This window comes from Thermobia domestica, chromosome 8, assembly GCF_964235325.1.
Source record: "Thermobia domestica chromosome 8, izTheDome1.hap1.1, whole genome shotgun sequence".
NCBI lineage: Eukaryota > Metazoa > Arthropoda > Insecta > Zygentoma > Lepismatidae > Thermobia > Thermobia domestica.
The window spans coordinates 23,964,521-24,036,609 of record NC_137461.1 but is presented as its reverse complement, the minus strand read 5'-3'; the positions used below and the strand labels follow the sequence as shown (position 1 = coordinate 24,036,609).

At 36.8% G+C, this 72,089-nt stretch overlaps 1 protein-coding gene across 2 annotated transcripts; it reads left to right on the top strand.

Annotated features, from left to right (window-relative positions):
* Window positions 1–29,022: 29,022 nt before the first annotated feature.
* Lnk (SH2B adapter-like protein Lnk) lies at window positions 29,023–70,161 on the top strand. 2 transcript variants are annotated; one of them, XM_081768271.1, is made up of 7 exons: window positions 29,023–29,860; window positions 36,029–36,130; window positions 42,603–42,724; window positions 48,053–48,261; window positions 50,951–51,144; window positions 56,441–56,677; window positions 67,064–70,161. In XM_081768271.1, exons 1-7 carry the CDS (start codon window positions 29,195–29,197, stop codon window positions 67,190–67,192), a joined length of 1,659 nt encoding a protein of 552 aa, XP_081624397.1. In that variant the 5' UTR covers window positions 29,023–29,194; the 3' UTR covers window positions 67,193–70,161. The 2 variants fall into 2 exon arrangements, with proteins under 2 accessions (XP_081624397.1, XP_081624399.1); XM_081768273.1 differs by lacking the exon at window positions 67,064–70,161 and adding an exon at window positions 66,189–66,330.
* The last annotated feature ends 1,928 nt before the right edge of the window (window positions 70,162–72,089 follow it).

Below are 72,089 nucleotides of genomic sequence, written 5' to 3'. Positions count from 1 at the left end.
ACTTAAATTTGATTATTAAAAAGTAAAATTATAAAAATTAAATTTTTCTAGAAGCAAGGAACATTTAAATAAATTTAAAGAACAAATCAGTAAAATTTCATTTCATTTCAAAATAAACAGAAAAATGACTCCTCATATAAATCATTAGAGTGAAAAAAAAGAACCAAAGGTTGTACATGTTCAGTGTTCTCACTTCGAGGGAAATTTCCCTAATCTAGGGAAATTTAGTAGATAAACAGCAAAAAGGGATTTTTCCGATAAAACGTGAAAATCCAGGGAAATTCTCGCGTTGACTGACTGACCAATATAAATGCTTACTTAAATTTATCTTTGTTCTTCAGAAATGAACCAATACATTAGTAATAGTGTGTGTGTGTGTGTGTGTGTCTATCCAAAGTAGCGTTATTTAACATATTTTTGGCTGCTGCGCAGGCCCGTATCTAGGGGGGTCTAGGGGGGCCGCCCTCCGTAAATTTTCTCTGGCCACCCTAACATTTTCACGGTAGGCTTGCAAATGAACTATAATGCAATGATAAACTATAGTATGGTTGGATCGGCCCCCCAAACTTCAGCCGGGCTCCCCCTACATTTTTGGACTGGCTACCGGCCTGTTGCTGGGTGTATTTATATTATTTTACCGTATTAACAAGTGAAGAAAAAAGTTTAAAAAAAATAGAATAAAAGATAAATCTAATTGACACTTACTTTATAGCTGAATGAATCTTATCACATAATTTCTCTGATAAGAATTGAACACTCAGCAAACTATGGAAAATTTGATAAGAAATGGGAAAATTGTGTGCCAGTCGAGGGAAATTTTCTTAAAGGAAACCTACGAATATTGTATTCCACCGGTTCGTCTTTGGGTTCGATAGAACTTTTTTTTTTTTTAAAAAAAAAGAAGAAGAAGAAGAAGACTATAAGATTTTAAGATAAATTGTATTGAAGAGTAGACTTCCTATTGAACTCATTATATACCGGTAGCAATAGTGAAAAGAGAACTCAGTACACATTTAGTAAGAACACTCAGCTCTAGGCTCGCACGCAGGAACTTACTTCAGGAGGGAGGCCAAAGCTTTTTGGAGGGGGTCCAAATTCAACATGAGGATAAATTATATTAAAATTTGTAAGATCACCCTTATAATTAGATTAAATTTATAGCAAAGTCGAGATTTCGTTGGGGGGAGGGGGAGGAGAGTATTTCCTCTCCTACTCCACAATTAAAACTTTTTATATATAAAGACAACAAAAACGTCATTTTTTATTATGAATAAGAAAAATGGATAATAGAAAATATACTTTAAACTATATAGAATTGCTTGCTTTTTATCCAATAATAATTATAGAAGTTTTACTAAGAGTTTTCTCGTATGTGCTTTGTCTCGGTTTCTCGCCGACAGGTGTGAAACATATAAAGGCGGAGTTGTACGGGAATATTTTAGAATGCAACATCTCTTTACGTTTTCTTTATAACCCATTTACATGTCATCTTATTTGTAACCACTTTGTAGTATATTTTTTATTATTATTATTATTATTTAAGAAATATCTTTCACAAATCTTTTCTAGCCGCCTCAACCGAAATGAACTATTGTTTTGTCTTCAGAGTGTACTATTTCAACTTTGTTTATGGTTTCTTTCTGTTTGGGATTTTCTTTTCTCTCTTTCTTTATTTATAGAGCAACTTAAAAGCACGAAAACCATTAAAAACAAGCATAAGAACACTTTAGACATACAGATATTTATCAATTTAATGGAACTTTTTTTTTTTTTTTTTTTTAAGTTCAACTTACCAGATTATTGTGGTGTTAGAGCACCTTCTTCTATCAGAACCCAGTGTTCGTAGTTTGAGATTTCGTAGGTAAATTTAGCAAAAAGGGATTTTTTTCAATAAAACATGGAAATCCAAGGAAATTCTCACACTGACTAATTGACCAACATAAACGCTTAAATTTTTCATTGTTCTTCGGAAATAAATAACACAATAACAATAGTGTCTGTCTGTGTGTGTGTGTGTGTGTTCAAAGTAGCATAGTTTGCATCCACCAGGGGCGTTAATAAGGCCCCCTCAGACCCCGCATTGCGGGAGGGCCCCAAGCCATCAGGGGACCCTCAAGTCGTGAAGTGGGACGTACAGAAGGACTCCACTCCATGCTGTCGGCGGGAGAGCCCCCAAGCCTTTAGTTACGCCACTGACATCCATTGTTGGTTTGATGTATTCGTGTATATAATTTTGTAAAATAAAAAAAATTGAAGGAAAAAGTTTTTTTAAGGCAAAAAGCAAATGAACAAAACAAATGTGGTTGGCACTTCCTTTAATATAGCTACGTAAATTAATCTTATCACATAATTTTTGTCATAGGCAGTGGTGTATTTACGACTTTGTTTCGGGGAGGGCTTTGCTAACTTTCTTCCTGGAAATATGAAAATTCTGCAAGATATTTAATTTACTTTAAAATAGTAAATAAAATTTCGGGAGGAGCTAAAGTCCGGAAGCCCCTCTTAAATGCGTCACTGGTCATAGGTATTAGACACTCAACAAACTAGGGACAATTTTATAAGAAAAGATAAAATGTTGTGTCAGTTGAGGGAAATTTTCTTACGGAAACCTATGAACACTGCGAGAACGGCTCTGATGGAACATGGAATCGAGTCATGGAAGTCAAAGTGAATGGTTTAACCTAAAACTATAACTCTATACCTGAAACACATGGAAACAGTGCATTGTATGTTCTGTACAGCAATGCCCTCTTGTTGGTAATGATAAAATTTAAGTGAAACTTTGATACTTCTTTTAATTACACCGTCATTTATTCTTTCACAATGATGGGATGCCCTCCATATTGACATTGCACTGTTCTCCCACCAAAGTCTACTCATCTAACAAGGAACGGACATGAACGTGTCATGCGGATATCCGAATCAGACCTAATCCATTCGATAAATATAAGCTTGTATACCAATGCATGCTTTCCCCTCATACCTATTCTGTCTATCAATATAAAACTTGGTGCACACATTTCTTATCCCCTATAGTATTTTCCGAGATACATTTGGGTTGTGAATTTTTAGCCGGGGCCAGTTGATGGGAGTGATTTCTGGAGGGAATTTTCACGACATTCTCCCAATTTTCTCTGTTCAAGTACGTTATGGTCCCCAACACATAGCACCCCTAAAAAGCTTGTTTCATGCTGAAGAGAATGAACTATAAATCATGATTTTCCAATGAACAGTGTTGATGCAATAGCTATTTCATAGGGAATCTACTATTTTCTTTATACTAACAGGGTTAATGGACCCAGGGGCTTACTCCGTTGTCCATAGAACCTAATTTTTTGTGCATGAACATATTTTTGTTATGTTTATCGAATGGACTAGGTTTGATTCGGATGTCCGGAGGACACGTTTATGTCCGTTCCTTGTAAGAACTGAGCAGTCATACCACTGTTCAAACCCAACGATCTCACGAGACGATCTCCAACGATCTATGTTAGTTTCACTAGTATCACGATCTTTATACTGATAGCAATGTATTTTATTTTCATTTCTACGGTAATCTTATTTTCATCATGCTCTTCTAACATAAATTTTGTTTCATCATTTCACGATACAGTAACATTTGTTTATCATGTTTTATAAAAGACATATTTGAAGTAACAATAGTAGACTAATTTATTTTACTTTTTAGTGCTAAAAACAGCCAGAGGCCCACTATAGTACTCAGGGATAAAAGTGGATCTGAAAAGGTAGAGGGACGGTACTTATTGCATGACGTCACGCCGTCCCCCTGTCTATCTTTACCCACTGAAATCTTTTAGGAACTGGGGGACGTCGTACATATTTTTTGGAGGTGGGCTGACGGCGTCCTTCCGCGTTCCCCCTCACTTTTATCCCCGATAGTACTATATATTGTACATACATAACACACTGAATACAGATGCGAGTACAAAAAAGGTAATTATCACGAAAATAGGTACATTTTTTTTTTTTTTTTGGATAATAGACACAAATGTTACATCGCTACGTAGATACGAATACAATTAATACAACAAATAATATATGAGGTTCGTACTCAGATATTTTCCGTTAACATTTAAACTTTGCAAAGCGTCTGCTATAATATATTTTGGTAAAAGCTATGTGCAGTTTGGACTTTCAGCAAGGTGACCAGAACTTTTACTTTCAAAAACGGGACGCATACGAATCGGCGACGGGAGGGGGGGGATTCCACATTGCATTTTGGGACTCAGCAGTACAATCCAACAATACTTTTAACTACTTGAACACTCAGAATTCCCACTCAATTTCTACTTGAACCACAGAACACTCAATATGAACATTCCCATTTGAACATTTAGAAGTTCCAGACACGGCTGAATCTTCCCAATGAGTGTTGGTACGGAAGAGTGTAGAATTTGCATTGATCATTTATATTTTGACTAAATTACCGGACACCTGAGTCATTTTTGCTTAAAAACGGGACATTTAGGCGTTCCGTTTGAGAATCAGAAAAAAACGGGACAGCGGTTGAAAATAAGGGACTGTCCCGGCTAAAACGGGACGTCTGGTCACCTTGACTTTCAGGTAACACTAATTTGTAATTATATTATAATATTATATAAATACTTTCAGGGATTATTATTTTGTTTTCTTTTACATATAATAGAGCTTTTGTTCCTGTTTTTGAGAGCTGGAATTCGGAATAATATATTGCTCAAAATAAGATGATTTTATTTTATTTCCAGTTATTTTCTGAATGAACATTACCTTCTTGTCGCTGGAGATTATAGTTCAAAGTGGTCAGAGGTTCTGTTATAGTCATAGTAAAGATGATATAATTTGAGATGATGGTACAAATAGTTAATATACCTTTTCTGTATTCACTCTTTCATTTCTTTATGTTTATTTTACGTATACTAGCTCAGATTATGCTACCATATTCCAGCTTAGGTCGGATAATCGTTACATATCCATTAACATTAATGCCTTTTTTAATACTAAGACTTGTTACAAACATTCAAATGTTAGTTTATCAAATGTGATATAAAGGGCGGCTGTGGCTCAATGGTAGAGCATTCACTTCTGGTGCTTGGGGTTCCTAGTTCGATCCCAGCTCTCGCCAAGTGAACCTTGTGGTGGACAAACACCGTATGAGTAGGTTTCCTCGAAGTTCTCCTGTTTCCTCCATCTTTCATCATTCCACAATTTCTTATTATCACCGTCTCTTTTAGCCTAGCCGGCATAACCATGGGACATAAAACTCGAAGATATTTATATGTTCCATTTTTTTCAATTATCTTGTTATTTAACTTATAAGTTGTTACAGAATATTGAGTCATCCGTAATAATAATAATAATAATAATAATAATAATAATAATAATAATAATAATAATAATAATAATAATAATAATAATAATAATAATAATAATATGGAGTCATACTGACAGCTAAACATTTTAAGAATGTGAAACAACTGATAAAGAGCAACTAGGCGCTTGTGAAAGAATGTCTCCCACAGAAAGCTGTGAACGATACGTATTCTTCTTCGGCAGGGAAAAATGGGGCAGAGACAGAGACAGAGAGAGAGAGAGAGAGAGAGAGAGAGAGATGAGCCGGAAAACCGAGAAATAAAATACTAAAAGCAGAATATAAGAAATGAAGCGGTGGAAAGGAATGTTCCATCACTGATAGGTGTGGCTGTCCTTTTGGTGAAGACTCAAAGGAAGGTCTTTTGTCAAATATCGTGTGAGTTGTTATCTACTGAACCAAGATTGATTCGTCGTTTTTCGAGCGCCGACCTTGTAGGGGGGTGAAGTGAGGAGGTTGAACACTTAATGAAAAGTTCGTGTTCCTTGTCAACTGAGGAAACGTGCATTCCTCAGCCGCTCCTCAATTTTAAATATTTATACTCGTAAAGCTAATCTGCCCAGGCTGTCGCGAGAAGATTCCTCATGTCATCAGCTGTGATTATGACAATGATGATGGTCCTGTTTCCTCTTGATTATCAAGTATTGCCAGTCTTTCTCTTATTTTCTAATTTACAGCTTATTTCTATTAAAACTAGATTCACAGAAATCAGTGTGATTCATCAAACTAACATATAATACAAGGCGTCTCAACTAGAGCGCAATGGGTATTTGTTAACTAAAGACATAATTTATTTTTAAAAATGTTGATATTTTAGTCTAGCATAAGTATTATATATTTATTGAAATCAAGTATAGAATATAATATCTGACGATCGATCTCATGGCTCTATTAGTAACACTCAAGGGCGACGATTTCTCTGTAAATTTGGGGGGAGGGGAGCATTCAGATGCAGAAGACACATATGAGGATTTTAAGAGTCTTCATCCCGGCGAAATTAAAATACCGCTAATTTTACAGTAATTATGTGATATCTTCAAATAGATAAAAGATAATTGAAATATGGAACAAGAGCGCCCTAGACAATATTATTTTGCGTGAGGTACCGTTATCACAAGTCACCTAGTGGCTTTCCGTTTTCAGCTGTTTAGAAACGCGAAAATAAATGCCGATTTTCAAAATGGCTCGAAATCGAAAGCAGATAAGTGAGTCGTGATAACGGTTTCTCATGTAGAACAATATTGTCTAGGGCGCTCTTGTTCCACATTTCGATTATCTTTTATCTATTTGAAGATATCACATAATTACTGTAAAATTAGCGGTATTTTAATTTCGCCGGGATGAAGACTCCTAAGACAAATTTCATTAAAATTATGCCAAATATTGTATATTCACAAATACAATGAGGGGAGCTCACATGAGCTTTGGGGGGCCCGGGCCCCCTAGCTCCCCGGGATTGGCACCCTTGGCAACACTCGCTCCTTATAGGGTCTTCCGTGCGCAGATAAGAGGGGGACATGGTAGCTCAGTGATAGAGCGCTTACTTCTGGTACGTAGGTTGATTCCGGGCCAAGTGGTGGACAACATCGTGTCCGTGGGTTTTCTCGGGTATTCCCGTTTCCTCCCATATTCTCAAGGGCATAATCGTGGGAAGATAAACTGAACAATTTCATTTCATTTACAATTTTGGTGAAAATATCTGTATCTATTGATCCACTCACTGTAGCAGTAAATAGTAGGGATTACGTATAGTTAAAGATTGGATGTGAATAGCATATATTTTCACTGAAAATGGAAACGGGATCTTTCACAATAAAAAGGTTAACCATCTTTTTACTACCTATGCAACAAAGTGAAGGATATAATTTTGTCTATGACCATAAAAATTGGAAAATACATTGCAGAACTAAGTTTGTTACAATGAACGACTGTAGATGATCACATGGTCTGTACTTTGGCTATGTAGAGTCAGCACGTCAGCGTTTCTTTTTAGATTGAGTTTCGCTTAGAGGTCTGCACGGGCTGGGGTCGAGCCCGCGGGCCGGACTCGGGCTACAAAGCATGGATCATTACGGGCTGGACTTGGGCCGTAAATTTTTAAATATACAACCATATTTCTCGGGCCTTTCCCGGCCTAACATTGATAATATATTGCACAGCGATGTTTATCGGACTGTTCTTTCTGGAGAACTTTTAAAGCACAACTACAAAATTAAACCTGTAATTGCTGTAAATAGAAATACAATTTTGCTTCACTTATTAAGTTTCTATAAATCGGGCTTATTTCGGGCTCATTTGATTTTTTTTTTTTCTCATTCGCTCAGCCGCGTTACTGTCAGCCGGTGCGTTGAGCATTCAAAACCGGGGAAGTATCATCATTGCGAATGATTTCTCTTTTGGGTTTATTTATTTCATCATTTTGAAGAAGGAAAGGGAAGGGGAAAAGAACGTGAAACCAAAACAAGGGATTGCACGAAAAGAAAAATGATCATATGGCTCATTTGATTATCATATGGCCTCGGTTCGGGCTCGAGTCTAAAGGCTAAAACATATTTCGGACTCAGACCGGGCCTCATATTATAAATTCACGGGCCGGACCCGGGCTGAAAATTCCGGCCCGTGTAGACCTCTAGTTTCGCTATATTTTTAATTCATATAATATTCCAGTTTCTCACAATGCTGAATCGCCATGGAAAATCATATATTTTATCCATGGCAAGGCGATGACATACTGGTGGCTGACCAGGGAACATTCAGGCTACCAATCGGATGTTCTGACCGTTTTAAACATTAAATTCTAACATGACAGGCAAGACGATGGCACGCTGACGAGTGTCCAGCGAACAGACAGACTATTAACTAATTGGTTATTCTATTCTAAGTATTAACTTCTGATACGACAAACAAGACGATGATATAGTACGTTCACTCAACAGGAGTGCAGTTCGGCAAGTTTCTTTCAAGTTCCCATGCTATTTTTTTACAACAGCATTCCTTCCTTCCTCGATCTCTCTTTGACTGAATTTGCGGGGTTGCCTACTGCATCTGTACTTTCTTTCCAATACTATGGCTAATATGAAACATGTGTCACTGAGTGTAAGAACAAGGAAGCTGGTCTTAGGAATAGGGAATAGCTGGTCTGGGCGAGTATAACATATACTTAAGATTGGTTTAAAGGGACAAGTTTTGCCAATAGATGGTACTACAGTTTTGGTATCTCTCCCATGTATTTTTTACCATTCACAAAAAATCACGATTTCTCTTACAAATTTCAACCTACAGACTTCAAACTTTTAGAAAAGGAACTTTATAATCTATCGAAGGCAATAATCCGTGCCGATTTTTTTATTTAGAATTTTCTTCATTGTTGAAATGGCTTGATTGTTGAAATGGATATCAAAACCTTCAACAATGGAACTGTTTCAACAATGAAGAGATTCTAAATAATAAAAAAAAAAATCGGCATGGATTGTTCCCTTTAATAGGCTATAAAGTTCCTTGTCTAAAAATTTAAAGTCTCTAGATGGAAATTTGTAAGAGAAATTGTAAATTTTCGTGAAAGGTAAAAAATACATGGGAGAGATACGAAGACTGTAGTGTCATCTATAGGCAAAACTTGTTCCTTTACACTAACCTTAACAACAATCTTCCAACTAACTTAAAGGATAACGTTTGGAACTGTAGCAACTAAGACTCCAAGTGAAGTTGACAAGTGACTATGAATTGTTTAAAATTAAAGTTCTGGTTGGCCATTTATTTATCGAGGGTGTTCTGCTGAAGTCCCTTTTCTGTATGATACGTTCGAACGATGACATTTATGACACGAAACACCATACGTAGAAAGCGCCATTCTTTATATACGAACTGCACTTTGGTTGGAGAAACCAAGGATCTTATAAAATAGAGGATCTGCCCTTACAAAAAAAAAAAAAAAAAAACTTAAAGCCATACGTCACAGTTTCGCCACCCCTACTCTGCCCACTCCGCCCAATAGGATCGCAATGTTTTGATCCAACAATCATGGCGGAAACGAAAGTAGCCAATCAGACGATGGCAGAAACGAGAGTAGCCAATCAGACGTGCCGATGCTCGGTTGCTTTTTGGCTTCACCGATTTAATAGGATGAAGATACATATTGGCAGATCCTCTATTTATAACATCCTTGGGAGAAACGAACTATACGCTTATAAATGTCCAGGGAACAGGAAGGTGAGCAATTCGATTGCTGGTGTATCCTGCGCTGGGGGATATAGTCTGAAGTCAGGAGTGTATGAACCACGTTTCTAAGGGAGTATTTTTGCTTGAGAACATTCTACATATAAAAGAGAAGTTTGGAAGGGGTAATTTACTGAGACAAAGTCGGGTATATTTGGGATTGAAGACGAAGAGGACGGTATGGCAACAGCGATAAACACTCTAGGTTGTTAGGAGAACAGAAGTTGAATATCACTTGTTAACCTTACGCGCGTTTATATGTTCTTATTTGCGTGTTAAGAGCGTGGCTGGGGATATTATACGGGTGACGTATCGACCCCAGCCATTATATAGCCACACGGCTTTCGTCCATTTATACCCTCTCCTTTATTCCCTTCTCTCCTCTTTCTTTCTTCTTCGTCTTCCTTTTTTTATGGCTCTCTCAATTCCATTATTTCTTTCCTTCCCCAAACTCTTCGCATATTTCTCATAGTCTGCGCCATATTCATACAGACATTTGCCCTTTTTGTATAGGAAGGTAAGTTAGAACATTGACCTCTTGCGAGGAAGGAATTAGATTTTAAAAAAAAGCATAAAATAGAGCTAAAGAAGAACACTCTCTGAAAACAAGAGAATAAAGATCAAAAGGTTTAGCGATAAAAGTAACTATTTTTTTATTGAAGGGTTTTTGAAAAATCATTTCGATATGTAAAGAATATTTCTCCAATAAGATCATGAAATGGCTTTTTTTTTTTTTTTTTTAAAGTTTAGTTTAAGGTCCCGATGTTATGGCGTTTAGGTTAGTGGAGACGATAAATAATGAAAGTGAATAAATGTGAAATTAAATTTTGTGTTCTCTCACTGGGAATTGAACCCAGGACCACGTGCACCAAAGGCACATATGCTAGCTACTTTTTTAAAAAAATAAATATTAACCGAACGTTTTTCAGTAACTTAATTTCCCCAATTACCACTGATCATTTCACTTTTTTTCTCATTGTTCATTAAGAACAGAGGCACGAACACAGAAATATAAAGAACAGTTAAAATTCCAAACATTCTCCTACTAGGAAACGAACCCAGGACTGTGTACAAGAAAGGCATACACGCTAGCCACTAGATCAGCGGAGAGGGCCCCAATATTCTCATATTAGCATATAGCTTACTAGGAATGCAATGGATATACTCGATTGCAATGAAATGAGCTGAGCGAGCTTAAGCAACGTAATCAGTTTATTATGACTTTTTAAAACAATCAGTATTTTTCATAAGAATCGCACAATTCTTCGTCTTGACCTTTTGTTTCGGCTAAAAAAAGTTTAAAAAATCGTTAATTTGTTTTTAAATTGTGATTAAAATTGTAAATTTTATACGCTAAAAAAATAAAAGGGCTACGCCGGAATTTTTGAAAATCACGCGCAGATTTTAATTGTTGACAAAAAAATCACGTGAAAACTTTTTCCCCATGTTAAGTCTATGGAAGCGTTTTTCGGTGATTATTCCTCGATGGTACATCGGATTTTTGATTTCGAACTATGTTCTCACTCAGCACGACATACTCTATCAGCGTGCTAAGTTTGGTTGAGATCGGCCAAACGGTCTAGGAGAAAGCGTTTTTCGGTCATTATTCCTCGATGGTACATCGGATTTTTGATTTCGACCTATGTTGTCACTCAGCACGACATACTCTATCAGCGTGCTAAGTTTGGTTGAGATCGGCCAAACGGTCTAGGAGGAGTTCGCGGACAACCAAACGGCTAACCCGAGTATAAGAGCTGAGCGAGCGAAGCGAGCGAAGCTCAATGAATAAATAAATGTTCCAAGATGAGACATACATGGTGGCCCAAAAGTAGGTACACACCCCTGCATTAATCAAGTATAACATTTTAACTTATAACTTGATTTGCTTCGGTTGTTCCGAGCTTATGTTATAAATAAAGACATTAAGAACAAATAATAAAGAAGCTAGGTCTACCTGTTTGATAACAATAAGACATTATGAAATACTGTGAGCAGATCAGTACCTGAGACTGTATACCTACATTTGGGTTGCCCTGTATATTTCGCCCCTTCCATTGGGTTATTATGGCTTTGTTCTATGACATAGAGCTTCGTCATTCATGCGTTATGCTTCACCTCGTGACAATTTTCTTGTTTCAAAGAAGACTAGAAATCCGTCTTTCAATAATTCGATCCATTGATGCGCTCATCGCAAAAAAAAATGAGATTACTGCGACCACGTTTCCAAACTGCACCCCACATCATGACCATGATCATGACCCTATCGAACACTTCCCACCCATTGTTATCCACTGTTCGAGAATTGACAAGATCAGCTTTCATCAAATAACGCAACATTGTTACAAAATAATTATTGATTGTTCTCTACATACATAAGGCTGGCTGAATTACGTATCCGTGTAAATTGTGGTTTAGTAAGCAGAGGCTTTCTTTTGAAGACATGTTGGTACATCCACGCACTACAAATATACCGATGGATGGTTATTACTGATCTGTCACAAAAGACTACCATGTCATTGGCAGATTTTAATGTCTGGATTCTTGCATTCCGGACAATCGAATTATTCGGCATTGTTCCAGGTCAATCCGATCTCGGGCCTACGCAGGGGTAAAAGTGGATCTGAAAAGGAAAAGAGTCGCATGACGTCACACCGTCCCCAGTTCCTATCTGTGCCCTTTGTAACTTTTTAGGAAATGGGGGAGTGACAGAGATATTTTTTTTGGAACTGGGGTAACAACGTGCCCCCGCGTTCCCCTTCACTTTTATCCCTGGGTCTACATATGTCTTTTTGTCTCGTTTATAGTGTATTACCCGTTAACAGCTACTAATGGTATGCGTAACATACAGTGGCGTATGTAGGATTTTGATTCAGGGGTGCTTTGCTAACTTTCGGGAGGGGGCTTTGCCTGAAAATGTGAAAATTCTGAAAGATATTACTATAGTAAGTAAGATTTCGGGGGGGGGGGCTTAAGCAAGGAATCCCCCCTAAATACGCCACTGGTAACATAGTTGTGATGGTGCGCTGACATCTAGCACCCTACTAATGCCCAATTATGTTACCTTGGGTAAATTGTGTCACCTATTCTCAGCCACGTTCGAGCACAATGATATCACATGTATTGCATGTTCATATCTACGTAAGTTCTAATAGTTACTTACCATGTTCCAAATCCTAATTTTTTTTGCACCAGTGACTTAGACTATGAGGCATAACTACAACCCTAAAATTCAAAGTGTGAAATTGTTCATGTATATTAACAAATTACAATAAGTACACATCAGGTTTCAAGCCCAAAAGTTTTAGTTAGAATTAGGGATAGACCGATCAGATTTCAGCTGCCTTTTAACTTAGATATTGAGGGAAAATGTTATTCTTACAACACTGGAAATTCTTCAGGTTCATATTTTCTGTTGTAGAATAACATTATGTATGATTGTGGTAACTTGTATTTCATTATCTCCTTTCAGTTATGAAAATCAAGCAAAACAACAATTGTATTTTTTTTTAATATCAAGCTGTTAAATGCGGCCAAAATCCCCAAAATCTAAATTTTGACAATGTTTAATCCATGCAAGGGATCATCAAGATTTACAAAAGGAACAATTACCAATTTCTAGTTTGTGACAATTCCTAAATTTAAGGTTGTGCCAAATGTACCTCTCCCAAAATTTGAGACTCAAGGTTCTCATGTCTTATTTATGAGTAGGAATCAATGTATTCATCCGCATGATAATATATTAGAATCAAAGCTCGTCTTAATGGACTTTGGAGCACCTCATTCAAAATTCCGCCTCATGATAATTCAAATTTCCTGCCAAAATTTACAGAATCATATATTGGAGTCCTACAGAGCATTTATCTTCTTCTTCCTCCTCTTCTTTATCTTTTCCTTGTACCAGTTAGGGTGTTGGGTCCAGAACATTTATCAAATTTTATTTTTTGGCAATTTCCAAATTTAAAGGGTGTCCCTGTCTACCACTCTTAAAGTTTAAGATAGGATCATCAATGTACCCATGCTCTATGAAAGAAAATGAATAATTGTACTAAATTAATTATATAATCATGTAACATGATAAAACCTTATCAAAGAAGCTAAATTAGGTCAATACCCAACAACTTGGTAAGCACATGACAGTACGCGTATATTCCTACTTATATTCCTACAATATGTATATTTATGTTGTTTTTTTTTAACCTAGAGAAGGGAACAAGCAGGATCAACTAAATTTATAGGAATATATATTGGAGTCCTTCAGAACATTTAACAATTTTGGCTTTTTGACCATTTCTAAATTTAAAGTTGGTCCTATGTACCCCTTCCAAAATTTAACAAGTTGACTGCCAAGGTGATTTGAGGGTACTGATCTCAGGAGGCCATAAATTTCTTCTTACCTTTGACTCGATTATGGATAGTTATATCACATTTTTGTCGCGATATTTTTTTCTCCCGAAAATGTACCAATGGGAGCCGAGCACCCTATGCGATGCTCATGGTCTCTCACAGTAATTTGTGACAATGAGCATCATATATGTTGCTCAAGAACCTGGATAGATTAGTAATTTGTGATATCAAACATGAGCATCATATATGGTGCTCATGGCCTCACAGAGAAATAAGGTGAGCACTACATATGATGCTCGTGGCAGTCTTCCAAGATGGGTCATCAACATATGAACGCCTATACTCAATCATATAACCATATAAGATAGTAATGGCAATATTTATAACAAATTTATAACAAATTAAATTATATATCTATTTTGGAATGGGGAAGTTAAATTTGTTAAACTTCTGTATGAAATACTGAATAATGACCATGTACGATTTGTTTGTTAACTTACTGATATACGTGCATATTATTTTTCTCATGACTGGATTGTGTATTTTTCCTTTTTTCCCCCCTTCTTTCCATGTTTTACTTCCTCTTTCTTGCAAGGTTCATGTTGCCTTCGATTCCCTCGGAAATTTGAATTTTTGGCAATTTTTCCCCATAAACGGGGCCAAGGTGAACCCAGCAAACTTACAGAGGCACATACCCTGGTCTTATTCTACTGTACCAAATTTTCAAAGAGGATGGTCCTACGTACCCGACCCAAAATTTAGGGAGTTGGCCAAAATACCCCTGTCCAAATTAATAGGGATGGTTGTATGTATCGTCATTGACCCTGTCCAGCATGGGCGCATGAAGGGGAGGGCAGGGTGGGGCTCGGGACTCCCTTTAGCTCACGAAAATGTATACGTAATATAGCAAAGCATACATATTAAATACCAGACGTAATATAGCAACCATGGAGATGGGCCCCTCCCTAGAAAATTTTCTTCGGGTGCCCCTGCAGTCCAGGGACCATGGGTCCTGAGCCAGGGGTTATTCAGCCATACTTTTACCTATACTACTATCTTTTATACCTAACTATAATGTCGAGTATGATATTTAAGAGGAGAATAAGAGAAAACAACCTATAATACAGTCAAATAAATATTTATTAGTAAAATTGTTTCGGGAAAAATTTTTAAAAAATGAAATCTTTCAGTTTAACGTCCCACGTTCTGCCTGCTACGCTAAGAAAGACAAGGATTAAAGCGAGTGAATGATGATGAAAGAATTGGTGGAATGAGAAAGTGGGAGGAAAAGAGGGTACCCCGAGAAAACCCACGGACACACCACAAACTTAGTTGGCCGGGAATCGAACTAGGGACCTACGCACCTGAGGTAAGGCCCCGTGTCTCCCCAAATTGTTTCAAGAAGCATAAGCGCAATATATACTACCGTATTTTGATTTGATCTGTAGCCACAGACGGTGCTGAAACACAAACTCTTACAAAAGAACAGGATAGAATGATAATCACATTTTAATGAAAAATTCTTTGCAAAGGAAAATGAGGTATGCAGAATCAGGAATAACATTGAATTCAACGCAGTTGCTAAAAAAGACATTTTAGTAAGTTAATAAAGGATTCGTTGGTTAGGACATGAGAAAGTGTAATGACGAAAAAGTACTATGGAAGGTTAAGATCGAAAAATAGATGAATGGATGAAGCGATTGAAGGCCAAAGAAGGATAATTTTTACTGTAGGCCCTATTGAAGAATAAAGCTGAATGAAGAAAAGCAAAATCTATGGGAGACCAATCTACCCATAGAGACTATACTTCCTCTTGGTAAGGTGAGGGAAGTTTACATGAAAGTTTTGACAAAGATTTCAGGCTTGGATGTTGAGAAATCGAGGGACATAAGAGAAATGATGGTTAAAAGAAAACGAAAGAGAGAAGAGAGGATGACAATTTATAATACGATAAAGCAAACTGCTTAATTTCGAAAATGAAGAGAACTACACAACCAGCAAACTTGGTAAGACATACATAAACCAGGGCCGGTCCTAGGTAATTTTCTGCCCCATGCAATGGCATCCATTGCTGCCCCACCTTTCTCTAGAAAGAACAAATCTTAAAAAGCCACGATTTTAAGTATGCCATTGGGCTGGTATATACCCCATCATGCCATTGGGATGGTATATACCCCATCATGCCATTGGGATGGTATATACCCCATTCTGCCATTGGGATGGTACCCCATCATGCCATTGGGATGGTACCCCATCATGCCATTGGGATGGTACTCCATCATGAACAACGAAGGGTGGGCAAGGTGCGCTCGCACTCAGAAAGGCCTAAACACTACAAATGCAATCTCGTTGTGTCTGTTCTTTTTTTCTTTAAATAATAATCTATTATGTTAGTAAAAGATAAAGCAAACACATCTGCAAAGGAAAGATGGTAATCCTTTTTATATAATTCAATATCGAGCTTTAATCTCAATATAGAAAAATATCAGTTTGCAATTCCAGTGCAACTACCTCTTTTATCTTTATTTCTTGATTTTCCTTCTACATCTGTTAAAAAAATTAAGAAAAACTTATTTCCACCTTCAATGATAAGAAAGTTGTTTGTGACAATGACAAGACTAGTTTTCATATCAAAACTGTGATAACTAACTAAATAGAACAGGTGTTCGCTACTATTCGAGAATTGAGTACTTGTATTTGACAACAATCAAGCAATCCATGCTGGGATTTGTTTGACCATTTGCTTTAACAATGTCTATGTGACCTTAAACTAATGTGGCCTAAACATGATTTATGAATGCAGTATTCAAATAGAAGGCCAGATTAGTACATACAATTTAACTACCATTATCATGAAGTATATTTCCAACAAGAAATACTTATTGTATATAATATAGTTGTGACAGATTTTGCCGCCCCTCGAAATCTGTTTCCTTATGCAAATGCACCTATTGAACATATGGTAGAGCAGTGGTTTATTTGTGGATTTTGTAGGAGGGGGGAATATTTATAAAGAATTGCTACTAAAACATGAAGTTGAGTTATTGTACTTTAAAACAGATTATGTAGCCTATGAAAGGGGGAAAATATCTTTCCAGGCTGGGAAGACTGAATTAAACTTAGAGAAAGGGAAGTCAGGACGTAGAAGGGGGGAAATTCCCAGGCTTCCCTGGCTACAAATAAATCCCTGTGGTAGAGCCATCCCTCACCTAAACTAATGCTTAGGTTTGGGAATTGGAAATTACGTTCTTAAAGTTCAAAATAAAATAAATTGGCCCAATGATGTTTAAAGTGTGTTGACGAAGCAACAATTTACTATCATTTAGCCAATAGTTTCGACCTTGTAGTGTGAATTGCAGGCTATAGTTTAGCAATTGAGATAGTTGGCGAATTGTCGACAAAGCGGCTCATTATAATATAGGACCAACGTTGGAAGGTGGCTGGCCTACTCTTTTCCACTGTTCGAGCTTACTGATTATTTAATTTCGGTAAGTCACTTACCAGTGATGGCAGATTGCTTATAATGATGAAATTTATAGATTGACTCATCCTTCAGGGTAGAGGTAAAAGTGGATCTGAAAAGGTAGGGAGACGCATTACGTCCCACCGTCCACCGTGCCTTTCTTTGCTCATTGTATTTTTTTTTAAGGAAGTAGGGGGACGCCATAGATATTTTTTTGGAAGTGGGTGGACGACATCCTCTTGCATTCCCCCTCACTTTTACCCCTGCTTCAGGGAATAACAACGTTAAATGTTGAGATCAATTAAAAGTAAGCGAAAATATTTGCATTTAACCTAAATATCCTTAGTATTCCTATATATGAACCAAAAATGCATTTTCCTGACTTTCTGTTGAATGTAATAGGAAAATAATGTAACTCCAGTTGCTGAAGCAGCGTGACTTACGTTCGATTCACGTGATTAAACGTAAAAGAACATTTTCAAGGAAAACAGTTCTCTTGAGCAAGAGCAGCAGAAAAACTGGACACCATTTCCTGCGTGTGTGTGGATTATATATATATATATATATATAACGTTCCTCCCCCCTAACCTCTTCTTAACATCTTGTTTGTTATATATATACCCCCTCAGAACAGACCCCTTTCGCCTCACGCCCGCCACTCCTTCATCGCTGATTCCTGAATTCCTCACACATCCTTGGAAAAGCAAATTCCTCAACGCTCATGAACACGTTATGAGCACACACACATCTATATTGCAAGTATTTATTTATATAACATACACGTATACGAATGTGTGTGTGTGATTCTTCTATAAACCTAATTCTGTATAAAACAATTTAAAAAGTTAAATTTTACTATTTTCACAATGCCATCATTATTTTTCAAATGTTTTTATGAGACTTTCTGGCAAATTAGTTGTATTTATTTATTTTTACTTTTTATGTGGAATATTGCTCTGCAGAAATCGAAATCAGTCTGTTCAAGTGTCACAAATTACGATAATTAACCCCTTTCTGCACGATTTGTTTCTTTTAGCGAAAAAAAAGGAGAAAATAACCAGTATTGGAAATCCTCATATGGGAACTTGAAAAATGAATTAAAACTTGAATTCTAGATTTTTCACTAAATTCCGACGAGAAATAAATAAGTGCCATATATGACACACTTACAACTCACAAAGAACATGGCAGATGACACCAAACTCTCTTATTCATACACGTCAATATCTCACACAGCAGACAAAACAGTTATTTGATGCCTTTGATAAATCACAAAAAAACTAAAGTGAAAAAAGGGTATGTGCCATATATGGCACGGCATGCGGTAAGGGGTTAAAACGATTAAATAAAGCGTTGTTGAGCGTCACAATCTGATAACCAGAAAAGCATTTATGTAAGAAGGCGCATTATTTTAAAAGGTTTCCACAATGAGACTGGCAATCAGTATAACATATTCATACCGCAATGAATATTGTTAATTGCATTTTCGTTTCACATTCTGAAATTACAGTAGACTTTCAAACTGTAGGGATTCAATATTGGAATCAGAAGTGGCAAATTTATCATTTGCGGTTTCAATAGATTTATCATTTACGTTTTCAATAGATTTATCATTTCTGAATTCAATAAATTTATCATTTCTCGTTTCAATAGCGGGATAAAGACAGAGATATTTTTTTTTTTTTTTTGGAACACTGAACCCATACGAAAAAAAAAAATCTCGCTCTCTCTTATCGTTTTATTTTCTTTTATGGGAATCAATTTTGAAACCGGGAGTTATAGTAGTTGTCTTCCAATTCTAGTTTAAATAACAGGATAAGAGACGAGATGAAATTTATTTTTGAGACTTTGAATCTATTTTTTTTAAACTGGAATTATAATTGGAAACCCAGTCGGAAAAAAGACCATTAGGAAGACCTAGGTCAAGATGGGAGGATAATATTAAGAATAGATCTCGCAGAAATTGGAATACAAAGAAAAAACTGGATCCAGTTGGCTAAGGGCAGAAGTCAATTGAAAGTTTTTGTAAATGCGACATTGATTTTCCAGGTTCCATAGACCATAGAGTTAGTTAGTCAGAATCCGTTTTTTTTTTTTTTTTTTTCAAAAATATTCTCGCTATTTATTACTTTTTTTCGCTCTAGGACGATCAGTGTTGAAAATGATGTCGATTTATACTACTTCCGGTTTCGATACTTCCTGTTTGAGTTACAGGGGGAGATAGAATCTATATTCTTGTGATACTGAATTCACATGTAAAACAAAAACTGATTCGCGTTATTTTTTCTCGTTCTTGAAACCAGAAATTATATATATTTTTTTATTACTTCCGGTTTGAATAGAAAGTTAGGAGAAGAGGTGGAACCTTTTCTTCGGCCACTACATCCACAACCAGAAACCGTATCTTATCTCTTTCCGTTTATGGTTAGATATATGTCGATTGACAAACAAATGAACATTACCATTCTATGGCTTCCCTTACTTATGCAAAACATAGTGTGGAATTATAAGAACAACTTAATCGGAAGTCCGGTTCACCTTGATAATTTGCTTGTACGTACTGTAAAAGGGCCACGGTGGTTCAGTGCCGTCCTCCCCGCTGATCTAGTGGCTAGCACGTGCGCCTTTGGTGTACTGGGTCCCGGGTTTGATTCGCGGTAGGGGGCCGCGGTGGCTCAGTGGTAGAGCGTTCATCTCTGGTGCTAGGGGTCCCGGGTTCGATCCCAGCCCCCGTGGTGGACAAACACCGTGTGCGTGGGTTTTCTCGGGGTTCGTCCGTTTCCTCCCACTTTCTTCATTCCACCATTTCATTCATTACTCATCATCACCGTCTCCTTTAGCCTAACCGGCATAAACTGTGGGACGTAAAACTCAAAAATTTCATTTCATTTTCAGATTCGCGGTGGGAGAGCCTATGGAATTTTAACTGTCCTCAATGTTTGTGTATTCGTGTCCCTTTCATTATTGGTTGCTGGACAAACAAATTTAATGAAGTAAACACGAATAAAAACATAGTAATTAGACACTTAAATTACTGATACGCGTTCGGTGAATCTGATAACTTTTTTTTAAAAAAAAAAAGTGGTAAAGCGTCTACTTCTTGCGTGTGGAGTCCCTGGTTCGATATCCGAAAAGTATGTTTATGTCGGACAACATCACATTAGTGGGTTTTCTTAGGGTACTCCCGTTTCCTCCCACATTCTCACTCTACTAATTCTATCATCATCATTGACTTGCCTTAATCATCCGTCTCCTTTAGCCTAAAGAGAATAATCGTGGGACGTTAAACTGAATTATTTCATTTTATTTTTGAACTTACTACAGCAAGTAGCAGTGCCACTTATACTCCACATGTAGGAGGTTGGTTTGTATGGTGTGCATTTTCCCTATTAATATTTTAAACCGGAAGTGATGGTTAATTTATGTCACTTTCGGTTTTAGTACAGAGATTAGAGTTAATACGGAACATGTAATTTGGATGATTAATTAAATGCAGAAAACTTCCGCTCGCCATATATTACCGTTTATACTGTATAGTGATCAACGTTAAAACCGAGAACGGTTCATTTCTCCTACTCCCGGTTTGAAAAAAAAAAACTTTTGAGATTAACGTCCCACGATTATGCCCTTCAGGTTAAGGAAGACGATGATTAAAGCAAGAGAAGGATTATGGAATAATTTGTGGAATGAGAAAATGGGAGGAAACGAGATTATCCGCAGAAAATCCATGGACACGATGTTTGTCCACTACAAGCTTATTTGTCTGGGGATCGAACAAGGGGACTCCACGCCAGGCCGGTAGCCAGCCCAAAAATGTAGGGGGGAGTGGCTGTAGTTAGGGGGGGCAATCCAACCAAATTATAGTTCATCACCATGTTATAGTTCATTGGCAAGCCTACCATGAAAATTTTAGGGCTCCAGCAAAATTTAGGGGGGCGGCCCCCTAGATCCCCCTGGATACAAGCCTGCTCCACACACATGTAAGCGCTCTACTACTGAAACACTGTGCTCTCTCTGGTTTGAATAGAAAGTTAAGAGGGAATATTGTATCTTTTTAATCGTTTCTCGCTATCGCTTTATCACTTTTGCTGTAGATCAATATCTAAATCGAAGTTGTAGTAAATTTCTATGACTTCCGATTTTAGTAGAGAGTTCAGGTTAGAGATAAAATGCATTGTTAGGACCCGTAGTTGACTGCAAGAAACAAGTTCTCGCTATCTGTTAGTATTTTTCCTCTATAGGCTAGTGACCAACGTTAAAGCCAGAAATGGTTTATTTCTCCATTTTCGGTTTAAATATAACCTTAATAAGAAAATCAATTGTGGAAATTGAGGGTGATATATCAAGTAATTCTTGACATTTTTGTCTTCCGGACTGACAGACAAACGTGTAAAGACAGGGTAAATATATAAAGGAATTTGAACGGACACATGGACAGACGGAGTAAATATAAAAGGAATTTAGACGGACACATGAACAGACGGGGTAAATATATAAAGGAATTTGGTCGGACACATGGACAGACAGGGTAAATAGGAGTTTGGAGGGACACACGGACAGACAGACTAAATATATAAAGGAGTTTGGACGGACACATGGACAGAAAGGGTAAATGTATCAAGGAGTTTGGACGGACACATGGACAGACGGGGTAAATGTATAAAGGAATTTAGACGGACACATGGACAGACGGGGTAAATATATAAAGGAATTTGGTCGGACACATGGACAGACAGGGTAAATATATAAAGGTGTTTGAACGGGCACATGGACAGACGGGGTAAATATATAAAGGAATTTGGTCGGACACATGGACAGACAGGGTAAATATATAAAGGAGTTTGGACGGACATATGGACAGACAGAGTAAATATATATAAAGAAGTTTGGGCGGATACATGGACAAACAGGGTAAATATATAAAGGACTTCCTGTAAACAAACTCCTTTTAAAAAAATGCTCGGATACTCAGGGATAAAAACTTCTTAAGATAACATATAACGAATAAGACATATACAGGACCACATTGAATGACTTGTCATGAAAAGGAGAATGAACGCTATTGTGAGCCTTATCTTATATACACACAACACAATATACTATCTTGCCAATGATATTTGAACAATACACACCATCCTGATTGTATATGCCAGTAAATAAATATATATACAATGGATAAAAACAACTGTCATGTAACGTCATTGGTTAGTTCTAGACTCTAGTGTTTTTAGCATATCGCGAGGGCACTAATTTACTGCCACAACATTATTATATTACCTAATAGCAAATTGCAATTCTTCGCACGGGGAGAATAGTTTAATTTTGGACATAAAGGACAATTGCGGCTGAATTTTATATAATTTAAACGCATCGGAAATTTCACTGTTCACCAAAGCGATCCCAAAAACTATGGATTCGACACTAATATCGGTCATTTACGATTATTTTTATATATCTCCCTTCTCCTCTTCCTCCAAGTTTCGGGACTGAATTTGGATTTAAACGGCATCGGAAGTGTAACTATTCATCTCACAAGGCAGGGTATCCAGGTGTAACACGCCGATTGTAGCACAGACATAAAGAACATCGAAAAAGAAGCTACACATATTTTTTTTATATATCGACCAACAAGCGTATTGAAAGGGTCAAATAGGGGTATAAAAATGGGGTCAAAATGAGATTATGTGGAATATAATGAGAACGAGAAGAGATATCGGAAAAGTTTAAATGTACGAAATACTACACATAGTCGACGCAATTCAGTGAGGTCGAACGCACCCATGAGAAGAGAGCAGAATATCCGAAAATGGACCAATCACGTGTACAACATTGTCACAATGTGTTACGGAAATGAGCGAAAAGGGTGATAAGGAGCAGGAAGAAAGAATAAACGAAAACAGAAAATACGTGTTTTTGCTTTGGGTGCATATGTTGCCCGTATGCGAAAGAGACGCAGATTTATCTCAATGCCCGAAGATGCAGGAAGGAGACGCAGGAAGAAGCAAACGCCGTTCATATAGACAGCCAGCAAGACAGCTCTGTGCGGTGAGTTGCATATATCGCGTAATGAGAACAACGATAAGATGGATGTTGGATACGAAAATGTGTGTAGGCAGTAGTAACACAAAAACAAAATTGTTACTATCACTGTTATGTTGTACGGGTATTTTCGTAGTGGTATAATGTTGATACTCCTGGTACTGATATTAATATTGCTGTTTATCTTACGTATGTGGACCACTTGCTATTACATTCTACTGTGCTATGAATTTTTGTTCCCATTACCCGATATATGCAACCCACTGCGCAGTACTGTCTCGCTGGGTGCCTATACGAACGGCGTTTGCATCCTTCCTGCGTGTTATCCCATCTTCGTGCATTGAGATAAATCTGCGTTTTTTTTCGCATTTGGGTGATGTATGCACCCAAAGCAAAAACACGTATTTTTTGTTTTCGTTTCTTCTTTCTTCCTGCTCCTTATCACCCTTTTCGCCCATTTCCGCAACACATTGGGACAATGTTGTACACGTGATTGGTCCATTTCCGGATGTTCTGCTCTCTTCCCATGGGTGCGTTCTACCTCATTGAATTGGGTCGGCTATGGGTAGTATTTCGTACATTTAAACCATTTCCGATATCTCTTCTGGTTCTCGTTATATTCCACATAATCTCATTTTGACCCCATTTTTATACCCCTTTTCGACCCTTTAATGCGCTTGTTGGTCGATATATATATATATATATATATATATATATATATATATATATATATATATATATATATATATATATATATATATATATATATATATATATATATATACGTGTCTAGGGATGCACACGAGACAAGATTTGTGACTGTCTCGTTTCGAAACTGTGCTATAAAAGTGATGTATCGACTCGAAAAATGTATATTTCTGTATTGGAAAGGCCGTGTCTCGACTCGAATTTTGTCAGAAAACTCCTGTCTCGACTCGTCTCGTGCGCATCCCTACGTGTCGCTTCTTTTTCAGTGTTCTTTATGTCTGTGCAATCTTATCACAAACGGTGTGTTACGCCTGGGTACCTTGCCTTGTCAGTGACTCCGAAAACTATGGATTCGACACTTTTAATCCTTTATTATTCTACAAAATCCCTTCTTCTTCTTCTTCTTCTTCTTCTTCTTCTTCTTCTTCTTTTCTTTTTTTTAAGACATGAACATCTATAATTCAACTTCACATAGGTTAAAGCAAGAGAAAGATAAATGCAAGTGAATGATGATGAAAGAATTAGTGGATTGAAGGGATAGCGGAATAAACAACAGAACTTCACAGTCTAAAGTGATTATGCTAAACAACTGAGTTTTAACAGAGACCAATGGTTCTACAGGAGCATGATTATACTTTAGCGTGTTACTTCAACACCAAAGTATTGAAGTTAGCACAGCCCTGGTGTTACCGATTTAACACAGACGGTGTTGTGAAGTGTGAAAATAATACCACGATAAGTCTGGAGAACTAGGTGATTGAACGAAGCAACGCGGAAAATTGAAAACATATGATGGTGATCTTTATATATATATATATATATATATATATATATATATATATATATATATATATATATATATGGTGTTTAAAAAATGGCGCTCAAACACTACATTGAACTATTCTACAAGCTAAAAATGTATAATTGTATACCTTTCTGCAGAGGCGAATTGCATCCATCAAATAGTTACACCGATTATTCCTAAATGCCAGTTGAAGTTTATTGATATTAGCCCCACCTATTAGCGTAAGAGTCGATGTAGCTGCTTGATGGATTCATATAGTAAAGCTAATGATTCGAAGTTAAATCTACGTTATCACATAGTGAAATTTTTGATTCGTCACAGCGGCTAAAGAAGGACTCGGAAGTATATCATTATATATTATTTTCCCTTTATTTTCACTCATAGAATACCGCTCTGTTGTTTGTGGGCACTATTTTTAGAATATTCCCTATATATATATATATATATATATATATATATGGGGGAGGTGGGTGTGGGGGAGGTGTATATTTAGTTACTCTTTAGCTTCAACTGTGTACATAAGTCATATAAGTCATACAGACACTAATATTAGAAAATATAATAACTATATTATTTCTCGGTGATAAGCTAAACCTCTCATTTAGTACGACCAGGCCCGTGCCATGGAAAATCAGCGCCCGGGACGAGAGTATACGACGGAGCCCCCATATATATATTCCAAGCAATTTTTCCTATCTTTTTTCCTTTTTCTTCCGAATTTTTCGCCCCCTTACTTCGGCGCCCGGGGCCGTCTCCCCGCTCGCCCCCCCCCCACGGCATGGCCCTGACTACGACCAATGAACTTAGCAAAGATATCACCACTACCTCATAATCTTCTGTATCAGATGAATACATCGATACTGTATTTTCTTGTTATGTTAAGCTTGCACGTTATCTTCCAAGAATATAAATATCTAGTAAGTGACATTGTGAATCTGTACTAGTTTGTATTTTTTGCCATAAGCAAAGCTTTACGCGGCATATTTGACATTCATACAAAGTGGAGAAAACAACGTACATTTTCTATAATCTTTCACGATGTATTTTTGTGAACTTATAAATTTTCTGACATTTACATGAGTAGAAGTGCCGCTATCTGTTTTCCACACGTTCACTATGTTACTCTTCGTCTTCCGACTAGGCATATATTTAATTTTTTTATAAGCACTTGTAAATAATTTATGAAACACTTTATTCTCTCATTAAAGTCTTGTCCGTTTAATGAGTTTTTTTTTGTGAAAGTTGTTGTTTTTGGTAACTGTATTTAAAACAATACTAATAGTGTGTTACTAAAATGATTCCTCAATCTGATTATGTCAGATTGTTGATCCAATGACTACCATTTTAACAGTTTTGACTCAAAAGTTCAATGGTGTTAAAGTAGTACCAGGCATGTATCAAAAGTTAACACAACTCAGGTAACACTGAGTTATTGTGTTGAATTGTGTACTTATGCATGGCGTTGCCACACTCAAGACTTGCGATTATCCCAAATCTAAATTATGACAGATCTAAACAATGCTTAGTTTTCCCCAATTATATCATGCAGTGGCCTACCCTGGAAATCTGGACGTATTTATCGCAGCTAATATTGAATGTTTAGAATGCAACAGCATTTCTCGATACACTGAATATTATATTTTGATATTTTAAGACGTGTACATAAGTAGTCTTCGCAATGTATCTATTTTAAGAGCAAATTAAGCATTTTATGTGAAGTTATCAAGGCCGAGCTCGAAAAATAGGTATTCACTTTAAAATAAATAAATAAATAAATAAAACTTAAAACTGACTCAAAAAATATTTTTATACCATATAAATTTGAGATTTTTTTCTAGGGTTCCTCTCACGATATCCTCCCTGAAGAAACCTTCAATACTCGAAACCGTTTTATTATTTATTTATTTATTGGTCTGAATAACATATAAGAATTAACGTTACATTTTAAAGAGGCATGCTGACGCAGAAACGCTTGAATTTTTCATTGAAACGAATATATTAACGAAAGGTATATACGTTGGACGTTAAACTGAATGATTACATTAAACGGGGAAAAAACAAGGAATGTCCATGTATGTGCTTTTTCGGGTGCTTTGTCCTATCTGTTGGTGACTCTTGGTACTATTTGACTGTCTATGGTATGCATGCGTAGATGTAGAAATGTTCATGTAAAAAGTGGCAAAAGATTTCATAACCCTATTCTGTGTACGCAGTTTTCAATATTAAAACGCCGTTTTCTCGAAAATGCAGTTTTGTGACATTTCTTGTTTTTTCCTCTTACCCTTCATTTCATTTTCTTGCAGACATACTTTATATCCCCAGTGTTGGACAACCTTATCTCCAGAGCTTGGAAAATTTAAAATGCTATTGCCAATATACCAAAACAGTGTCGTCTTACAGCCCCTCACATTTTGATTTTGTCCGATTACACAAAATTTTCTGGAAGGAAACTTTCATACAAAAAGTTTACTCAAATTGGCAAAACCTGCTGAAAATATATCGAACTATATATAAATATAAAGCTAAAATAAATTCCTATAACCTACTATAATACTGTATGGTACTTCCCTGATATTCTCTAATCACACTTTAACCACTTTTACCCTTATTTAATACTTATTACTAATATGCTATACGCATTTGTAATACAGTTCATTTTCATTGGAAGAGGTATTAAAATCTTTTAGTAATATCATGGTAATGATGGTTATCATAGACTTCGCAAAAGGAGAAAGAGGGGGCCGTAGCCCTTCCTTGGAATTCAAGTGCTCAATTATTTCCGGACGTAAGCAATGTCAATAATTTAATTCTCTAATATTCTCTTTATGATTTCCACTTCTGTTATGTATAGGGTTGCCAACTCTGGAGAATAAAAAACCGGCACTCCCTCAAAATTCCTTATAATATAGGTTTAAGTGTGAAGTATCTCTGTTCGGACCAATCTATGGGAAGGAAATGTACTATCGTGAACAAAAGTGCATTAGCACCTATATTCTGCATTTTCTGAGTACATTCACTAATAAGCTTAATAGATACATTGTGCTAAAAATGAGAAATTGATGTTGGTATTGGTCATTTTATTGTATTTATCAGTAACTTGCCACTTCTTTAAAGTCTTCAAAATAGATGAACAAAAATATATTAATCTTTACGTGACAATTTTGGATTTGGAAAATGAAATTCATTCTTTAAACTTCAACTACAGGAAATTGCTTTATGAAGTCCTTTTTTACTCTCAATAAATGTATAAGATTCTTTAGAAGTAAATTTCAAATTTTCCCTGATACAGTCCCTGTCATCTCTTTAAAATTACCTTTTTAAGATGAACAAAATATATTAATCATTGATAGATGGTGAAAGGTGACAGTTTTGGATTTTCGGAATGAAAGTTAACTTTTTAAATCTCTAAATCGAACTAGATACAAATTTGAAAAAAAAAAAAAAAAAAAAACTGGTCATAAAGGGGCTGGTAAGAAGTGCGTACCGGTCACCGGCTTTAATCAAAATAACAGCAATATTTCCGGCCAGGCCGGTGAAAAACCGGATATTTGGCAACCCTAGTTATGTAACTGGGTGTTTTATATAATACCTAATAAGTGGTCAGCAAAATACAAAATTAGTTATCTTTGATGAAAACCATGCCACGAATTCCGGGATTGTACCATAGAATTCAGTCTGTGGCAACTCATTTGCACGTTGTTTTTCTTTATCCCATCCAGAGCTGAAACGTATATGCCACGAGGTCCTAATTTGTAATTTCGAAGGACGTTAAAAAAAAAAAAACAACTTTTATTCATTTACTATTTTTATGTTTCGCATGGCGTTGAGCTCCACAAATCTTGAGAATGTTGATAGGGAAAGAGGCCTGTGAGTCATATTTTGCACAATTGATTTGAATATTGTGAAGTCTGCACACTGAGTTACATCATTTCCGTTTTGGTATTCATATATATATCTAAATCAAATCAAATGAAAATTACAACATGTAACAGAAAACATTTCGAGCTTTAATTTTATTATACAAATTTTGAGCTAAATTTAATTCTTTGTCACACGTTCCTACGTAAATGTAAACAAAGAATCAGTTTTATTTAACGTAGTCCAGTATATCAATATGGCGGACAAAAGATAATGGGATTGTTTTGATCCTGGAAATGTGTGGTGTGTGACATAATTTGTGAGTACAAGACGAAAATGTGAGCCTGAAAATGAATTTAAGGTGAACTAGAGGCACTCTTAATAGTTGTTAAGCATGGCAAGTGTAGCGGCAGAAGGTGAAGAACGTTTAAATTGGATAGAATTTTGTGACAGACATGCTAAAGCAGCTGCAGTTGATTTTGCAAGGGCGTTCTGTTCGTACGTGAGTGTCAATTTGCCTGAAAATGCTAGAGCAACAGTTTCCCATCGTGATTTCCTTCGAAAATTTATGGACTGTTTTGTCGAGCACTTTGAGGCTGAGTTAGCGAGAAAGAATATTACGAATCATAAGAAGGATAAAGTTGTGAATGGTAACTCATCAGCAGCAGGAGGTGCTACCACGAATGCACATCGAGCTAATAGCCACGAAGAATTTAGTGATTATTCTGAGCATGAAAGAGATTCTCCTTCTCCCAAAATACATCACAAACCTTTTTTTCGAAGACTTTCATTCAAGGGACTTAAGAAGGGTAAAGGTTTCTTTCATAAACAACATTCTGATGAAGTGGAACTTTCGTCGCATCATCACGATAGACACTCAAAGCATGACAAACATGCAAAGACAAAGTTGGCCAAAATTGTAGTAGAATGTAGGAAAGAAGGTATTGTGAATTATTTAATGGGTGAAAATCTCGATGGAACGCAGAAGTGGGAGAAGTGTCGTTTAGCACTAGTTAAGACAGTGGGCGGATACATGTTGGAGTTTTATTCACCTCCAAAGGTAAATAAACAAATTAAGGTAACGGTTAGAAGACATCATTCTTTTTAAACTTAACTATATTTTGTTTTACAACTGAAAATAACTCTTTTACGGAAATTTTACAGTTAAAAATTAAGATAATGCTATGACTTTTATGCTGAGGTATTCTCAATCTGCACAAAATACTCTACAAACTAGTACAATGTACTGATGTGATAGTTTTGAGCTTTTTTTTTCTTAAGGTTAAATTTCATAAACGCATCCAGTGCATTACGTCAAGCTTAAAATAAATACTTAAATGTGTTTCGGTATTCGTAAATGTAAAGGCACACTTGGCTCAAGAAGAAAGAATTTGTGCTGTATTGCCAGATCACATTTAAAGCGAAAAGAAAAAATGCAAAAATGGATGCGGTGTTATTTTGGCGCACCACATTTTGGAAAATTTACAGGTAAAATTAAACACTCTGTATAAAAAGACATATTTACAAGAAACACATTTTCTCAAGCGACAATTTTATTCGAAGTAATACAGCTGTATTTTAGGTTTACAAGTTATGGTAACTAGTGTAAAATCATTACAAGTGCTTTAGGGGTTAAAATAAGTCAGTGTACATAAAAGATGACTATTAGATGTTATTTTCCATCGGCAGTGTATATCAGTAATGTGCAGAGGCTAAATTATATGTTTACATGTGGAGCTATACTAGTATGAAATCATGACGAGTGCTACTGAAATTAGAATCTTTGCCAAAACACACTACCTTTTACTATACTTGTTTACGCGTATACCCACCATCTCTAACGAGCCTGATCCCTTCGGAAGCGCTGCCGCACGGGGCCAGTGGCTTCGAGGTGCCCTGACTGTTACATGGCATTCGTGCTTTTTAGTGGACACCTAGCACTAATTTTTTATGCTATACATCCGAAAACCGTACTTGTGTTCAAATTGAAAAATGGACCGGAGTTGTAATTTTTCAATAATGACTTTTTGTGGCTCCCTCAAATTTTACCTATGTCAAATTAAATATGTTCATGTCGCTCAGCGCAAATGTTTTAGGATACAGAAGGAAGGAAATTAGTGAAAGAATTATAATTTTTCAACAATTATTTCGAGAGGTGCGCTAAAAGTCAACCTGCACCCAAAGATGTACTACATTTGCTTAGTAGATTAAGTTAGGTAGAGTTTTAGAAGTCAGCTACCTTCGAAACAGGCGTGTAAACGTTTTCAATTTGGAATAGAAAATAACTACTTGAATATAGATACGGCGACCGGATGTTTGCCATAAGAACTATAGTGCAAAAACACGAACCAGACTGTGCTAAGTGGCCACCGAGAAGCTCGAATGCTATCTAACCGAATCATAGCAGGACAAAGCGGGTGTGCGTCCGAGGGAAACAAGTGCATCTCCGACGGTGGATACACACATAACGAGGGTTGTGAAAACAGGTAGGTTTTGACAATAAGAGGAGTTTCAGTAGCATTTGTCATGGTTTAATGCTAATAACGCTCCACTTGTAGATATAAAATACAGCTTCTATACAATTTGCAGAGATACATCACCGTAGTGTCCACCTAATAGATTAGGTTGGTTAAGTTACACGCTCATTATTTTTTATAATTCTATAAAACTCAAACAAATGTCACAACGTTCACATATACGCCCATTTCCACCACTAAATGATGAAAGTACCTCTTCGCCAAATAGTCGGGTCCTTGAAAATACAGGAATTAGCGATTTACATCTCATTCATTCATATATTTATTGTTTCGTAAAGAGCTGTAATTGTTCTTCACATGGATGATCATCTTCGGAAGTTGTACCTATTTTATTCTTTTCTTAATGCTTCTTTAGCCACAAATTCAATAACTTTTACTCAATGTGTTAAACATTTTTTAACTCACAATTTAGCTTAGTTTGCGAGTTAAAAATAGAACCCTGGGATATTTTGTGACAGAAGAGGCCAGACGATTTGATTCTACACCAGTTTAGATATATACTTCAATTTATGAACTATAACACTTCTTCAGAAAATGTACTACAAGTGCATTACAGGTATAAATAATTTTCTTATGAAGGGAATTGTATTCATGGGTGCAGATTCACTTTAAAACTGCTTAACCGTTATATGACATGTGTCGTGCGTACATATAATGTAAAAACGAATCCGAAAACCCGCGAACCAAACTGTGCTAGTTGGCTATGAAAAGCACGAATAATATTTAACGGGAGTCAGGGCAGGGTGAAGCTGGTGGTCTCTTGCGGGGTGCGTCCGAATGGAGCAGGCGCTTCAGCGATCGGAGAGTATGCGCGAAAGCGAGAATAGTAGAGAAACAGATATCAATAATGGCATTTTTTTTTTCGTACTTAACACTAAAATACTTACCTCAGGAATTTACAACACTGACACAGCTTTTAAGAAATTGTGAAATACACTTTTCTTATTTAGTCTGAAATTATGCTTTAAAATACTGATTATAGTAAATCATGGTTGTTCATAGGATCGAAATGGAAACCTCTTAAATTATTTAGTTTCTTTCGCAAGTGTTGCCTAATTTTGCCCCCTTTTGCAACATTTAACCCGAACCCTGGGACGCCGATTATTTATATATTATAAATTTGTGTTACTGATTTATGATTTTGCTCTTGTCTATGGGACTTTTCTATACTATTGATCGATGTGCTACATCTAGAACATGGCTGTAAAATGACTAACCTACAGATGCAATCCATGTCACCTTGTAGAGTAAAGCTTCTGGTTTAACTTTATATTGGCTGTTCTAGTTGGCTCTACTCAGACACGAACGATGGTCAGAGTTACCTCGTGGCAATGTGGAGACCTGCATTTGATTCCCAGTGGGAGCTCATGTGGTTTGAAATTCCCTGTCTCATTTTGCCTCGGTACTAACGGGACACTAAATTCGAAATCGACCAACGAATAGTCTTCGTTAGTCTTATGACTTTCAACCATGAGGACGAACAATCATATTAGGAAATAACGAAACAAACAGATCTTTCTTTATGAGTATACCCACCTTCGCTTACGCGGCTGCTTACTACGGACTTCTTCCGCGTGGTCCTTTCTGTTTTCGCCCTGCCCTGACGCAGATTACATGTAATACTAGATTGTAGTGACCCTAGCATAGGTTATTCGCTGTTTTTCGCATAATTAAATCGAGAATGCCTTTTCTATAAAGGTACAACAAGAACATCTGTGACAAAATAGTTTTAGAAGTCACTCCTACTTTTCGATGCGCATGAAAACGAAGCATGTAGTATAAAGTTTACAAATTTACGATTGTTATGTGTAAGGACATTTTTTGATACCATATTATAACTATATACCTCATAATTGTTACTTATAGCTGTGAGATACATATTGAGTAAAGGGGGCGAAATTTCCCGTCGCCGTTGGCGACCAAATACTTTAATTTAGCGATAGCCGTTTGATCTTTACGGCATGGTCCAGATCAGTTTAGTCAGGCATAGAAAAAAATCTTATCTTGATAGTCTTTAAGTGTTAGAATTCAGGAAAAGTAAGAAACATTTTTGTTGTTGCTATTGTTCTGTTCAAAACAATTCGTGTGCCGAGATACAGTCCTCATTTATGGCGCCTGTAGCTCCATTTCTTATACGCAAATGTCAGCAAAACATTAAAATGCTCTATCTCTGGAACGGTTCAAGATTTTTTTTTTTAAATATACCAGTAAGATAATAATTTACTGATTAAAATCATTCCTCCGTTTAGAAATGTGTGTGCAATTTCTTGTATTACACGTCTTCTGATTTTTTACTGTTGATGAGGTTGTAAAAGTGAGGGAGAATGCCGGGATGCCGTCCCTCCATTTTCAGATACTCTGTAACGTCCCCCACTTTCTAAAAAATTACAATGGCCAAAGATAGGCATGGGAGACGGGGTGACGTTATGCGTCCCCCTACCTTTTCAAATCCACTTTTTTTCCTGCTGTTGATCATTATCATACAGTACTACAGGAGAATTTTACCCTAGAAATGAGAACTTTCATTTAAGAGTTGAACAGGATTTTTAAACAGTTGAAAATTTTCACATAGTGTTCTCATGAAAGCAAAACTTATTGAGAAGATAAAAAAAAAACGGGTTTCTTACTTTGTCCTGGCTTTTAGCATCTGTTTCATTCTATAACATCTGAAAGCATTAAGGTAACCCTTCTACCTGAATTGATAAAGACTATATTTTTGTTTGCGTAGTATCAAATGGCAACCAAATTCTGATCTATATGCTGATAGCTTCAGACCTGGGATTCCGTTCCTTAATACAAACCTTGTAAATTTGTTGATGCTCCTTATGTTTAACATCAAATGCAAATTGGACAGGCTCGAGTAGTAGTTCAGATTTCATACTTGAGGAGTAGGTGCCATTTTATACAGCTTCAGTTTGCTGAAAAGAAATACCAACTAACCAATCATCTTCATATTTTTGTGTCAGATTTTCGCGAATTAATTCCAGAAATATTGTCAAGGTGATAGAAAAGATAAAATACGTAACACAAATTTATAATAGAATTTTATGGAGGACGACTGGAAGTAAAAGAAGTAATGCTGTTAGCAAAAAGTTAATCAACGGAATGCAGTTCCAAAGACAACACTAGTTTTCTGAAAAACTTGTGCTGAAAAAGATAATAAATTTGACGAAACGTTCACTTTTATATACATTATGTGATCAAAAGTATCCGAACACCTAGCTGAAAATGACTTACAAGTTCGTGGCGCCCTCCATCGGTACTGCTGGAATTCGACATGATATTGGCCCACCCTTAGCCTTGATGATAGCTTCCACTCTCGCAGGCATACTTTCAATCAGGTGCTGGAAGGTTTCCTGGGGAATGGCAGCCCATTCTTCACGGAGTGCTGAACTGAGGAGAGGTATTGATGTAGGTCGGTTAGACCTGGTACAAAGTCGGCGTTCCAAAACATGCCAAAGGTGTTCTATAGAATTCAAGTCAGTACTCTGTGCAGGCCAGTCCATTACAGGGAGTTATGGTCGTGTAACCACTCCGCCACAGGCCATGCAGTATGAACAGGTGCTCGATCGTGTTGAAAGATGCAATCGCCATCCCTGAATTGCTCTTCAACAGTGGGAAGCAAGAAGGTGCTTAAAACATCAATGTAGGTCTGCGCTGTGAGAGTGCCTCGCAAAACATCAAAGGGTGCAAGCCCCCTCCAAGAAAAACACGTCCATACCATAACACCACCACCTCCGAATTTTACTGTTGGCACTAGACACGTTGACAGATCACGTTCACCGGACATTCGCCATACCCACACTCTGCCATCGGATCACCACATTGTGTACCTGATTCCTCACTCTATACAACGTTTTTTCACTGTTCAATCGTCCAATTTTACGCTCCTTACCAAGGGCGCCGATTTCTCTGTAAATTTGGGGGGGCCCATTCAGATGCAGAAGGTATATATATGAGGATTTTAAGACAAATTGCATTCAAATTATGCCAAATATTATATATTCATAAATTCAATAGGGATCCGGGGCTCCCTCCCCCCAGGATCGGCGCCCTTGCTCCTTACACCAAGCGAGGCGTCGATTTGGCCTTTATCTGCGTGATATGTGGCTTATGAGCAGCCGCTCGACCATGAAATTCAAGTTTTCTCACCTCACGCCTAACTGTCATAGTACTTGGAGTGGATCCTGATGCAGTTTGGAATTCCTATGTGATGGTCTGAATAGATGTCTGCTTATTACACTTTACGACTCTCTTCAACTGTCGGCGGTCTCTGTCAGTTAACAGACGAGGTCGGCCTGTACGCTTTTGTGCTCTACATGTCCCTTCACGTTTCCACTTCACTATCACATCAGACACAGTGGACGTAGGGATGTTTGGGATTGTGGAAATGTCGCGTACAGACTTCTGACACAAGTGACACCCAGTCACCTAAGTCTGTAAGTTCCGCGGAGCGTCCCATTTTGCTTTCTCACGATGTTTAATAACTACTGATGTCGCTGATAATGAGTACCTGGCAGCACAATGCACCTAATATGAAAAACGTATGTTTTGGGGAGTCTCCGGATACTTTTGATCACATAGTGTATATCTACCATATATGCACCATTCTGATCTTTAGTGTTAAACTTTAATGTGACTTTGTGTATTCGCTATTAATTTAACTTTGTTTTCTTCTTTATTTTATTAAGGCTGTGAAACCAAAGAGTGGAGTGTTTTGCTTTCTAATAACAGAGGCAAGGGAAACGACAGCACTCGAAATGCCTGACCACGAAAATACCTTCGTCTTAAAGGTAACGTTTTACTTATTTATCATACGGAATATCTAATATTTCTGATGTAGTGGGAGCATTTTCACAAGTTCCCAAAGAAGTATAATGTACCTATTACACAAAAACTACTGAACAATTTCTAAAATTATCCACTGGCTACATTTAAAATTCAGTGTACCTGATACGCTACGAAGTAGAAACTGGAACCACTTGGCTAAGGACAGCAGTCAGTCTAGAGCTTTTATGAATGCGGTGTTGAACCTCCGGGTTCTATACTGAGTTACAAGGGTTAATCATAAGTCTTGCAATATTCTGGTATACAACGTATCTGTATTTATTACTGTACAGTGAAAAAGGGTTAACGTTCAAAATATATTCTTTCGTGATGGACTGCAGCCACCTTCCTGACAGTTTCTCAGCTCCACATCAAAATCATTTTTTGGCCTTGGAGACAAAGAAGCCAATCACTGTTGTTTCCACCTCTTGGGTGGTGAAGCATCGTGATTTCAGGAAGAGCGTTATGGACCGAAATAGGTAGTAATCTGAAGGAGCGAGGTCAAGATTACAAGATTAGATCGTTGACATCAAGTTCCTGAATTTTTTATTGAGTTTTTCGAGCCGAACGTGGTTTTTCATTATCTTGTTGCAGCAGGGCGTGCTTTCGGTTTACCAATATAGTACCTAGGTATATTTTTAGTGTAGTCTAGCGTACATCCGTTCCAACTGTTCGGAATAGAAGACGGCATTGATCGTACAATCATTATAGTGTTTTCAAAACTAGAAACAAATTGACGTTTAGAGAAGCACGTGGTACACTGTTGCCACGTCGTGCGCATCCCGGTGAGTCATCAGCTGGAACTGGCTGTGTGTGTGCTTTTTTAAATCACTTCCACGCACAAAGAAACGAAAGACTAGAGTAGCTTCTTTCCTTCTGAAAACATGTGTTTACTAACGGCAACATTGGAATGTTAAGGTCTGGTGCCAAGGAAACCTTCCACGCACTGTTGCAGGCACGTAGCCAGGATTTCGTGAAGCAAGGGGGGGGGGGGAGTCCGTGACATGAAATACTGTGGTCATCACACCAGGGGCTCGATCATTCTAAACTATTTTACTGAAACATATATTGGTTCGTTTGGCCAGGATTTCGTAACAGGGAAGGAGGGGGGGCCTGATATGAAATGGAGGCCCAGGAGCTTGATCAATCTAAACTAGTTTGTTAGGACAATAAAATGAGGATATGTTGGCAAGTATTTTAATAACAAACTATGAAGAAATCTCGAGTAAAATAATAATAATAATAATAATATAAAAAACGCATTGAAGATTTTACAATATAACAAGATTTTACAATAGTCCTTCTTCAGTTTATTCAAATATAACAATTTTCCTTTCATTATGACCTCATCTATTATAAAAAGTACGTATTCACTATTTTAAAAACTACATACTCAATAATGTCTTGTAAACTATTTTACAATATGGGCGTTCTTTTCTCTGTTGAATCAAATGCTAACAGAACTTTCACTCCACATAGTTTTTTTGTTTTTATTATTCCGCCAACTACTGTCGATTCCAAATGACAGATTGAAGGAGCAGTAGAAAATTTTTCTTGAATTAACATCTTTGATACTGCAAAGGTGCGATGACGAAAAGTTATGATAAAAAATGTCCACGCCGTTACACAACGGCACTATGCTTTCGGAAGCTTGAAATCTCCCTGACTAGTAGCAGAAACTCTGAGAATTTCGCAACTTTTCTAGAAATTTCAAATTTCCTGACTCTTTCAGGATATATCGCTCACCTCGCCACCATGTATTGCAATACAAATCTCCTCATAAAAAAGAGTAACCAAAAGCTTCCTGTAGTTTTTTTTTATTTTTAACATTGATCATTCTTTTTCTCATTTCATTTTGTTTAATCCTTCTTTAATTTTTTCATTTCTGATCTCGAAGGGGGGTCCGGACCCGCCCCCCCTTGGCTACGTGCCTGACTGTTGCTAAAATGACATTTATGATTCGACCCTCGCTGAGTGATCGCAATAACTGTGTGACGTAGATTCCCTTCTTCAAAACAAATCTGTACGTCTTTTTGAGCTGTCAATTTGTTTCTAGTTTCGAAAGCACTTTAGGAACGAACTCAAAGTGAATTACCTCCCTGGTAGTTCCGTCGCACACAGCGGCCCTGTTCGACGACCCCTGGAAGTTGGCCTTTGGTCAGGATTTCGGCCACTGCTTTTGCAAGTTCGGATTTCGGAAAACTATCCACTTCGCATCGCATGTTACAACCTGTTTCAGGAAACGCACATCATGCAGATTTTGGAGCAGTTGACGGCACACATCCACTCTCCTCTAGAACTGAGCTAGGATCAACTCATGTGACACAATGTTGCAGCTGCTAATGGTTTCCTTGAGTTCTTAGGTGATGCACTGCAGAGAACTACATGCCAAGTTGGTTTGACAATCCTCGTGTGGTAGTGGATGGATTTTACTCAGTGACGTTTCTTCGGACCTCAGAGTCTTTTACTCTGGGGCGGCCGGACCTTGGCTGAACCTCAGCCTATATGAAGTTTCTGGAACCAATGATTAGTTCTCTGCTGTGGTTCACTGCACCTACCTCTTTCACATGATAGATGTTTTGGTTGATACCGCAGTGTTATGCCCAAATTCGTATTCATGCAGTAATTGTTCACGTATTAGACATTGTTGAGCTCTCATCGTCATTGCCAGTAAAAGCTGACTGAAGATAATGACGAAGTGGCGACCTCCATGTTAAAAAGTCCGCTTGTAACGCTATCTCTTGGGCTACTTTGACCTTGTACTTACGGATGATTAGGCGCATACACGCGCTTCCAGTTTGGGCTGTGGAAATATTCTAAGACTTATGGCTCACCTTTGTAGCTAGTTAGTATTTGATATGCTCTTTCAGCGAATATTCAAATAAATTACCAATTATCATTGTATTGCATATACTAGCTGAAATGCCTGTTCCTCATATAAGAAGATTAGGCTTGTGGAATATATATATATATATATATATATATATATATATATATACTTTGGCTAGCTCAGACCCCAGAGTTTGTTCAGTCTATGGCCTCGTACCTCTAATGTATCAGCCTTTGCATCAACAGTGAATTTCGTGCATTTGTTCTTCATATTTTCTGAATTTGCCCAGGTGGGGCTTCGCCCCCCACATCCCCGCCTTTGCTCGGCGTACAGCCTCGCGCCTCCTAAATCCACAATTCTATCGAATTCTTGGGATACAAAACTAAGATTTTTGTATCCCAAGAAAACACCCATTTAAATGAGGTGGGAATTTCTTCATTCCTACTTTAGACCCCTTAAAAACTAAAAATATTTACGTTTGGCAATTTTTCTATCGGTTAGTCCCGGAAGGCTACAATCATGCCAAATTTCATCATCCTAATCCTAACGGAAGTGTCTAAAACTTTTGGGGCGTAGAAGACGTCCCATATAAATAACATGGGAAAGATTTTTCAGTTCCCCATAAAACCACTCTAAAGTTGGAAATTTTTATTTTTACTGATTTTCTTAGGTAACGCTAACGAAAACGTACAAGCATTCCTAATTTCATTTTTTTATTCTAATTTCAAGTACCTAAAACATGAGATTATAGGTCTAAAAAATGATCCATTTAAATAACATGGTGAAATTCTTCATCCTCCCCCCCTCCTTTAGACCCCTTGAAAATTAAAAGTATTCACTTTTGGGAATTTTCCTGTCGGTTAGCCCCTGAAAGCTACAATCATGCCAAATTTCAGCTTTCCACGTCAACCGGAAGTACTCCTTTAATTTATGTCAGTACATGTATTTGTATATATAGTTAGGATATATATATATATATATATATGTGTTATTATGTTCCAGTGACATAGGTGATGAAAAACAAAGTTAATAATTGCTATACTCACGTGAATTCTATGTTCGCTCCGAGAAGGTAACATCAAAAGTGATCCAAGTACGAAATTAAAAAGAAAAACAAGTCCTATGACCTTCTTGACAGAATCAAGTACGCAAGTGGAATTTCCAAAAACAACCAAAACATTTCATGAACACTTTCTAAGTGTCTATTTTGACTAAAAAAAGAAAAACATATTTTCCTTTGGCGTACTTCAAAATAAATCACGAATTAGTATAAAAACTGGCAATTTTGAACGATTATCATCATTCGACGTTCATTCGACCAGTGCTCGTCTTCCGGACTGTTAGTGAACGCTTGAACCGCATCTTTTGGTGTCAACTGTCTTCTTAGGACCTTCCAGATGTCTTGATCAGAGCCGACGACCATGAGAGGACTCTATGGGTTGTGAGTATGCATTGTGCTTATAATTATTACATGATTTATCTCTGTAAAAGGAACTGCATGAACTCATGAATACGCACGAGAAATATCAAGGACTGACTTCTTGATAACCAAACTCCGACCACTTTGCTACTCGAGTCTCTGTTATAACTTTGTACATATCATTTGTATTGTTTCTTTTGTATTATCTGAGGTGATGGTTGTAATTACTCAATAAATGTACTCCTATATGGATGCTGTCTTGCACCTTAGCTGATGACTCATCTTCCATTATATTTTAATATCTCAAATCATATAAACATGACAATTAAGCATCATTTTAATATATATATATATATATATATATATATATATATATATATATATATATATATATATATATATAAAACCCCCTTTGTCTTCTTAGGATGTAAATTGATTTTTTTTTTATTTATTAGTTTAAAAAGTGGAACGGCGTTTCAAGAATAATGGTCCAGCCCTATATATAAATACCGTTGGTGAAGAGATCATTATAGGTACTCTGAATTTTTATGCAAAGTCTGACTCCAACGTTACAAGAAGAATATGTCTTAGAAATACAGATAGTGATCAATTTGTGACATTGGACCACCTTTCGCCCTCTGAATATCTCTGTTGCGACTTGGAATGGAGTCATAGAACTCACGAATGTTAGTAAATGAACAATACAAAATTCCACGTTTAGAGCATCTCTCAGTTCCGTGAGAGAGGATGGAGCCGAAATTTGCGCCAGAATCGTTTCTCCAAAGCGAACCACGTTCAACTCCAGGTACTGAATAGACCAGGAAATTGTTCAGCTTTATTCCGATGCATCTCAATGCACATCCGAACAACTTCAGCTGTGGGAATGAGCGTACTTTCATTCTGGAATGGAATTGTGGCGCCATTACCGGGAACCAGCATCTGGACGATAAGATGCATATGATCCCCTAAAATGGCTGCGTAATCACAGACAGTAACGTAACCGGTAAGTGTCAGCATAAGACCCACTGGAAGAAGAGGAAGAAAAAAGGATATTGTGGTCCATAACATCACAGAGCTGCCACCATGTTTGATTGGCGAATCATGATTCTTTGGGTGTTCACTACACATAAACACGGTCTGATTTGATAGTTTTTTATATATATATATATATATTTGTAGTTATTTTACAGCTATTAAATTATTAAAACCTAAAAATGTACAAAATTATATCTCTCGTATATTTCGTATTTGTTATATAATTTATCATTTTTCACAAAAGATCGCACTTTATGGCTCTGAAGGCCACAGGTTCCCCAGGCTGGCCTAGACACATACAACAGGAAGTTGGATAACGCAAGATAGAACAAAGATTCAGATGTATGACTTGGCTGGCCGTACGCATATTCAACGAAGAGTCTCCTGGGTGCGAGGAAATTGAATGGGACGGGGGAGGAAGGGAAGGAAAGACTAGAATGTCCCCCAAGTATGTTGTTTTTATTTTGTCATGGCCAGCATTTTAAATTGCTCGTCGAGCTCCTTCGTTAGTGTACGCGCATTTGGCGTGGGAGTCCCGGGTTCGATTCCCGGCGGGAGCTCATGTGGTTCGGATTCCACGTTAATCAGTAGGTCCACGTCTCATATAGTCTCGCTGCTGAAAGGGACGTTAACCTCAAAATCAATTCAACAACTTAAATTGCTCGTCACTAGTCTAAATATATAAGGAGAATTTTAAATTGGTGATTAGGATAGTTAGTTTGGTAAAACGATGACGATCGTCCTTAGGAAATTTTCTCAAACTATTTGCAAGATATCACAATATTGCGAGCGGTGATTATATTTAATGAGAAAAAGCGGAATGGCTATTACCATCCTAACCATCCTTCATTTTCTTTTAATCCTTTTTGAAATCTACCGCTGGCTGATGAAGGAAGTAGCATCTTCCGAAAGCGCTACCTATTTGCATGTAGAAGAATATTCTGCTACATATTTTTTGCAGTGAGTAATAACCTTTCCGCTTTTTCTCATATTTGCAAGGTGTCTAACTTTGAGCTACCACATTATGCAAAACGGGGCGATGTGATGTACTACACATAGCTTTCTATTTTCTTCGAACAATGGTCGATACTGGTATTATATGTAGATGAAATAGTTTATAATTGGTATTAATTTGTAATTTGTTTGTACACAGGCCGAAAACAATATGGAGTATGTGATAGAAGCGCACGATACAGATGACATGAGGTCATGGCTTGCCACGATTAAGTACTGTATGCGGACAAATCTTCCTACCAGTGATAGCCAGGATGGCAGGTAGGTATTGTTTCTTTCGTTATAACAGCATGACACTGTTTACTCTGCTAAAATAGTGGAATAACAATTAAAATAAAAGAGCTTACAGGAATCAGTGAATGTGTATATGTAAATCTTTTATTTTCTGCTGAATAAATGTTCACAGCAGTTTTTTTTTTTTTTTTTTTTTTTATTTAATAAAGTTCATGATTACCTTTGTTGTAGCGTATCAACGACTATTTTCTTGTTGAGTTGAAGTAATTTAAATACGGAATGAAATCTAGTAACCGTTTGGCACATTTTTTAACTGAATATGTGACTAGTTCCAATATTTATTTTGGGAGCTGCTACTGCTCTCATTCTGGGTCGCTCCAAGTTCGAAAATCAATCAATTTCCCATTGGTTGATAACTAATAGGAAATAAAACGTATTTTTTTTTTTTTTTTTTTTTTTTAAGAGGGCTAAAGCTTGTCTTTAGAGCCACAATTTTCTATCTCCAGCATCCCTTTTCATCTTCTTGTGTAGGAAAAATCAGGGTTGGCTGGTTTAAACCAAAAAGCGAAAAATGTTCGTAAAATCTTGATGGACACACATTTGTGGGTTATCACGTTTCACTCCCGTATATTATTCGTATTATATTCAGACCTAAATTCCCCATTCATTACTCAAAGAGATTATACTACAAAAGCAACTTTTTTTCTTGCATAAGTTTATGAATGTTTCTTATGTATTTTTTTTTATTGTTTATTATTATTATGCAGTCGCAATCAAAGAAAAATTCTAAATATTGTTTCCTTCTAATAATGTTTACTATTGAAAAAATACATCGAAATGCCGTACTTTTGGGGGGGGGGGTATACAAACCGCATGAAAGGCATTTATTGAAATCAGAAGTATCTTTACCTATTTATGTATAAACAGGTCAAAGTGGACTCAAATAATTCGTATCATTATTCACTTTTCGTACTGATACGCCAATTAAGTCGTTGTATTTCTTTAACTTGGACTAATAAAAGTCGTAGTGAACTAACTTGGACTAAATTAGTTCTTCTGTACTCTGCAGTATTTTGAAATTGTCCATACGTAAATCTGTATAATGGTTTCACTTGTTCAACTACTTATCTTTTTATCCTTCTGAAATGACTCTTGACAATTATATTAACAAGTATGTAAAGATCAGTACAACATATTTTTATCAGGAGTCCTTCGTGAGTGAGTCGGCAGACGTATCGCAGTTGTGGCCAATTAGTCCCGATTTCGAGGCCAAATGAAGGGAAATTTCCCTCGGATGTAAGGCGAGAAGCGGTTGGATTCCGCTTTAAGCGTTACGTAACCCCTTTCCTACATAACCCGGTAGTTGCATAATAACACCAAGGCAAAACAAACTTATTTCTGTCCATATCTGATATAAATACATAGAGCAAATTATTAAAAAAAAAAAAAAAAAAAAAAAACGGTTTAAACCAAAAAAAAACGGGTTTAAACAAAAAAAACTGTTTTTTTGGTTTTTTCAATAAAAAACATGGTTTTTGCCAACCCTGGAAAAAATACATCTCATTGACTTTTTTTTTTTTTTTTGGTAGAATGTTCTCGGGCGTTCTCTCTCCTCTTCCAAGGTCTTTCCTTCGAAAATGTATTGGAAAAAAGCATCATGTCTTACTAGGTGCTGAATTGGCTTACTCTATCAAATTCTTTTTACATCAACATATCATCATTTATTTATTAACAAGTTACAATACATTGATCAAAAAACAATTCTATCTATTTTGTTTCGTTTATGTAAATTTTGGAATTTTTTCCTTCAACCTATGTGAGTGGTAGGTTGTTGGCTTTACATTTTATTTAACACGTGATTTACATTTTATTTAATACTAATTATCGATAAATATAAGTTCAGCGTGTTAATTTGAGTTGAGTTGAATTTCAGTTTAGCGTCCCTTTCAGCAGCGAGGCTGTGTGAGACGTGGACCGACTGATTAACGTGGAATCCGAACCACATGAGTTCCCGCCGGGAATCGAACCCGGGTCTCCCGCGCCAAAGGCGCGCACGCTAACCGCTTAGCCACGGAGGAGCTCGCGTGTTAATTTGTTTTCATACTTGGGGCGGTATTTAATGTCAGTTATATGTAATAAATATGTGAGTTCAACGAACGAATTCATTGATTTTCGTGGTTGGAGCGACTGAAGATGGAGAGCAGCAGCGAATGAACTCACTGAGATCAACACATTGACACTGTGAGATTAGTCATATCATTTAACTACTGCAGAGGTTAATCGTATTTATTCACGAAGTCTCTATCTCTGCTTGCTTCGCTAGTTCTAACGAAGGTTTGTAAATCTGTCCTTTTAAACTGTTCACACTTTCTACGCAATTATGTGTAATAAGAAAATAAATAGACTTCACGTTATCTTTCTTCATTCTACCTGAACTTTTTTTGAGTTGGACTACGAATTTTTCAGCCAACCCGCGTAGATCTTAACTCCAGAAAACTAAAGCTGGAAGTAAGTGAAGAAAAGCAAAGATAAGTAATAAAAGATAAACTAAAAATTTCGTTATTTTCCCAAGAAAAACTTATTTTATGGGAAAATCCTCCAATCCAAGATTTATATCTCTAAAATTGAATGAATAATGTATGTTTATAGTTGTAGTTGCTTATTACTTTATAGAAGTTGAATATTGAATATATAGTTCGTGTAGTTAGCGAAATTGTTATAAAGTTATAGGTGTGAGGAAATGGTTAGGATAACAAAGTAAAAAAGTAGTAATACACAGTTTTCGTCAACGATAAAAAAATATGAGAATTGAAAAAAAAATATATTAAAAAAAAAAAAAGATGGTTCGTTATCTAAAAAACATGGTTTTTGCCAACCCTGGAAAAAATACATCTCATTGACTTTTTTTTTTTTTTTTTTTGTAGAATGTTCTCGGGCGTTCTCTCTCCTCTTCCAAGGTCTTTCCTTCGAAAATGTATTGGAAAAAAGCATCATGTCTTACTAGGTGCTGAATTGGCTTACTCTATCAAATTCTTTTTACATCAACATATCATCATTTATTTATTAACAAGTTACAATACATTGATCAAAAAACAATTCTATCTATTTTGTTTCGTTTATGTAAATTTTGGAATTTTTTCCTTCAACCTATGTGAGTGGTAGGTTGTTGGCTTTACATTTTATTTAACACGTGATTTACATTTTATTTAATACTAATTATCGATAAATATAAGTTCAGCGTGTTAATTTGAGTTGAGTTGAATTTCAGTTTAGCGTCCCTTTCAGCAGCGAGGCTGTGTGAGACGTGGACCGACTGATTAACGTGGAATCCGAACCACATGAGTTCCCGCCGGGAATCGAACCCGGGTCTCCCGCGCCAAAGGCGCGCACGCTAACCGCTTAGCCACGGAGGAGCTCGCGTGTTAATTTGTTTTCATACTTGGGGCGGTATTTAATGTCAGTTATATGTAATAAATATGAGTTCAACGAACGAATTCATTGATTTTCGTGGTTGGAGCGACTGAAGATGGAGAGCAGCAGCGAATGAACTCACTGAGATCAACACATTGACACTGTGAGATTAGTCATATCATTTAACTACTGCAGAGGTTAATCGTATTTATTCACGAAGTCTCTATCTCTGCTTGCTTCGCTAGTTCTAACGAAGGTTTGTAAATCTGTCCTTTTAAACTGTTCACACTTTCTACGCAATTATGTGTAATAAGAAAATAAATAGACTTCACGTTATCTTTCTTCATTCTACCTGAACTTTTTTTGAGTTGGACTACGAATTTTTCAGCCAACCCGCGTAGATCTTAACTCCAGAAAACTAAAGCTGGAAGTAAGTGAAGAAAAGCAAAGATAAGTAATAAAAGATAAACTAAAAATTTCGTTATTTTCCCAAGAAAAACTTATTTTATGGGAAAATCCTCCAATCCAAGATTTATATCTCTAAAATTGAATGAATAATGTATGTTTATAGTTGTAGTTGCTTATTACTTTATAGAAGTTGAATATTGAATATATAGTTCGTGTAGTTAGCGAAATTGTTATAAAGTTATAGGTGTGAGGAAATGGTTAGGATAACAAAGTAAAAAAGTAGTAATACACAGTTTTCGTCAACGATAAAAAAATATGAGAATTGAAAAAAAATATATTAAAAAAAAAAAAAAAAAAAAGATGGTTCGTTATCTCACGATTCACCAACAGCTTGAAACTCATTTAACAATAGTTGGTTTTAAATCCAGCTTGGATATAAGCTCTTGGTTTCCCCAAATCCAGAAATCATCAGATTTAATAGTTAGTTTATTTACCGGGGCATGTGTGAATGTGGCTAAAGTGAAAAGAAGGTCTATGATAAAAGAGCATGTATGTGATGCTAGGAACGATAGACCCCTTTCAGGTTTATCAAAATATTTACAGAAATAGTACTGCAGTATTGATAGTACTGCATAAATAGAAAATTAACGTTGAAAGAGAGACTTACGAATTTTCGTTTATACACAAAAGTCCAACTAAGCAAACCAGACTTACCCAAACTGACTCGTACAGTACTTTATATTTATATCCAAGGCAGATTCAGTGAATAGTTTCACCTCTCATCTGAAATTTGTTTGTCAGTATCATCATTTCAGTTGTAGATTAAGGATACGAATCTGAATGTGTGAATAATTAGTTCTAAATTACAGTTGAGAATATTTTCGACTCCAGTGCTCTAACTGTTAATAGCACACTAAGCTGATGATATAATTAATTACACTAAATCTTCAACAATGTATGTATTATTTAGAAAATCTTTAAAAGATACGAGAAGAAAAAAATCTTCTTAATTCAGCAACATGCATCAAATTCGTAAGTTTAACATAGGTCTACCCTCTTTTGGGACAGTCCATGAAGGTCTAAGGACTGTGTATAGAGGTGAAAAGGTCACACTTCGATGACTTTGCCACTCATGGAGGTAATATGAATAGCACCATACTGACCTCCTTTACTTCTGAGGAACCAATTTTGAAAGCTGCATTGGACTGGCAGTAGAACGAGAAAAAATTCCCGCCCCATCGAGGATTGAACCCGGGCTGCTCAGTTGCAAGTAGACCCTTACTGACTACGCTATCTCTGTTCTCAGTTGATTACTGCCAGTCCAAGTTAAGTGCGTCGTTATTGTTTCTGGCTAGGCGTTATGTAGATCTGGACAAATTTTATTTCTTTCCCTTATCTCTACCCTTCTTGTCAAATTGATTATGTTCCACGTCTTGAAATGAAATATCAGGATTGTAGTGTCATTAATTTCTTTTTTAGACGAATATCAGGTGATACTTTTTATTTGTATAATTGCTAAAAAAATTTCTGTTATAGGAGTCTTCTAGGAGGCGAAGGTGATGTTAGAATTCGTGACGGAAGAGTGAAACCAGATGGAGTCATTGTTCCCGGTGAAAGCTTAGAACATCCTCCAGAATTGCCTCCGAGATTAGCAGGTGGACGTGGTGGGTCAGATACGCCGGGCTTGAGGCTTTCCAGTAACAGCAACTTTGAACTTTGCACCTCTCGCTCAGATATAGAACAGTGTAAGTACTACACTGGACACCAATGAATAAGTCACTAGTCGTTGATCATAATGTAAATTGAGTATATAGGGGTTTTGTCTTCACGCATTCTGCGCATATGTCTAAAATTATGAGGAAAGAATTGTTAATTTCAAGTGCAATTTTTCATTAAGAACTAGGTCAAGAAATTTAACGTACTTTTTCTTCTTTCTTTTCTTATTTTTTTTTTTATTTTTTTATTTATTTATTTATTTTTTCATTCATCAACTCAAAGTTTAATTTGGACACTATCGATAGTAACATCATAGCGAACAATTGTATTAGTAGTGAGGGTGCTCACTTTATTGTTCTCTTTTGGGGCAATCTAAATGAAATCGACCAATGATGGTTGCTGACAAAATTTAGTTTTTTCTCAATTTTTTACCTAAGTTTGTACCACATTCAGGGAGTTGAAAACGGGTGTTCATTTATTTTTTAGCCGCGCGGGTTTGTTTGTAGCAGCCATTTTGTACAGGTAACTGAGCGTATTTTGCACTTTTCAGAGGACTCCGTTAAACGCTGTAACTTTTTAGGTTTTAAAGATTATGAGTGCAAACCAAAATCGTATGAAAGTTAATGGAATGGACAACATTCTGTGTTCTGTGCACATTGGGACGCACTTTAGAACGTCGAAAGAAAAAGCTCTTAACATTGAGGTTGGAACCCTAGAAATGGCCATTTTGGAATATACATTTTGAAACGAAATAAATGAGACTGACCTTCAACTTTTATCTACATAACAGACAACGTCCCAAACAAGTTTCAGATCTGAAAACCATATACTTGATTTTTTTGGAAATTTTTAAACATTGCAAAATTTCGAAAATCGTGTATTTTTACCATCAAATATCTCAGGAAGAACAGAAGTGAAAAATCTCAAATTTGCACAAAATAAACGATAGTTGTTTAGTAACAAGTGAGTGAAATTTCATCACTGAAACTTGAGTAGTTTCTGAGTTATAAGTTTTTTCTTCACTGAGACGTAATATCATGAAGCGCCGTGAACCGTGGATATAAACTTCGTAGCAAAAGTCAAAATACACGACAGAAATGTTTAATGGGTAAAATTGCATAATTTACGAATCATATCTTGTACAAAAAGCGAAACTTCTGTATTATTTCTTTTCTGCCTATAGCGCTGCTGTTAAGACATCAGTGAGGTAAACAGTTGACTAATTTGTGTACAGAGTTTGGCACTGATATTGAAAGTACGACCTGTATGAGCTCTATGGGTGTGAGTTTCCGGAGAACCCTTAGTGATCGGCACTCACACTTTGTCATTGGTAGATAGTTTAAAAGAGGTTCTTGGGTCATGGGGATGGAAAAAGTGAACAAAAATATCGTTATTTTCCTGACTTATGTCTTTAATTTTCCCACTCCACCATTTCTCGTCGTAAATACAGGCTACGGTATCATTAGGTGCAAATTACAACATGCTATGTTCTGGAAGTACTGACATACTGCAGTCAGTAAATTCATCTGATTGAGTATTCATAACATCTGATTTGTGTTTGCGTAAGAGGTACAAATCTATGATATGATCTGGCATTGCTAATTCTTTTACAAATAGCAAATCTCGAATTTCTTGCTGTTTAACTGCACTTCTTCTAATGAAACATAGATAAATTATATGCCTGAGATAATATCAACACAAAACCTACACATCTGTTCAGTTGTTAAAATCGCGAATTTCACATCATTGCAACAGCTTATATCTCAGAAACTACTCAAGTCTCAGTGATACAATTTTAGTCACTTGTTACTGAACAACTATCGTTTATATTGTGCAAATTTTAGATTTTTTCACTTCTGTCCTTCCTGAGATATTTGATGGTGAAAATACACGGTTTTCGAAATTTTAAATTTTGCAATGTTTAAAAATTTCCAAAAAATCAAGTATATGGTTTTCAGATTTGAAACTTGTTGGGGACGTTGTCTGTTATGTAGACAAAAGTTGAAGGTCAGTCTCATTTATTTCGTTTCAAAATGTATATTCCAAAATGGCCATTTCTAGGGTTCCAACCTCAATGTTAAGAGCTTTTTCTTTCGACGTTCTGCAGTACGTCCCAATGTGCACAGAACACAGAATGTTGTCTATTCCATTAACTTTCATACGATTTTGGTTTGAACTCATAATCTTTAAAACCTAAAAAGTTACAGCGTTTAACGGAATCCTCTGAAAAGTTCAAAATACGCTCAGGCGCCTATACAAAATGGCCGCTACAAACAAACCTGCGCGGCTAAAAAATAAATGAATACCCGTTTTCAACTCCCTGAATATAGTACAATCTTAGGTAAAAAATTAAAAAAAAAAAAATGTCAGCAACCTTTGACCTGGAAATTGGTCTATTTCATTTGGATTGCCCCTTTTCTCGTTTCTGTCACAAGTCAGGAGTTCTGCCTACCGACGTATAGCTTCATTGTGCTGATCTGAGAAGGAGAAAATTTATTTTATTTTGAATGTAATTTTTTGTTTCTGTCAGTTTGTAAAAATGATTGTTTTTTGGTTAGTACCTTTAATACATTGACATTGGTCGATTTCCTCACAAAATTCCTTTGCGCGCTTCATTGTAAATTGCTGCCAGTGGAAAATGACTTCACAGTTATATCTAGAATGTCGTTTATTAAACTTTGTACTAATATTAGTATTTTTTTTTTTTTTTCTTTTCAGTGGTAGAACCAGAACCAGATATTTCTCTTTCGTTACGGGAGTATCCTTGGTTTCATGGGACATTACCTCGCTCTGAAGCAGCTCAACTAGTTCTTCATGATGGGTTTAATGGCCACGGAGTGTTCCTTGTGCGACAGAGTGAAACACGGAAAGGGGAGTTTGTCCTAACGTTCAATTTTCAAGGAAGAGCCAAGGCAAGACACGTACTTTATTTGCCCCTTGTGAGATTTAATGACGATTCGTATAGTGTGGATTTGATATATATATTAATATATATAATGACTTCATACATCTTGAACCACCCGACCGATCTCGACTAAATTTTCAACATAGATGAGATTCGGGCCTGGGATAGCTTTTATCATTTCACTTTGACGGTACAACGGTTGGGGAGGATACATAAAAATAAATAAAACTTAATTACTTTTGAAGCACGAGACTGATCTCGATCAGATTTGCCACATAGGTGAGGTTCTGGCCTGGGATGGTTTTTATCATTTCACTTTGACGGTGCAACGTAGGGAGGGGGGGGATATTTAGAAATGATCGAAAATGTCCGATATTATTGTCGAATCCATTGTTTTCGGGATAACAGAGATGAACGGTGAACTTTCGATGCCGTTTAAATTCAAATTCAGCCCCTCTACTTGGGGGGAGGAGGATATATATAAATAAAACTTATATAGGGTGTTCAGAAAGTAACTATGCAGTTGACCTGGATCACAATGATGTCACACAAGACATTAGTCTTCAGTCAAACCGGACCTGTGAACAAATACAAATATGGTTCAAATATGTTAAACAATGGAAAATATTGTATTACTAATTGACAATCATATCAATCATCACTTAGCACACCACAACATGGCACTGCATAGTTACTTTAGTTACTTTCCGAACACCCGGTACATCGAAAGTTCTCATACGAGAGGTGACTGAAAAGTTTTGAGCTTTGATGAAATTATAAGAAGTACAGATTTGGTAATACCGTTATTTTTCAACATAATCCCCTTGGACAGCAACACACTTGCTCCAACGGTGCTGTAGTGCTCTTATCTCGGTAGAAAAAAATCCTTAAGTTGTGACCACAGAAACTCTTCCACGGTTGTCATGATGTCATTATCGCTCTGCTAGAGCCCTTTTTAGATTAGGGAACAAGTGGAAGTCTGAGGGGCCAGATCTGGGGAATAGGGTGGATGAGGAACGAGTTCAAAGCCCCATTCGTGAATAGTAGCTATGACAACTGCTGATGTGTGGCCGGGAGCATTGTCATGATGGTAGAGAATGCCTTTAAACATCATTTGTGGCTTTTTTTCTTGAATTTTCATCCGAAGTTTTTTTTTTTCAAAAGCTCACTATAATATTGTCCTGTGATGGTATGACCCCTTTGGAGGTAATCAATGAATATCACACCTTGGGAATCCCAAAAGACAGAAGTCATCACTTTGCCAGCGGAGGGGATCACCTTTACCTTCTCTGGGGTAGGGGTGCTTCCATTGTTTGGATTGTTGTTTTGTTTCTGACTGGTAATGGTGTACCCAACACTCGTTCATAGTGATGAATCGACAGAGAAAATCATCCACATCACGTTCTACAAGTTTCAAATTGTCCACTGATAGGAGGCACCGAGTGTGTTTTTGTTCGGGAGTCAGAAGACGTGGGACTCATCGAGCAAAAACTTTTGATAAACCAAGCTCATTCTTCAGAATATGATCTACTCGCTCCTGTGATATTTCCAGCCTGTCTGCTATCTGTCGAGTTGACAATCGGCGATCTTCCATGATCATATCAAGTACCAGGCCAATGTTTTCTGTGGTGGTGGCACTTGATAGTCTCCCAGATCTTCAACACTCTGCCTACCATGCTTGAATTCCTGCACCCATCTTTTGATGGTGGCATATGAAGGGACAGATTCACCTACGGTATTGACCATATCCTGGTGGATCTCAGACACTGACATTCCTTTTAATTGCAGATACTTGATGACTGACCTGTACTCGATTTTTTCCATTTTCCCAACCTCTGCGATTTTACTTACTTCAAGAGTCTGTAAAAGACAAAAGAAATTATTTAGAACCAAGAGTTGGTACACATTAATATCAAAGGGTGTACTGTTCTAATATATATAATTATTCTATTCTAGATTCTCATTTTCTATGTTATTCTCAAAACTGCAGTCACTCCTCGTATATAAAAATGATCGAAAATGACTGATGTTAGTATCGAATCCATAGTTTTCGTGGTTGCTGAGACGAACGCGGCACTTCCAATGCCATTTAAATCCAAATTCACCCTTTTACATCCAAAATAAAACGTATGCTCCCTGTGCGAGTCACGATTTTAAAACTAAATGGCTACCTTGTTCTTGAAAAACTCACAAAAAATGTATAAATATTAATCTACAAACATAAAAAATATATATGACTTAAAATATTTCCTGGGTACTTGACACATTGTAAGTAAACTGTACTTGAGATTACGTAGAATAAGTTGTGTCAGACTATCGGTCAGTGTAATGTTTCGCAGATTAGTGTGACAATTAGAACTACAATAAAGCAAGGGGACACGGTTGTTCAGTGGTAGATTGCTTACCTGTGGTGTCTGCGGTCCCTGGTTTGATCTCCGGCCTACTAAGTTTGTGGTGGACAATACAGTTTCCGTGGGTTTTCTCGGGGTACTCCCACATTTTCATTCCATTAATTTTTCCATCATCATTGACTTGCCTTAATCATCTGTCTCTCTTAGTCTAAAAGGCATAATCGTGGAACGTTAAACTGAAATATGTCATTTCATTTATTTCATAGAGTAAAGGATCAAAGTAGAGATACCAAGGATCAAAATTTCCAGCTTACTCAAGCACATAAATAAAAATGGGGCCGCGGTGGCTCAGTGGTAGAGCGTTCACCTCTGGTGCTTGGGGTTCCGGGTTCGATCCCAGCCCCCGCCAAGTGAACTTTGTGGTGGACAAACACCGTGTGCGTGGGTTTTCTCGGGGTTCTCCCGTTTCCTCCCACTTTCTTCATTCCACCATTTCATTCATTTCTCATAATCACCGTCTCCTTTAGCCTAACCGGCATAACGTGGGACGTAAAACTCAAAGATTTCATTTCAAGCACATAAATATGTTCAGAAAGTATTAGGTAAACCAAAATTAGTTAAAAACCATTTTAAAAATTCAAAGAAGTAGTTGAGAGTCAATATTGTATCAGAACTGAAAACCCAGCGTTGTGCTTAGATGAAGTGAACTTAGGTAAGAAGTGGGCTTGTTTCGTCAATAGTTCCATTCAAAAATTTGGGTCTCATGGATGTGAATTCTACGTAGTATCTTTATTTGCCGTTTATGCTCAGAGACACCATTCAGAAGCAACTGTTCGTTGGGTTTTGCGAGATTTATTCTGCGCTTTTAGTGAATCTTGATTGACTGATTGATTATTATTGACGTCTTTTGTCAGCAGCTTAGTTACATAGAACGAGACGTACAGTTAGGATTAAGATTAGAAATTAGATTTCTAAATGTTAGAGTTAAAATTATATATTTTAAGTTGTTTAGTTTTTTTTATTTCTGTTAGATTAGGTCTTATTTCACTACATCTGTTCACATACTATTCTATTCACATACTAAACTCTTTAAGATAGTTCTTCAAAATTTCAACACATAACATACTAACAATACTTAAACCATTATACTTATAAATTTCCGTTACTCTTTATTATTTTCGGGGACGCGGTGGCTCAGTGGTAGAGCGTTTACCTCCGGTGCGTGGGGTCCCTGGTTCTATCCCAGCTCGCGCCGCGTGGACTTTGTGGTGGACAAACACCGTGTTCGTGGGTTTTCTCGGGGTTCTCCCGTTTCCTTCCACTTTCTTAATTCCACCATGAGACGTAAAACTCAAAGATTTTATTTTTTTTTTCTTTATTATTTTCACAATTGGCTCACTTGAAATTCTCTCATAACATCATACTTCACAATTATCAACATTTCTCAATTTAAAGTCACTAGATCCGATCCTACGTCAAACTAAACTTTACTCTATTTTACTAATCAACAACTAAAACTGTCCCTAGCAACATAAACATCTTTTTTCTTCTTTCTTTTCTTCTGTAGCTAGTGCCTTATTATTTTCTAAACAGTTCTAACATATTTTTATAAACTAATTTCCTACTATTAATACTGGGCTTTCGACATCTATGGTCATGTCAGCCTATCATATATGAGGAATGACGTCCCTCGTCAATCACGCTATCCAAGGAAAGGGAAAGAAAAAAGGATTGGAAAAGGAAGGAAGCGGCCTGAGACTTTTATATTAGGCACCATCCCGCCATTTGCCTGAGGAAAACCTCGCTCAGGATGGCTGCCTGAAAAAGCTTTTACACTTTTTCGACTGTGTCCCTACCGAGAATCGAACCGGGAATCGCTCGCATCAAAGGCGAGAGTGTTAGCGATTATGCTACCCGAGGTCGCAAGACGTACAGTTCAAAGTGGGATATGAACACTGTGTATTCGATGCTGCCCCATGGCTCAGTGGTAGAGCGTTCACCTCTGGTGCTTGGGGTCCCGGGTTCGATCCCAACCCCCGCCAAGTTAACTCTGTGGTGGACAAACACCGTGTGCGTGGGTTTTCTCGGGGTTCTCCCGTTTCCTCCCACTTTCTTCATTCCACCATTTCATTCATTACTCATCATCACCGTCTCCTTTAGCCTAACCGGCATAACCGTGGGACGTAAAACTCAAAGATTTCATTTTTCGATGCTGCCCCACCGAAACAAGCTTGGGACCTCGTGCATCAGACACACACGTTAGCCACTAGTCCAGAGATGAAGGCTACCTAATCTCAAGTATGAAATAGTAGGCTATGTGTTTTACTGATAACTTTTATTTATTTATATTTAATTAATGCATACTCTGTGGACCTAGAATTATTGCATTCGTTTCCATATTCCTATTAACCTATCTTACTCTAGTTTGTTTTTCAATATATATATATATATATATATATATATATATATATATATATATATATATATATATATATGCAAGTTTACCATTAAACACTTGCATTGTAATTGATTTGGGTTACTTTATTTTTTAAACTTAATCTAAAATGCTTGTATTACTATTACGGATGCCTTTTTATTTTAAACTTGTAGATAAAAATGTTAATTTTTCTTTATAACTAAATGTGTGTCTTTGGTTAGGGCCAATTTTTCGGTCACGGTACGGAATCACCAACATCATGAGGTGATTGGCAAGCTACTCGAATTAAGAGAATTTAATGTAGAAAGCCAGAAATGACAATGAGATGTGCTACCGAGTAGAAGCTGGCTGTAGCCTCTAAACGCTGTGACACGAGAGAGTTCAGTTTGCTTTAAATTGAAAAATTTGACTCTTATAAAGCTGTGTCGTACATATTCTGTACGGTGTAGATGTATGGATTCTTTCTGGCTTCATTAGACATTCTGTGTTGTAACTTTTTTTGCTTCTTTTTTCAGCATCTTCGAATGACATTGAATGGCGAAGGACAGTGTAGGGTCCAACATTTATGGTTTCCTACCATATTCGATATGTTGGAACACTTCAGACAGCATCCTATTCCATTGGAGTCAGGTGGAGCGTCCGATGTTACTCTTACAGAGTACGTGGTAGCGTCTTCAGGGGGACGAGCTGGTGTTGCGGGCGGCACGCAGTCAGGGGATAGAAGGCCACCTGTTCCTCCTGAACCTCGCGAGGTAAGCAACATCAGGATTCTTTTTAGATGTGAATTAGAAATTACTTATCTTTGGGTGAATTAATGTAGTATCACATTTTTCTTATCTTTAACTTCTTCTCAGGGCATCACACTTTCGCTTGCTTTGATGCAGCTTTCAACTTTTCCCTATCCTGAGCCAGTTCTGTCATTTCCGTGTACTTTTCTTTCCATACATCTTGCATTTTTTGGTCCGTATATTTCAGTGATGGCCTTCCTCTGGGTATTTTTCTTTTGTTGTTCCGTTGAAGGTTGTAAGTTATGTAGAGAAATATTGTGTCTATATCACTATTGCCCTACAAGAAGACATAAAGTACCTTATAGGCTGGTGTAAAATATGGCACTTGAAACTTAACAGCAAGAAATGCGCCAGTATTACCATTACATTGAAAAAAATCTCCCGTTCCCTCCACATGTGATACCAACGATTCCCTTATTACACATTCTGCTAGTCATAATGATCTTGGTGTCATCTTTGATTCGAAATTAACTTTTTATAAAACTCTTAATAGCGCCCAAGCTCGAATACTGCTCTCCCATATGGGCCATGGCAGCACCTACACATCTCTCTAAACTTGTTTCCATTCTCAGCTTCTTTATTTCTATAGTACATTTTCGTGAGTTCCTGCACTTTGAATATTACCTAAGGAGGAATTCTTGCGATGTCTTAATATTCAGACTCCGGGAGTACACAGAAATAACTCTGACCTGAAATTTCTTCATAAAATAATGGAAACTTAAGATCGGAAAGATTACTTCAGGAACTATCCTTACGTGTCCCTCCTCTCATAACCCGAATACTCACCTATTCCATCTTGCTCGCCCTAGATTAACAATTATACACAGATCTCAATCATCTAACAACTGATGTGGACATTTTTTCGAACTACCCCGCGTTTGAAAGAGCAATTAAACGAGTTTTGGCGAAATATTATTATTTTTGAATTATTTGTTGACACTTTTTTGTTTGTTTGTTAACATTTCCCTGTGTAAAATGGCAAAGTTATGCTGTATTTGGGAATTTGTTCAATAAATAAATAGCGTGATTCTTCCATGTCTCCTATTGATCGATAGAAAATTCGTCCTTTACATTCATTATTTATCGCAAATTTTTGACATGTGTCTGCTGTTATCAAAAAGTGGAGTAACTGTAATTACGTTTATTATTAACAATTAGCAAGTATTACTTAATAAAAAAAAAAAAAAAAAAAAAAAAAAAAAAAAAAAAAAACTGATATTATTACGTACAAACTCTATTGGGATGATAAGCTCTGGTCCAGCAACTCGTTACTATTTTATTTACTTCCATAATCCAACAGATCTATTCTGTGCTAATCGAAACTTGTATTAAAAAAACCATCTCATATATAAGCTGATACACACTAATCATCGAACTTCGCTTGAACATAATAGAATACACCTACACATTAAATCTCCGTATCAAATGATGGAGGCTCTGTGGTTTGGTAGTAGAACGCTTATCTCTGCTGCAAAGGATCCATGGTTCGATCCCCTTAGCTTAACAAACATAATCATGGGTCGTCAAACTCAAAGACTTCATTTCTTTTCTTTTTTTTCTTTTTTTTTCTTTCTTTCTTTCGAGGCCACCTTAGTTTATGGTCAAGGATGTTATAAAATAGAGGATCTGCCCATACGTATCTTCATCCTATGAACTCAGTGAAGCCGAAAAACAACTGAGCATCGTCTTGAGCTGGTACGTGTGATTGGCTACTCTCGTTTCCGCCATGTTTGTTGGCTCGAAGCATTGCGATCTTAGTAGCGCGGAGCGGGCAGAGTAGGTGTGGTGGAACTGTGTTGTATGGCTTCACGATTTTGTTGTATGGTCAGATCCTCTATTTTATAACATCCTTATTTATGGTGGACAACATCGTGTCTGTGGAGGATCGCGTGTTTCTTCCCACATTATCATTCTATAATTTATTTCATTATCCACTTTAATTAAATGCTCAGTGGTACAGCGTTCACCTCTGGTGCATTGGGGCCTTGGTTAGATCCCAGCTCGCGCCAAGTGAGCTTTGTGGTGGACAAACACCGTGCGTGAGTTTTCTCGGGGTTCTCCCGTTTCCTCCCACTTTCTTCATTCCACCATTTCATTCATTTCTCATCGTCATCATCTCCTTTGGCCTAACCAGCATAACCGTGGGACGTAAAACTTTAAAAATTTAATTTCATTTTACTTTAATTAATCATCAGTCTCTTTTAATATAAAAAACAAAACTGAGAGATGTAAAACTGGAAATTTTAATTCATTCATTTCAATATCTAATTATAACCTCTCGAGAACAACTGTTTTCACAGACTACAAGTTCTGTGTCCCTATTAACAGATTGTATGGTTAACATTAAGTGTTCTTTGCCCATACATAATACGTATTTCCCAACAGTTTCATAGATCATATTCTTGTAACATAAATTATGAACATAGAACTAAAACAGTTCGCCAACAAAGTAAAAACGAATCACAATTGAGAGGATATGAAGGAATTACAAGTAACATTTTCTATGTCTGGAATAATTGACTGTTACTGTATGCTCAAGAAAGGGTAACACGTTATTTCCAACCTATAAACCAGAAATTGTACATTCTTATTTGCACTAACTGGTAACACAGCTAAACAAAATCATATACCGTTATTCTTTTTTCATATTCTATTTTAAACAACATTGATACCGCTCTCTCATCTCTTGCCCACTCCTGTATTCGTACTTTTATTTTTCAACCACCATTCCAGACATAAAAATGAACTTACAACTTATATAGCTGCCTTGAATTCCATGTACCCAATATATGTATCATGAAATCTCCATAACTAACACTAACACTAGCAGAGTATGTCTAGCATCTATTTTCTACCCAGCACAGAGTATATCTTTTGAAATGGAGTATTGGGACAATTGGACATTCCAAGGTTGTGCTCTGTAGGCAAAAGGAGACCGATGATCAATGAAAGTGAAGGATTATAATAAAAATGTGGGATGAAACTGGAAAACCCCGAGAATATCCACTGACTTCATGAAATCCAGTATGAACTAACGTGATATATAACGAGCCGGAGACCTGTCGCTTTAGAACTGAGCGGTCTGACGCTTAAGTACCGTATCCCTGGTATGAAGCTTGATAAAACGAAAACACTTTAAAAGTCACGGAATCAATTACTTAACACTCACCTCTAATATGCCCTTGGAATCTTAAAAAGTTTTTTTACTTACTTATTTACTCCCTCCCTCATTCACTCACTCACAGTATAATCTTGACAGCCATTCTTGTTGCCTTCAACGGCTACAGACTTTTTTTTTTTTTTTTTTTGTCCTTATAGTTAGTAATGAAGAATTTCGCCGTGTGTACTTTGTGGTGGACAGACACTGTGCTCGTGGGTTTTCTCGGGGTTGTCCCGTTTCCTCCCACTTTCTTCATTCCACCATTTCATTCATTTCTCATCATCACCGTCTCCTTTAGCCTAACTGGCATAACTGTGGGCGTAAAACGTAAGATTTCATTTCGTTTTTTCGGCTGTATTTTTTTTTTAACATTTTATGCAATGTAGTTTTTTTTTTTAACATTTTATTCAACCTAGTAAGTTTTTTACATTTTATTCAACGTAGTCCATTTTCCACACAAAACACTGAAGTCAGCAATAAGTTAATAAAAATTGATCGGTCACTATACATACTAAATTACAAGTAAGAATAGAATATAAACACAATCTGCAATGTACTCTTACAACACGTTTCACATTAAATTGAGGTGGAAATTAATTAAGGTGATAATGTCTTCAAATTGCAATGTTTTCACGTTGGGAATCGAACTAAGGACCACATGTACAGAGACACGAGTGTTAGACTCTAGACCGGTGGGGAAGATCAATGTGTTGAAAGCTTTCGATAAATTGAAACAAAGTAGTAAAGACAAAAATAAAGAAATAAAATAAATATGTTCTCTGCGCACGAATTACATTACAGTAATGACTATAATACCCGGATATTTAATAGCATTTGTTATTTCTTATTTCTCCAGTTTTTGCAGCCAAATACTCCAAATCCATCACTATGAAAGTGTTTTGCTAATTTGTCTACGGTCATGTCTACAAAAAAAGACATTGATTGCTACTCACATTAGAGTTTATTTTCGTATTTCCTTTGAGATCTTCTTTCTCACCTCAACCGTAAGTTGGTAGGCAACATGGAAATTTTAAAACTTTTCTCTGCCTTGGGAGAGCTGTTTTATACTTTGATAAGGCCTCTTCTTCATAACTGTATCGAGATATTCTATCCTTGGTGTTTCTCTTCCTGGTTTTCCTTCTGTCTTTTCCTCTTATCAACACGGTGATCTAATTGTAGTGCCGAATAAGATGGCCAAGCATGCTGTTTCTTCTTTTTCCTATTACCTTCATGATCTGTCGTCCTTCATTAGCTTCTTTTAGTACGTCTTCGTTCCTTTTCCTTTCGGTCCATGATATGTGCAGCATTCTGCGCCAACACACATTTCAAATGACTACAGTTTGGATATTCCAGCTTTTCTCAATGTCCACATCTCTGACTCGTAAAGCGTCAAGCTCCATACCAGAATCTAAATATATCGTTTCCGAACGTCCAACGACACATTTCTTGATGTTAACGGTCCTCTTTTCCTACAACTTATGCGACTTTCGGTATTCTCTTAATCTTATATTTTTTTTCCTATTTTATTTTATGGCCAGGTATCACTTATCTATATGAATCTTCAAATAATTTTTAATCCGGTTTGTTTAATAAACTATCTTAATAGCTGCTACTACAAATCGGTATGTATCTTTTATAATACATTTTGTGTCCTAACTCGGCTACACTAACTCCCAACATAAAAAAAAAAGTAAAAAAAAAAAAAAAAAAAACTTGGCCCGTTACAGAGGTGTGTTATTATATAGGTTGAAATAATTCAAATTCAAAAATAAAGAACATCTAGAGGACGTTTTAAAATTGTATATTATGTTGTCTCGCTTTTTTAAAATAATGTTTAATTAAGATTTTCGACTTGTACCTTAGTAATTGTTTTTGTTGTAATGTAATATCAATCTTGTTCTTTAAGTATTCTAAGTAGATCGTCTTCGGAGCTCAATTTCAACCACCTCTGCGATTTTCGGTATTCTCGCGTAATAAAGAGACTGTGGTTGCAGAGTATTTCTAAGGATAAATGTTAGGATAGGGAAACTCACCTTGCGAATTTATGAAAATGCTTGCATCAGTGTTGTGCTCTTAGCACGTATTTTCTACTTTTTAAACATTTCTTAGTGGTAGTATAGTTCGTATTACGTTAATGATCCCTTGGTTTGTGTTCGTTATCATTTTGTATATATGCAGTAACTATTTATGTTTAATTGGGCTATTCATAGTGTATTAAAACTTATTTTCATTTATTATCTATTTGGATCTGAATTTGTTTCCAATTGTTAATAATTTACGTTTTTGTACCGATGTATTATATTATGTCAGATGGCTTGTAAGTAATCAGTACTTGTATTTAATACAGATTCTTACCGAAGAATCGGAAAATATGTCTTTTGGAGTGTTTATTTATTTATTTATTCACAAAGTTTGATACAGCACTAAGCTGTACAACGTAACAATAATAAATAGAAAGAAAGAATATACAAACACAAGAAGATTGTTCACCTCTAAATTTACAATGTTCTTCTTCAGCTGAGATCCAAAGTTTCGTTCAGAAGTAAAAATATTACATCTTGTTAACAATATATTGTAATCATGCGCTAGTCTGTAAAATAAGGAGCGTTGTACAATTGATAACGTAGGTGACTCGTAAGTTAACAAATTAAGAGAGTGAGTTCGCCGGGAAGAAACTCGAAAGTTAATCTGCGATAGTATAACTTCAGAATCAATTTTATCATTGATAATCTTATATAGGTAAAGTAGGTCTGCAGTTCGGCTTCGTTTGTCAGGGTTATATAAGTTCATTAAAAACATTATTTCTTGTCTGGAGTGGTCACGTAACTCGGGAATTCTAAATCTAATTATGGCTTTAAAGAAGTTTAATACCGAGTCAATGCGTGATAGATTAGTAAGTACTGCCACATTCCATACGGGTGAACAATAGTAAATGATCGGGGAAATAAAAGCCTTATAAAACATTGTGAGAGAGGAGAGACTTTGTATTTCAGGAAATCTGTAGAGTAGACCAAGTAACCTCATAGCTCTGAATGAAATCGAAGGATGTGATCCGCAAAGGAGAGTTTTTCATCAAAAACAACACCTAGATCTTTTTGAGATGAAACACGTTTAATAGGAACATTGTTGACATTATGTGTCTGAAGAAGTACAATCTTTTTTTAAAAGAGATAGAGAGGGTTGAACATTTGTTGGGGTTTAAAACCAAGTTCCAATTAGTACACCAGTTACTTAGCATATCTATGTCAGCTTGCAGTAAAGAAGCATCATCTACAGAGTTAATGACTTGAAAGAGTTTACAATCATTAGCAAAAAGCAATATATTTTGATGAAGAGAACGAATAGTTGCTAGGTAAGTTGTCCATATACAGTAAGAACAAAAGTGGACCCAGTACGCTCCCCTGAGGTACTCCGGATAAGGTGGGACTAGACGGAGACATGGATCCAGGAAGAGTAACGCGTTGTTCTGTCCATAAGAGATAACAGTCTAAGAAAGAGAGAGGATCTGTCCATGAATATTGTATCTATTAGAGAGTTTGTAAAGAAGCAGCTTGGTCTTTGTGGTGTCAAAGGCCTTTGATATGTCAAAGTAAACAACATTAAGCTGGGGGTTAGCTGTAATAGCTTGTGCAGCATGGATGATTAACACTGACAAAAAAAAAAATGCTGAGAGCTGTTCAAAAAGGCTTGACAAATCAGTACAATCTATCTTCAACTCTTTTCTCGCAAAGAATAGACTCAGAAAAAAGAAGAGAAATAGATCTTGTTGCGAATGTATTGGTAGTTAAATAGAAATCAAAAAAGAAGTGGTAGTATCAGGATAAAGCAACACCAGAGAAACGATATTACTGCGCCACATTCAATAACAATATTTTGCACGTTAAACTTTTTGAAATAGAGCATTTGTTTAGTTAAAGGAAGAAGTAAAACCATGAAAGTGTAGATCTATACAATATCCCACTCAGAGAAACTTACATTAAAAGTTAGTAAAATAAGGCAAATAAACCGCTTTTCAAAATGTGAACTTAGTGAGTTCTGAATTGTGTGGTCACTTATTGGATAGTCAACATACAATGGACAAAGTACAGATAATATTAATGCACAACCTTAAACAGAAAATAAGAGCCAGAAGAGCTATCCTCATGTCAGGTCAATCTTAAATTTGGACGAATTTTTTTTTGTAAGATCGCTTCTTTTAGCGGGAAGAGAAGTTACAATAGTGTATTGTTACAGGTTGAAAACTTTTTTTTTTTTTTTCAATAATTAGAGGGGGGTACATTGATAAGAAGTTGCAGTTCTCATCTTTGAAGAGCCGACTGAGGAAGGTGAACGAGTCTTATCAAATACGATTAGAAATATATGATTATTTTGAGACGTAAGTGAGTAAAATATCATGTAATCTCATGTGTATTTCTATCAGTCTTAATTTTGTCTTCGGTTAAGTTTTAACTTTGATGATTTTATATTCGTACTCTAATAGATATTTTGAAAGACAAAAAATTGCATTGTCTTGATTCTTAAACTTCCTTGGCTTTGACCTGCACATTTCTTTTTGTCGTGTCCATATACGAGGTACATGTCAAACAAATAAAATAAAATAAAATAAAATAAATAAAAATAAAGAAGTAAAACTAAAAAAAAAAAAAAAAAAAAAGTGATACTGACAACACTGACGAAGATGCGCTTGCACGGAAGAACATTCTAGTGTTTTGTTCCTGCGACAGAGAGATAATTATTAGTGTGGAGTTTCGTACGTGAGAGTAGCAGTAAGTTGAAGTGGTTTCCGTCAAGAAGATCCTGGGCAGATATGAGGTGATTTCTCAACGCAAAAGAACAGAACTGTTATCTCAGGAGATATATATATTGCCAAACACTGTCTAATCTGCTACATGACATCCAAAACAGCGAAGAGGAATGTTAGGATCTAGTTTTTGAGACAACTCAAGTATTCCCTAGCTTTTCAGTATCCCCCATACAGTCCCAACTTCACCCCCTCATGTTTTTTTTCTTGACCTAAAAAAGGTGGCTTGGGAACTCAGTAGTCTAGTGGTTAGAGCGTTGGATTCATGTCCGCGTGGTCCCGGGTTCGATTCCCGGCCGGTGCTTTGGCATCCACATAGCGTCGTGAGACAAACTGGGGAGTCACATGGAAACACGATGTGATGGCTACTAGGTCTAGAAAGCTCCTGATGCGCCTGTTGGGAACAGGGCGTCGCAGCGCGCTGAGCACGTGCTCGCCTCTAGATTGGACGTAGTTCAGCCGGTCCCAGCAGATGGCGCTGGAGCAGGCTTAGGCCCTCAAAATTAGTTATTACGCCAAGCGGTTTGTGGTTTGGAAAAAGGGTGGCTTACTTCCCAACTTTTCAATAACAGAGGCCTCGCGTAGCGTATTCGTTAACGCTCTCGCCTTCGGTGCGAGTGGTCCCGGGTTCGATTCCCAGTGGGGGCACTCGGTCGAAAAGTGTAAAACTTTTTCAGGCCAGCCACCCTGAATGAGGTTTTCCTCATTCACACCAGACAAATGCTGGGGGGCTACCTAACTTATAGATCCCAGGCCGCATCCTTCCTTCCCTAATCCTTTTTTCCTTCCGTTTCCCCGGATTGTGTGCTCGCCGAGGGACGTCATCCCTCAAAAACGTGAAGGGCTAAATGGCCTTTGCTGCCGAAAGCCCAGAAATCTAAAATCCCATCCCATTTTCAATGACAGTGAAGTTTTCAAGATATCAGGTCTTGACTGGCTGAATTCTCTTGCGACAAATTGTTACATAGAGGGTCTACGAATACAAAACTTTGTGCCACTCTACCAAAAATGCTTGGATCTTCGTGGTGACTATTTAGAAACATAGCCAAGGTATTTATTTGTATAGAATCAGCATTTTTTTTTTCATTTTATTTCCTTGTAATAACCAATCTTTTTGCTTTTTTTTTTTTTTTTTTTCGTGCGCCTTGCATTTATCTGATATTGCATATATGACTTATACATTGAGACGTTTTCTTCCATGAAATAATGTTCTTATGTTAATATATATATATATATATATATAATGAAATTTGGAATGTGTTGTACAGGATGAATATTTATATTCGCAAAAAATAATAATAAATAAATTTTCCTATGTTAGTCAACTTTATCTTTACAAAGAACCACCAACTTCAGTTTCCTTATTAAACGAGCCTGACGAAAGCCGCAGAGGTTGCTCAAAACTAGCTCCAAATACAACCTATTTACAGAACATGAAGGAAGAAAAAGTTAAGTGTTTTGTTAACAACATTTGTGCTCTGTATTACACACAATTATTCGTTTTCTTCGAAAAGGACTAATGTGAATAACATGTAAAAATGTTTAGAAGCCAACGCTGGACGATGATAGCAACAGGATTGATTGCTGAAAGATCCCATTAAACAAACCATCAGAATAGGAATTACAGGGCACATGAAAAGGTTAGTTGGGTATTGTTCCTGTTCTAGTTCTGTCTGTGAAATGAGTAGTGACATCCAATACTGAAAATTTACGAAAATTGATACTGCCTTATGTTTTCAAAGTGTTGAACCACTACCAGTGTTGGAAACAAACAAACAAACAAACAAACTTATATTTTCGATGGTCAAAAGGGTACAGTTAATCTCAAATTAATAGATGCACGCTTAAAAATTTTACTAATCATGTCATTTATTTTAATTTTGATTCCTGTAGAATCCTTTTACATTTTAGGTTTAGGTTCTGACCTTAGTCTTGGTGGCTAAAAATGGATGATGAAACAATAAAAACATAAAAGAATTAAAAGAAAGGAAAAAGAAACGGGCTCATCGGAGGAGAGCAGTGTGTAAGCGTTTTGTTCTGTGTAGTTGTTGAGGTTCTGCTCTTCAAGTGTGGCCTAGCAGTGCTTCAGCAACTGCCATAGAACGAAACTTCCTACGTTTTTTTTTTCTGGTGAGTCCGTTTCTTTTTTATTATTATTATTATTTCGTTGATGCTCTTCTTTTTTCGTATTATTTTATTTATCGATCAAGTCTCCAGAGTAGAACCGAATATTAAGAAGTGCAAAGAGATCGTATAAAAATTGAGTAACCGATTCTGTAAAGTTACCATTCCAAACTTTAAGTCTTTATGGTGTTTTTAGTTCTATTTAGAATTCATGTTGGCTTTTGAACACTTCATACAGCCTATGTAAATGATTCATTATTTGCAGGTGGTAGTCAATGGTGGGTCGGTAAGAACACGAACAGAATCCATGGAAAGGCTACAACAACAGGAACGTCAGAGTAGTTCGGGGTCTGGCGGTGGACGTGCTGTGGAGAATACCTACAGTTTTGTATGACCCAATCAGGATGTACAGCCGGAATCAAATGTTGCGTCAGAATCCTGAACTGGAGGAGCATCGCATTTTGAGAGTGTGCTCTGAATGAGACAACAATTGAGTCGAAATGTTTGTGAGTACAAACTTGAGGCATTAAATATTAAGTGAAAACGGCAGTTCATAGCGCCGTTGTTGGTTCGAGTAAAAAATGCCTTTTGCCATAATTCGTAAGGTGGATTACATGTAAGTCATAAACAGTATTAAAGACTTTAAGCTCAAAGTTAATCTTGTCTAGCAGATAAGTAGCATTGTGTAATAACTTATGCTAAGTTGAACTACTGGTACCGAGAACATCGGTAATAGATCCGTCTTGCAGTGTAGTCGTAAGAAAGGCCTGGGGAACCTATCGTCTTCGGGGTGTATCCTAGCATGTCATGTGATGTGATGATAATGTGTCTTGAGCCTACGTAAAAGTACGCTGTATTGTATGTTAAAATATATCGCTTCCCTAATGAAATAAGCAGTTGTCTGCTGTATCTAGCAGGTACATACTTAACTTTGTCACATTTTTAGAAGCTATATACAAACATAGATCATGTTAAAGGTTTTGTGACCTTGGAAAGTATGTACAGTCTAGTTAAAAAAAAAAAAAGTGTTAAAATGAACCGTATAATGCATAATTTTCCCGTGACTTCTATAGTCTAATTAATAGTTTTTAAAGTGGACCAAATGGTTGCATTGCAGTTAGAGAACTACTTCCAGTGCTTACTTAATATACGTAAGCAATTAGAATTTTATACATATTGTAAAACAATAATAAATACATGAAATGTGTATGATGTTTCTATCACATATGTAGGCAGTTCTTGTAGCAGGAGTTTTTTTTTTCTTTCTTTTTTTCGCTCTAACAATTAACTTGCCTAATGTTTAAAGGAAAATCTGAGAAGAAAAATTAAATAATAATAACAAGTGAATTTTTTCACATTGTGAAATACAGTAGATTTTCGAATTATGGGGATTCAATGTCAAAACCGGATGTGATAGATTTAGGACTTCTGGCTTCAATACAAGGTTAGGGTCGGAGATGGAACCTATACTTGGGGCGCTGAATCTTTGTTAAAAAGAAATCTCGCTACTTCTCTCAGTTTTTGCTCTATTGGAATCAAAATTGAACTGGTGGTTGTCTTAATTTCTATCACTTCCAGCGTCAGTAGAAATCTTGAGATACAAGGTCTGGCATAGGACCTCCTTTGTTTGGAGAGGGCGCTGTGTGAGTTGTGGTAGGGATACAGCGGTGGAGGGGTATCGATCGATAGCGGTATACGTGTCATTTTCAGCTGTCGCAATGGCGTGACGCGGTGAGCGTCGTGCGTTTGTTGGGGAGGAGTATATTCGTAATGGCGTTCTGCATTGAGAGAAAAAAAAAAAAAATGCTGGCCGACCTATTCCAGTGCAGAATGCTTTGGAGATTAGTGGATGAACGCTTTCACAAGCGCTACATTTTCCGGCGTTGTTCATTCGGAGATCGGTCAGGCGATTTTATTCTCAGTGCAGAACCTGCTGCTCTAAAGTTCGATACCCAAATTTCAATAGTCCGGAACAGAATTATGTCGGGCAGGTCCGAACCGAATGCGAAATGCCCGCTAACTAGTAATCACAGAAACACAATTATGAATATACTTCTCCATAACAAACGCACGATGCTCATCGCGCTAGGACATTGCAACTACTGAGAATAGCACGTATTCAGCTATCGATCAACATCCCCTCGGCCGCTGTATCTCCACCACAACTCACAGAGCGCCCTCTCCAAATACGGGAGGTCTTTCTGCCGGGCCCTGTAGAATCTATTTCTGCGATCCTGAATTCGTACCGGTACACCGTTCTATACTATTTATTATCGTGGAATGGTTTACTTCGTTTTCGCGCTACGGGATCAATATTGTAATTGGAAAAGGTATATTTGTACCACTTCCGGTTTGAATAAGGGAATAAGGATCGATTTGGAGCCTTTTTTTATGCTGAATCTAAAGCATCGTCCGCTTTCTCTTACCATTGTTGTTCTATAAAAATGAATACTGAAACCAGAGAGAGTAGTGGATTTTTACCACTTCCGAGTTTAGTAGAAATTCGTTGTCTGTTACTGTTTTTACTCTAGGGGGATCAGTGTTGAAACTGAAAGTTCGAATGGACAATTAAGGAAAGAGGTAAAATCAATATATAAGGACGTTGATAAGGACCACCATCAACAGTTTTTCTGGAATTCGAAATAGGGCCTGTTGAAATTTAGCTTTTTCGCGATTTTGGACAGCCCTAGCTCTGAAATTATGCACTTTTCTTCACCATATGAACGTTTTCTCTTATTTTCATGTGAGGAACCACCTCTTACAGTTTGTCGGTATAGTTCTTTAACACCATAAATATATATTTATTTCAGGGCCGGCTCTACCATACGTGCAACACGTGCATTTACACGGGGCGGTACAATCTGTCATAACTATATTATCTAGAATAAATATTAATTGTTGAAACAAACTTCATGATGATGGTAGTTAAATTTACTAAGCTGACCTATTTGAATACTACATTCATAAATCATGTTTAGGTTTCATTAGTTTAAGATCACATGGACAGTGCTAAAGCAGATGGTCAAATAAATCCCAGCATGAAATCCCTGGGTATTGTCAAATACAAGAACTTAAGTAGCGAAAACCTGTTCCATTTAGTTAGTTATCAGAGTTTTGATATGAAAATAAGGCTTGTCTGTTACAAACAATTTCGTTATCATTGAAAGTGGAAACAAGTTTTCTTTTTAATTTTTTAACAGATGTAGAAGGAAAATCAAGAAATAAAGATAAAAGAACTAGTTACACTGGAATTGCAAACTGATATATTGAGATTAAAGCTCGATATTGAATACTATAAAAACAATTACCATCTTTCCTCTGCAAGTATGTTTGCTTTATTATTATTTAATAAAGATTATTATTATTTAAAAAAAAACAAAAAAAAAAAAAAAAAAAAACGAGATTGTATTTGCAGTATTTAGGTCTTCCTGAGTGCAAGTACGTTTTCCCGTCTTTTCGTTGTTCATAATGGAGTAGCATACTTAAAATCGTGTCTTTTAAGATTTGTTCTTTCTGGAGAAAGGGAGGGGGCTTCAAATTGCGTAGAGCTGACCCTTTATATATTTTTAAAATCTCGCTTTGTCTTACCGCTTTGCACTGATACCTGTCGATACACGGACATACTATACTTATGCATATAGCATAGTATAAAACTCTAAAAATACATATTACCACGTGCTGATGTCCAATAAAACCTGTTAAGGTGTTTATCTTTAATTTGGCCTCATACTAATGAGATTTCTTCTAAGTTGGTCACTTTTGTTATGAGAGTTGACATTTTCTGTTAAACCAGGGGACGAGGACTGACATAGGTTTCACTATAATGTATTAGAAAACTGATGGAAGCTTAAAGCCAAATGGCAGCACTATCTGCTGTAAAGTAAACATAAGAATTAAAATGATAAAACAATAAGCACCAAAATGAAATGTGTATATATACTATATATCATATATTAAACATTTGGAACTATGAAATCTACTTAAATAATAATCAATGAATTCATTTCGAGAAATCACCCAGCACTTGAAATTTGCCAAAATTGATGAAACAAAACAAGTCATTAATTGTAAATGTGCTCTGAATTCTATGGGACTGAAAATTAAGTAGTGGCTACGTTGCTATAATTCGTACATGGCTTTATGCACAGCAGAATAACTTTTTCATTTCTCAGTGTAATCGCCTCCCATCTCTATCACCTTCTGCCACATGTGTGGAAGGTGTCTTGTATCACAGTGCTTCCCGCGAAGTGGTTCCTTCATTTTGGCGAAGAGGTCGTCACAAAGTCCCGAAAATCATTGCTGTGCACTGTGTCCACGTGTATCACTTCAATCTACGCATGTAGTTCGTTTTTCTGAAACATAGTAATTATGGCGCTTGCACTTTCCTCGCTTACTTTATTGCACTGCTGCTTTTAACTGAATAACATACAGTCGTTACCACTCGCCTCACATTCTTTTATCAGCTGCGGAACTCTTGTAGAGCTGAGACTCAGCCCTCTGGTGTAACAAAAGAGTTGCCACTCTTTTTATTCAACCTATGTATATATGAAAATTAAATGTTACCCGGTGTTACGAACCAGTGACAGAGGGTACTCTTTCTTCCTTTTACTAGGGACGTTCAATGTATATGTTTCTCTAAGGTTTAAACCATTCATTTTTAAGATACATTTTTAAACTATACATACACGTGTAGGTAAGTCCTTCCTCACTTCTCCACATAATTCCCATTGAGATTCAGGGGTTTGTCCCACCGTTGCACTAATTTGTCCAAACCCTTTGCAAAAATCAGGGCTCTGGCTATTTGGGCAGGGTGGATGAACTTGTTCAAGAAAACCGTTGAATTAAGGTTAGGATTTAGATTTCTGGGCTTTCAGCATGTAAGGCCATTTAGCCCTTCACGTATGAGGGATGACGTCCCTCGGCGAGCACACAATCCGGGGAAAGGGAAGGAAGAAGGATGGGGGAAGGAAGGAAGCGGCCTGGGACCTATAAGTTAGGTACCACCCCGGCATTTGCCTGGTGTGAATGAGGAAAACCCAGGAAAACCTCATTCAGAGTGGCTGGCCTGAAAAAGCGGTTTACACTTTTTCGACCGAGTGCCCCCACCGGGAATCGAACCCGGGACCGCTCACCGTTGAATTAAGGTACGCGAAGTTGCATAAAGATTGAATAGTTCTGTTAGAACAGCTCATCACATTATTCGTGAGAAACTGTAATACCGCAAAGTATGTGCACGGTGGTTCCTCATCAAGTGAGTGACGATAATCGACAGATGAGAATGAGTTAGCCGT

Coding starts and splice junctions, on each gene's coding strand:
- Lnk (XM_081768271.1), top strand. CDS start 29,195: ATGGCAAGTGTAGCGGCAGAAGGTGAAGAACGTTTAAATTGGATAGAA. Junction 29,861..36,028: donor AGTTTTATTCACCTCCAAAG/GTAAATAAACAA, acceptor TATTTTATTAAG/GCTGTGAAACCAAAGAGTGG. Junction 48,262..50,950: donor TCGCTCAGATATAGAACAGT/GTAAGTACTACA, acceptor TTTTCTTTTCAG/TGGTAGAACCAGAACCAGAT.